Genomic DNA, 72089 nt, shown 5'->3' with positions numbered 1-72089 from the left:
GAATATTACTGTTCTGTAAGAAATGACCAACAGGATGATTTCCAGAAAGGCCTGAGAGACTTACAACGAACTGATGCTAATGAAATGAGCAGGACCAGGAGATCATTATATACTTCAACAACAATACTAGATGATGACCAGTCCCTGATAGATCAGGCCATCCTCAGCAACGAGATCAACCAAATCATTTCTAATGGAGCAGTAATGAACGAACTAGCTATACCAGAAAAGAACTCTGGGAGATGACTAAAACCATTACATTGAATTCTCAGTCCCTATATTTATGACACCTGCATCTTTGATTTCCTTCACAAGCTACTTGTACAACAATTCAGAGTCTGATTCTTTTTGTACAGCAAAATAATGTTTTGGTCATGTATACTTATTGTGTATCTAAGTTATATTTTAATATATTTAACATCTACTGCTCATCCTGCCATTTAGGGAGGGGTGGGGGTAAGAGGTGAAAAATTGGAACAAGAGGTTTGGCAATTGTTAAGGCTGTAAAGTTACCCATGTATATATCCTGTAAATTAAAGGCTATTAAATAAAAAAATAAAATAAAATAAAATAAAAAAAAAAAAAAAAGAAAACTCCAAAAAGGGTCACAAAACATTGAAAATGAGCAAAACCAACTAAAAGTTGAGAGGACTTTATAGGGAAGTTGTGGATTCTTTTTCTCTGAAGGTCTTCAAATAGATGCTAACGTTTTCTTTCAGGTATATTGTAGTGGGGGCTTCTACTTAAATAAGCATTGTAATAGACAATTGTTAAAGTTCCTTTAAACCCAGTATTTCTTCAGTTTTCTGAATGGATGAAATATAAAGGAATGGAAGGACAGAAAAAGTAAGAAGGAAAAGAATACTGAAGGGTAGAAGTTAATGTTGGAACTGAGGATAGGGACACGTTCTTAGTTCACTATTCATTCATTCATTCTTTTGTTTATTTGGTCATTTGACCTTTTGATGAAACATGTTTCCTGGGTCCCATGCTTGGAAATATTGGGAGGGGATAGACATTAAAAAATAAGTTTTGAATCTGACATTAAGAAGCTTTAATCTAAGTGGAGAGTTAATTTGTTAATTTTTGACAATACAAAATTAGATACATGTTTTTAAAAAGTGCTACAAAATTTAAAGCAAAGTTCAGAAGAATAAGAGAGAGTATTTCTGAGCATTTCAGGGTAAGCTACATGACAGACATAATTTTGGAAGCCTTTGAAATATGAATAGTATATATGCCTTGAATATAAATACTAAACAAATATTTATCAAATCAAGTTGAAGGCATAAGTTCTTTTTTTTCATAATTATAACTTTTTATTGACAGAACCCATGACTGGGTAATTTTTTATAACATTACCTACCCTTGCACTCACTTCTGTTCTGACTTTTCCTCTCCCTCTCTTCCCCACCTCCCCCAAATGGCAAGCAGTCCTAAACAAGTTAAATATGGCACAGTATATCCTAGATACACTATATGTGTGCAGAACCGAACAGTTCTCTTGTTGCACAAGAAGAATTGGATTCAGAAGATAAAAATAACCCGGGAAAAAAAACAAAATGCAAACAGTACATTCATTTCCCAGTGTTCTTTCTTTGGGTGTAACTGCTTCTGTCCATCATTGATCACTTGAAACCGAGTTAGATCTTCTCTTTGTCGAAGAAAGCCACTTCCATTAGAATTGATCCTCATACAGTATTGTTGTTGAAGTATATAATGATCTCTTGGTTCTGCTCATTTCACTTAGCATCAGTTCATGTAAGTCTCTCCAACCCTCTCTGTATTCATCCTATTGAACAGATAATATTACAGAATAATAATATTCCATAACATTCATATACCACAATTTACCCAACCATTCTCCAATTGATGGGCATCCATTCAATTTCCAGCTTTTGGCCACTACAAACAGGGCTGCCACAAACATTTTGGCACATACAGGTCCCTTTCCTCTCTTTAGCATCTCTTTGGGGTATAAGCCCAGTAGTGGCACTGCTGGATAAAAGGGTATGCACAGTTTGATAACTTTTTGAGCATAGTTCCAAATTGCTCTCCAGAATGGCTGGATGGATTCACAGTTCCACCCACAGTGTATCAGTGTCCCTGTTTTCCCACATCCCCTCCAACATTCCGCATTATCTTTCCCTGTCATTCTAGGCAATCTGACAGGTGTGTAGTGGTATCTCAGGGTTGTCCTAATTTGCATTTCTCTGATTAATAATGACTTGGAACATCTTTTCATATGGCTAGATATAGTTTCAATTTCTTCATCTGAGAATTGTCTGTTCATATCCTTTGACTATTTATCAATTGGAGAATGGCTTGATTTCTTATAAATTAGAATCAGTTCTCTATATATTTTGGAAATGACGCCTTTATCAGAACCTTTAACTGTAAAAATGTTTTCCCAGTTTATTGCTTCCCTTCTAATCTTGTTTGCATTAGTATTGTTTATACAAAGATTTTTCAATTTGATATAATCAAAATTTTCTATTTTGTAATCAAGAATGATCTCTAGTTCTTGTTTGGTCATAAATTCCTTCCTCTTCCTTAGGTCTGAGCAGTAAACTATCTTATGCTCTTCCAATTTATTTATAATCTTATTTTTTATGCCTAGGTCATGAACCCATTTTGACCCCTAAGATATGAGCCTGGGGAACTCAGAGGATAGTGATACTCTTGATAGAAACTGAGAAGTATGACAGAAGCAAGGGTTTTGAAAGAAAACTAATGATTTAGTTTTCACAATAATAATTTAATTTCAATTATTACTATTTCTAGCACTTATATAGTAATTTAACATTTGCAAAGCACTGTACATGTAATCACTTTTGGTCCACACAGCAATCCTCTAAGGGAGATGCCATTATTAATATCACCATTTAGAAATGGGAAAATGGAAGCTTAAAGAGATTAAATTATTTCCACAGAGTCATACAGATAGTAAGTGTCTTGGGCTATATTTGAACTTGGAGTCTTTCTGATTCTGCCTCCCTATCCACCATGAGATTTAGACATAAACCAAAGTAATTGCAGGGGGAAAAAAGCAGAAAAAATATTTCAAAAGAGATAGATGGATTCTCATCCTCTCTTTTAGAGTTATCCTTCGTATCCTTCTAGTATCTGCTATTAGAAGTCTTTTGTAATTTCTTTAGTTGTTAGGGTGTTCTCCCTTTTCAATTCTTTTTAATTAAATTTATCAAGCAATTTTTGAGCACCTATTATTTGTCAGTTTATTAAATGATAAAAGAACAAATATAAAATATTTTCTGTTCACAAGTAGCTCACATTCTCTTCAAAATATTATATATGTGATATATGATATATGATATATATGAGTAAAATACATAAATACACATAATTACCCCCTTATATATGTTTCCATCCACATTGCCCCTTGCAATATAATGTAAACTCCAAAAGGACAGTGACTATTTCATAGAATTTCAGAGTTAGTTCAAAGTTCAGGCATAAGCAACCACTTTCTACTGTTCCAAAAGAATCTCCACTGTAGTATAAACAAGACAAGCCCATTCAACTTCTGTTTGAGGGAAAAATATATATGCACATAATATTTTATACATATATGTGTGTTCAAGTATGCATGCATATATCATAGATGGATATGTATGTACATATGTATAGATATATCCATGCATACATGAATACACATATACTTATCTCTTAACTTGTTTCATATATATGCATACTTGTGCTTGACACAGTGTGCCTGAGGCACATTCAGATGTAATTGATAACATGTTTAACCAAATAAATGACAATGCAAAAATATTGCAAGATTTCTCTTTCTTCTTAGGAGAGAAGATCAAGAAACTGTCTAGGTGTGGAAGTGGAACAGGGGAACATACTCATGATATGTTTAAAAGAGGGAATAGGATGTGAGTCTCCTGAAGGGAATTTCAATGCTTTTCAATTCCATTCTCTTATATCTTATTATCTTTCCCTTTATGCTCTTTAGCTACATCATGGTACTCACTGTATTCCTTGTATTACATCTAATTTGTCTCGTTCCGATATCATTTAGAACAAAGATTTCCTTTCTTCCCTCCTGGCTAACACACTAGCTACTGTAACTGACTTCATTGTCATATGTCATATGTCATAATCGGTCTGATATACTGATGTTGCCTAAGATAGAGACTCAAGGATACCCACAATTGAGGAATATTATATGGATCATTATACAGTGAAAAAAAATTGTATTTGTCTCCTAATTGATGGTGAAATCCTTGGGTGCATAGAATATGTGCTTTTTCATTTTTATATGCTTAGCCACTGAGCAGCCTCCTCTACACAAAAGAAGTAATTAATAAATATTGTTTGAATTTACCATTTCTTAAGCATTGTTCCCCTTAATATACATAAAGCAATAAGGAATTGGACCTGTTATTTCATTGGTATAGGGAATTTTCAGGGCAGGAAATGCCCTCTACCAATGCATGTCATCACATTACCTGAAAATTTCATTCTTAGAGCATTGTATGAAGCACTGAAAGGTTAAGGAATCTTGTACAGGGTTAGACATGTTTAGAGGGAAGTTATGAATCAGGCTTTTCCGGGTTGAACACTGTCTCACTCTATATAGTATACTACACTGTCTTTCAACATATACAAAAGAAATAAACATCAAGATGCCAAATAATAAATGCAATGTATGTAAGGCAAGGAAATAAAGTGTTATGAGAGGCATGGCAGAAGAAGAAGAGATAGGGAATGAGAACTTGTAGGCTAATAGTAATATAGATTGAGAACTGTAAAGGACTGGAGTAATCATCTGTTTTATTATCTCATTTACACTAATTTTAATTTTATTTTCTCATTTAATTTTATTATCTCATTTACTAATTTTAAATCTATTCTCTTCTAATACACTGTCATATCTTCTGTGGGAAGCAGCCAGGGGGAAAAGATCTACTAGACCAAGAAATGTGACCTATACATTCAAGTTTCAAAACTGTAGGTGTACAAAGCAGAAGGAAAAGAAGAAAGATCTGGAGAGAAAGTTATGAGAAGAAAAGAAATACAAGTAAGCAACAAAAGAAGAAAAACAAGTTCATTGGGGTCTAGTTTTTTGTCTAACCCCAGGAAATCAAAATGAAATGTATTTTATGGCAGTGTTCTTTGAAGAGATAAGTGGGAGCCTAATGGCAGAGGAAAAGAGGCAGGAATGATGGTCTGGATTAGGGCCATGAATGGAAAAGATATGAGAATATCTATTATCTTAAGATGAAAAAGGAATTAAGGGAAGGTTTTTCCTTCTATATACTAAAGACACAAAGGCCAAAGAAAATTGTCAATGACTTAGATTATATCAAATGTCAAAGTGTAGTTACAGGTCATTGAAAATATATACAGTGCAGGCTCAAAGAGCAATCATTTGAAAAGCTTTAGAGTGTACTGGAAAGAATACTACTATTAATATTTAGAACTCCATTTCCATGTTTAATATTTATATGATGAGCAATAAAACCTTTATTTAAAAGATTATAATTTTCCTCAAACTATGATGTTTTTGGGAATAGGGACTAGAGAACCAACAAGAAGACTTAGCATCTGATATATAACTGCCTGTGAAATCTTGGTAATTGTATTTAAACACCTCTGGGCTATAGTTTTTTTATTTTTTTGTTTTTGCATCAAGGCAATAATTTTAAGAGAAGATGTTGACTTACATTTGTAAATAGAATCTCTTCACCTTAGAGTTCACTAGGCCAAGGTTTCTTTTCTTTTTTTAAATTTTAATTAAAGCTTTTTATTTTTCTAAACATATGCATGGATAATTCGTTGACATTAAACTTGCAGTAATTTGTGTTCCAATTTCCTCCACTTCTCCCACTTCCCCCACCCTCTCCCCTAGATGGCAGATAGATTAATATATATGTGGTAAAAAATATATGTTAAATGCAATATGTGCATACATATTTATACAATTATCTTGCTGCACAAGAAAAATCAAATCTAAGCAGAAAAAAATGAGAAAGAAAATAAAATGTAAGTAAACAACACCAAAAAGAGTGAAAATACTATGTTGTGATCCACACTCAATTCCCACAGTCCTATCTCTGGATGTAGATGGCTCTCTTTATCATGAGACTGTTGGAACTGTAGATCAAGATTTCTTAAAATTTTTTGACTTGTGAAATCTTTTTGTGTGGGAAATTTTTATGTGATCATAAGTATATGGGTAGGCATACAAATCAAACATTTACTCACAATAAATCACAATTCTGCAAGCCCCACAATCAGTTACAAGACCCCATATAAGTTAATGAGGCACAGAATAAGAAGTTTTACCCTAGTCCAAAGAAATCACAAGTCTAGTTAAGACATAGATATCTTAATTAGAAACTCCATCTTACAAGTCTAAAAAAAGTCTCACTATAAATATTAATTTGCTATATAATTTTGTGATATTAATCTTATCATTATTGTTCCTGAATTTAATAAGCCAAAATGTTGTGTTTATGTCAGGTAAGGAGAGAGTATACAAGAATTTCTGCTTTTCTCTCTTATTCATTTGGTCACTCAGCCTTATGCAGGCGATATAAAAGACACACAGGAGGAAAGATGAGAGAACTCTATATTTGGTAAAACATTACAGAGACAGGTCCACAGAGGAGAAAAATCAATTTTTGAGGGTCCATATTTAGAAGAAAATATGTGTATATGGTCAGTTTTAGCAATATTGAAAAAAAGACACTACAATAATGTAACTTACATTTTTGTAAATTATATTACATACACGTAATCTTACCCATGAAAGTATGAGCAGTTAATGAATTTGTATGATTGACTCCCTGAAATGATACTGCTAAATTCTTAAGTAACAATAGCATCAGTTTCTTTTATCTAAATAAACATAAACTTTAATATGTAAGACCTAGATAATATAAATAATAAAAAGCAATGTAAGTAAATTGATTTACAGATACAGACTTGCCATATTTACTGCAGTTTCTAACATAGTGATTATGAAATAAGGCTTGCAAATGAGTACTGATACAAGAAGCCCTGTCTGTTGGTTTGTTATAGTTCTAGCTGCTAACTCTTTGATTGTGATTTTTTACTTTTGGAAGAGAAATAAATTGGAACAGAATAGAGTAAATAAGAAGCAAAAATATTAAAGAAAGGGTCTCTCTAGTAGGGGCCATATAGCTTATCCTTAAGTGTTATATTAATGTAGTTATTTTCTTTTTGTCAAAAATAAAAACAGGATCAAGTATATTGCTGACATGAAAAATTGGTAAAAAAAAAAAAAAAATTCAGATTGGCCAAAGAAGAGACCTGCATTCCTGCAATCACAGCAATAAGAGAATTCTTTTCTCAATCTCCAGGAATTCCAATATGTGGCTCAATATCAGCTCAGCCCCCTTCCTTCTGACTGGTTTCCCAGGCCTGGAGGAAATCCACCACTTGATCTCCATCCCTTTCTTTGCTGTGTACATCTCTATGATTCTGGGCAATGGCACCCTCCTCTTTCTCATCAGAGATGACCACAATCTCCATGAGCCTATGTACTATTTTCTAGCCATGTTGGCTGCCACTGACCTTGGGACGACTCTAACCACAATGCCCACTGACTATGGGTTCTATGTTTTAGATCAAAGGGAAATTAGTCATGGGATCTGCTTCTCCCAAGCCTACTTCATCCATTCACTCGCCATAGTGGAATCAGGTGTCCTACTTGCCATGCTTATGATCCGATTCATTCCATTCCCAATCCACTGAGATACTCATCTATCTTAACCAATACCAAAGTGATAAAGATTGGGGTGGGAATACTACTAGAGGTTATGTATCTATTATTCCCCAAGTGACCTCCATTGGTTCCTACTGCATTCCATGTTCTCTCCCATGCCTTCTGCCTCCACCAGGATGTCCTCAAACTGGCCTGTGCGGATATCACCTTCAATCGCATCTACCCAGTTGTTCTGGTTTCATTTACTGTATTCCTAGATTCCCTAATCATTCTTTTTTCTTATATACTGATCTTAAAGACAGTCATGGGCATTGCCTCAGGAGAGGAGAGAACCAAAGCCCTTAACACCTGTGTCTCCCACATCTACTGTGTTCTGGTTTTCTATGTCACTGTGATTGGATTGTCTCTTATCCACCGTTTTGAAAGCTGTCCCTTGTGGTTCATATTGCAATGAGCTATGTTCACTTCTCTTCCCTCCATTAATGAACCCCATCATCTATAGCATCAAAACTAAGCAGATTCAAAGTGGTATTCTTCGCATGTTCTCTCCATGCAAATCCAAGATCTAATAAGTTCTTCTTGGATCCCCTAGGCAGGCAAGTAGAGTCCATATTTTACTGCCAATAAAAGCTCATTGTGCTCTTAGAAGCACTCAATGTCTCTTCCTAAAGACATTTAGCCACTAAGAAATCTTTGGTGATTTCCCTTGGGATTTATTGATTTCATAACACATTACAGAGAAATGAGCTATGTTTAGCTCTGAGACATGAGATTAAATAAGTTAAAATTGAATAATTAATAAGTCAAGTTTAAAATCATCATAATTGTTTCATATTCCAAAAGAGAACAAAGTCTCCATTGAAGTCCAGGTTATATTCTGAGGATACTTGTTATCCTTCATTAGGGTGAGATATTCTTCTGTAAAAAAAAAAAATTAAAAAAAAAAAAAACTTGCCTCCCTAATAAGTCAAATGTCTTGTGAGTATAATGGCCTTATTTTTCACCTGACCAAGTGTGCTTAATAATACAGGCCATGCATGTTTCTAATTCAGGATCTGAAAAAGTTCCTGAAAGTAGTGACATGTCCATGTCCATGTCCATTCCCTTCAAATTGTTAGTTCTAGTCATCATGCAAAGAACATAAAATAATATGTTGTTATTGTCATATTTTAAATTTGTGCAATTTCTGGACATTTACAGATGTATAGTAGGAGGATTTGGGGGTCAGGATTACATGAGGGAAAGATTTACTTCTGTTTTCCAGAAATTCAGATTCATGCATTTCCATGTGACCCATACCTTCAAATATTATATGAGTAATGTAAATTTTATAGAATCACAGAATTGTATATTTTAATAAAACCTCAAAAGTCATTTAGTACATTAAACACATGAACTGAATTCACACTAAATCCCTCATTAAAACAATCAATCAATGTCTGTTTTAAGAGCCCCCGTTCCTATGATAGGAGAGGACATCAAATTGAGATATTGTGTCCCTGGAGAGTATTTCACAAAATAAAAAGCTGTGATTCTAAAGAATTCTATTTTTATATCATTCTAAAAATTTGCATCTCTCTGTGCCTTGCTTTTTCTCCTACTGTTGCAATTTGGAGATGGACAGTACAAATCCGATAACCCTTTCATGTATCACCTCTTTAAGCATTTGAAGACTGACAACATTTTTAGTGTTCTCTTCTTCAAGCTAAACTTTAGATTTCTCCTGATTGGTCTTACATGGTGGACCTAAGAATAAATACTGAAAGTTGTAAAGAGTTGGTCTTGGAATAAATTAGAGGAACACAGGATAGTTGACCTCTCAGACCTGTGGAAGAGGAAGGAATGTATGACCAAAGAAGAACTAGAGATCATTACCAATCACAAAATAGAAAATTTTGATTATATCAATCTGAAAAGTTTCTGTACAAACAAAACTAATGCAGACAAAATTAGAAGGGAAGCAATAAACTGGGAAAATATTTTTACAGTCAAAAGTTCTGATAAAGGCCTCATTTCCAAAATATATAGAGAATTGACTCTAATTTATAAGAAATCAAGCCATTCTCCAATTGATAAATGGCCAAAGGATATGAACAGACAATTCTCAGATGAAGAAATTGAAACTATTTTTATCCATAAGAAAAGATGCTCTAAGTCATTATTAATCAGAGCAAATTAAGACAACTCTGAGATACCACTACACACCTGCCAGACTGGATAGAATGACAGAGACAGATAATGTGGAATGTCGGAGGGGATGTGGGAAAACAGGGGACACTAATACATTGTTGGTGGAATTGTGAACACATCCAACCATTCTGGAGAATAATTTGGACCTATGCTCAAAAAGTTATTGAACTGTGCATACCCTTTGATCCAGCAGTGTTACTACAGGGCTTATGTCTCAAAGAGATCATAAAGAAGGGAAAGGGACCTGTATGTGCACTAAGGTTTGTGGCAGCCCTGTTAGTAGTGGCCAGAAAATGGAAAATGAGTAGATGCCCATCAATTGGAGAATGGCTGAATAAAATGTGGTATATGAATAATATGGAATATTATTGTTCGGTAAGAAATGACCAATAGGATGATTTCAGAAAGGCCTGGAGAGATTTACATGAACTGATGCTGAGTGAAACGAGCAGGGCCAGGAGATCATTATATACTTCAACAATACTATATGATGGTTAATTCTGATGGACCTGGCCATCTTCAGCAATGGGATGAACCAAATCAGTTCCAATGGGGCAGTAATGAACTGAACCAGCTATGCCCACCAAAAGAACTCTGGGATTTGACTAAGAACCATTACATTTAATTCCCAATCCCTATATTTTTGCCCACCTGCATTTTTGGATTTCCTTCACAGTCTAATTGTACAATATTTCAGAGTCCGATTCTTATTGTATAGCAAAATAATGGCTTGGTCATGTATACTTATTGTGTATCTAATATATACTTTAATATATTTAACATCTACTGGTCATCTTGTCATCTAGGGGAGGGGAGAGGGGAAGAAGGGGAAAAATTGGAACAAAAGGTTTGGCAGTTATTAATGATGTAAAGTTACTCATACATATAACCTGTAAATAAAAAATTATTATTTAAAAAAAGAGTTGGTCTTGGTATCAAGGAGGGAAAAATAAACAAATGAGGAAAGAAACAACTGAAAAAATTCCTTACATCTAGAATTATCTCAATTTCTACAGTTGCCATGGTCAACCTTTCAAGGCAAGGGATTCACCCTACCCTCACTAGAGGTTTTCAGAAAAAATGCTGCATGACTACTTGTCAGTTATATTGTAAAGAAGATTTTTTCCCATGTATAGGTTTGCCTAAATGTCTTCCGAGTTCTTTTTCCTCATTCTGTAACTCTATAGTTCTTTGCTATGGGATTGTTTGGCATCTAAGAGATCCTAGAGAAGACTGGCAAGTTCCTTGTAAAGGAGAATGGTTTCTGTTTGAGGCCAAGAACATGTAGGAAAAGGAATGGAAGGAAACATGGGATGTAATTCAGGATCACTTAAAGCATCTTATAATTGGAAGTGATAAATGACTTTAATTGGCATGTAAGGGGTACTTCTGAAAGCATGAAATATAGGCAGAGCAAGGCAACATGGTGACTTCTGTTGAGAAAAAAAGAAGTATGAAATACGAGTAATGCAAGCTGGCTAAAGATATCCATGACAGGGAGAAGTCCTCAGTGACTTTTGAGATGGAATAGAGACAGAGCAACAGCAAGGTGAGGCTCAATATGTCAAAACAATACCCACATCTTCCTATAAGTAAGTAAAAATACACAGGATTTAAAGAGATATTTTTTTTTCATTAATGGATAATAATAAATTATTTTAATTCTAACGGGATATTTTTCTTTGACTTGTATATAAATGAGTAAATGAACACATTCATGTCTTAAGTTTGTGAGCCAACAAACATAAAGAAAGTAGATAATCATGTTAGAATATAAGAGGTTTGTCAAATGTTTTTGCTCTCAGACAATCATGGAGGTGGTGATATGTCAGAGAATTGAAAAGTCCTTTCAGAGTGTATCCATTGTTCTTTATTGTTCCTTGCTGGGCCAAGTTGAACCCAAATCTCCTTCACATAATTTCAGTGAATTCCAACATTCAAGTCTAGAAGTTAAAAGTCATCAGTTCCTTCAAGCAATCCTTAGAGGACATCACTTTAAAGTTCTGCCACCTTCCTTGCTGCATTATTTATGATTTGCATCTCACTAATAGTTTTCCTAAAATGCCATGCTAAAAACTAATCATGGCTTGCAGATTTTATCTGGCCATGTTACAATATAGCACCACTATCATGCCCCCTTCCTGAATGCTATACCTTTCATAATGCAGTTTAATTTCACATTAACTTTTGTGAACATGTTGTTAGTGTGAATGAGGTTCTCCTGGTTCTGCTCACTTCACTAAGCATCAATTTACATGTGTTTCTAGTCTTTTCTGAAATCACCCTCCTCATCATTTCTTATGGAATGTGGCATTCCATTCTATTCATATACCATAACTTATTCAGCCACTCCTCAATTGATAGACATCCACTCATTTTCCAATTCCTTGTCACTACAAAATAGGCAAAAATGTAGTAATTCAAGAATCTGATTGGATAAATGCATATCAAAATCTTAAATTGAGACTGGTCTTCCTACTCATTGAAGGTAGAGCACTAAGGGAGATGGACAACTAATCTTCTAGGAATCAAAGAGGGCTTCACAGTCTTTCCAGATCCTGCTCTTGTATGTCCAAATGAACTGAATAACTGCAGATGAATGTGGAATTAACAATACTCAGTCCTCAATAAATCCTAAATATAACCAAGTGACTATTCACAATGAATGTACTCAGGTTTCAATAATACATTGAACAAATTTGGACATATTAGGCTCGGGGTGTCCTTGGGAAATCTATGGAATAATATTGCTTATGGTAAGTCATGTTCAGGCTAAGCTCATGGAATGTGGGAGAAACTCAGATCCCTTTTGCTAAGAGTCATCATAGACCAAAGATGCAGAGAGTTTTAACATATTATGCCAGATGATTGAGGGAGATTTTTATGGATAGCTGCTGAAAGCTAATGAATACTTTGAGGTTGTCATAAGGGAAGATACCAAACTCACTTCAGAGTACCTAAAACAAAGTTTGCATCAGAAAGTCTCGTGATCATTTTACTTAGTCTTCATCCATTATTTATTATACATGACTTAGTATTTGAGAGTCTAATTATCCAAATCCATTTCCATGTCAGAGACTAGAAAGCCTTTGGGAGGGATTCCAGCTCACTGGCCTAGCCTTAGCTTGCCAATGGCAGGTGGGAAGGGAATGAGTCCTTTTCCCTAGGAACTAAATATATTGAAAGATCAAGAGTCTCTAGAGAACTAGAATTCTCCATAAGTATCTTCTGGGGGCAGGGACTCTGCAGGTTCTGAAGACTAAATATTTTAGCTAGATACTTCATGTGGGAAGTTCACTGGACTATGACTCAGGTGAGAAGGGCATATGTAATGCCAATGAAATAAAATGGAAAGGCTGAGGATTAGCACCTTCCTGGGGGAGGAGAATGAATCACTGAGGAGGCATGTTAAACTTCCCTGACTACTTACTGATTTGGCTTAATGTGTAGTAAGAGAATAGCTCATGGGACTGAGGGACTGGGCTGTGACCAGTGAGGACAAGTAATTAGTAAAGGAGGAATACGCCATTTAACTTTACTGAGATGTGCAGGGTTTCACCAGAGAAATCCCAACAAACTGCATTACTCTCTCAGGTATCACCATTATAGAATTTGGTTAAAATCTTAGTCATCAAGTCAGTTTTTTAGTTTATGTTAATAGGTAATTATAAAGACTATCAGGCTATTTAGTGAATCAAGAATATTGCATTTGGTGGTTCTGTCACATAGTGTCATTAGTCTTATAAGATTCAAAGACACTTTGTCAATGTTTCTTTTCTGGTCAGCTGCTCAGACAGCTGCATGACCAAGGCTATGCAGCCCTGGTTCCAGAGTCAGGAACTTATCTGTTTCAAAGTGACTTTGGACAGTTATTCCCTGTATGACCCTGGACAAGTTATGTAATTTCTGCTTTCCTTACTTTTTTCACTTGTAAAATGAGGAACAATAATAGCATCTACCCTCCCAGTATTGCCATGAGTATCAAATGAGATGATCATATCCATAGCATTCTTAGCACAGTGACACCTTATAAAGATTATTCCTTTCATTTTTTTCTGAGGCAATTAGGGTTAAGTGACTTGCCCAAGGTCGCATAGCTAAGAAGTGTTAAGTGTCTGAGACCAGATTTGAACTCAGGTCCTTCTGACTTCAGGGCTGGTGCTCTTATTTCCCTTTTCCCACTGGCTACACCCTAGCAATTGTAACGTACTTCCTTGCATATATCTTATACTTGGCCTAGTATACTAATGGTGCCTGAGATAGAGACTTAAGGATATCCATAATTAAGGAATATTATATGGATCTTTATACAGCAAAGAAAACTGCAATTATCCCCTAAATAATGGTAAGTTTTTTGCGCGCATGGAATATGCGATTTTTTCATTTCACTTGCTTGCCAACTGAGCAATCTCCTCTACACAAAAGAGATACTTAATGGATATTGGAAGAATTGAACATTTATTAAGCATTGTTTTCCCTAACACATTTAAAGCAATAAGAAACTAGACCAATGATTTCATTGGTTAGAGTACTTTCAGTGCATGGAATGCGTTCTACTAATACATGTCGTATTAAGTGAAAATTTTATTCTTAGAGCATTGTGTGGCGCACTGAGAGGCTGAAAAAACTTTTTTTTAAAAAAATTATTTATTTATTAATTTAATAGCCTTTTATTTACAGGTGATATGTATGGGTAACTTTACAGCATTAACAATTGCCAAATCTCTTGTTCCAATTTTTCACCTCTTACCCCCCACCCCCTCCCCCAGATGGCAGGATGACCAGTAGATGTTAAATATATTAAAATATAAATTAGATATACAATAAGTATACATGACCAAACCGTTGTTTTACTGTACAAAAAGAGCCAGACTCTGAAATATTGTACAATTAGCTTGTGAAGGAAATCAAAAATGTAGGTGGGCATAAATATAGTGATTGGGAATTCAATGTAATGGTTTTTAGTCATCTCCCAGAGTTCTTTCTCTGGGCATAGCTGGTTCAGTTCATTACTGCTCCATTGGAAATGATTTGGTTGATCTCGTTGCTGAGGATGGCCAGGTCCATCAGAACTGGTCCTCATCTAGTATTGTTGTTGAAGTATATAATGATCTCCTGGTCCTGCTCATTTCACTCAGCATCAGTTCGTGTAAGTCTCTCCAGGCCTTTCTAAAATCATCCTGTTGGTCATTTCTTACAGAACAATAATATTCCATAATATTCATATACCACAATTTATTCAGCCATTCTCCAACGATGGGCATCCACTCAGTTTTCCAGTTTCTAGCCACTATAAATAGGGCTGAGGCTAAAAAATCTTGTCCAGGATTAGACATCTAATATATTCAGAGGAAAACTATGAACCAGGATTTTCCTTGTTTGATCACTGACTTTCTGTATACTATACTGCACAATCTTTCAATATACATCAAACAAATATATATACTATCAAAATACCAAATAATATATGCAAAGTACATAAGATAAAGAAAATGGTATGAAAAGCATGACAGAAGAAGAAGAGATAAGGGGTGAAGATTTGTGGGCTAATAGGAATGTAGTTTGAGGCCTGGAAGGGACTGGAGAAGTCATTTGTTTTACTGATTCATTTACCCATAAGAAAATTATACCCAGATAATGTAATTGACTTTTTCAAGATTGTAGAAATGGGAAATTTCAGAGGGTATTCTTAGCACTTTTAATATAGCCAGAATCTATAAATCAGGGAAAACTTAGACAGGTTCATATAAAACAACAACAAAAACAAAACAATACAAAAGGAATAAAGTTTAGAAAATGAAACAAGATTAGTTTATAGCAACTCAGTGGCAATCCCAGTTTAAATCAAGAGTAACAAACTCATACCGTAGTCAAAGGCAGCATAAGCAAATGTATTTAGAGGATGGACTGTACCAAATAAAAGACAAATTGATAAGTCGCTGAACATTTTGCTTCTTGGAGATTGCACTTCCTTTGGGACTTCTTATGGTCTTATTCATAGGTTCATCTCCTCCTCTTATTTCTATTTACTGTTTGAAATTCCAGTTATCTTGTTCCCTCAGGTGCAATTGCTCAGGTCTACTTTAGGGGAAGAAGCCTAGGGACCAGCATTCTGCACTGTTATCAAGGTAGAGACAGGGACTCTATTCAGACTCTTAGAAGACAGCCACTGGTTCAGTATTTCGTAGCCAAGCAATCCTAGTGATGGTAAAATAACTAAATTCTCTCCTTTAATTGCTGTTGATCATTTGTAATTTCAGTGTGGTATCTGTCAGTGCTTTGAAGGATGAAAATTAGAACCAGGTAATAGGAAATTAGATACCTCCAACTTTTTAAATGTGATTATCGATTGTGAACCTGCATAATAAGGTATAGGAAGCCTTAGAACACAAGAAATTATTGCTTTCCCTTTTCTTTCTGAGGACATAAAATGAGTAAAGAGTAAGTTTCTAGGGAACTGAGACTCCCACATCTTGGGTCAACACAGTCTGGGGAAGATGCACTCCAAGAAGTCATGAGAAAAGGGAGAAACTTTAAAGAAATTATTGAGTGATCTTCATTAACGGGTGAATATTCATACCTCCAAAGAGCTATCTTAATGTTAAATTATGAAGGAAATGGGCTTGGGCTTCTTTAGGAAAAGGGGCATTTTTCCAGTAAAAGGATAAGTAAAAAAAATTGCAAGATAATGACATTTTGGGGGAATGATGAATAATTCTTTGAGAACAGAAAAGTTTGTGAAAGCAAAATGTGTCTCTCCAAGAAATAATATATTTGTGAGCTAAATTTTTTTCCTCTGTTTTCTATTTAGGTTCTCTTTGCACATTTTACTGTCCATCAGGATATATCCTAGGAGGGGGACAGATAGTAGGGAGGAAGGAGGACACAGAGCAGAGTGAAATTATAAGTAAAGAAGGGATAGATATGAAGAAGTGATGGAAAGAAAAAGAAATTTTTTCATAATTATAACTTTTTATTGACAGAACCCATGACTGGGTAATTTTTTACAACATTATCCCTTGCACTCACTTCTGTTCCCACTTTTCCCCTCCCTCCCTCTCTCCTCTACCTCCCCCAGATGGCAAGCAGTCCTATACAAGTTAAAAATGGCACAGTATATCCTAGATACACTATATGTGTGCAGAACCGAACAGTTCTCTTGTTGCACAGGAAGAATTGGATTCAGAAGGTAAAAATAAGGAACTGGTTTTGTTTGTATGAGGAGGAAGAGATAGAAGTACTAAATATTAGTTTCGTAGAGGCTTTTATTTTTGATTTAAGGATAAAATGATACATTTACAGGTGTAAGAATCCATAGAGACAATCTATTTCAACCTTCTCATTTTATAGATGTGACAAATTAGACCTATGGTTTACCAGAATCAAAGGATTCAGTCACTATATGAGCCCAGGTCTTCTAATTCTACATCCATTAATATTTCCATGGCATAATGCTGTCTCTTCCTAAAACACTGAGGATGTTGTAAAGCAGAATATACGGCAGCTAGGTGAAGCAGTGGATAGAGTGCTGAAATTGGAGTTAGGAAGCCCTGAGTTTACATCTGGCCTCAAAAACTTACCAGTTGTGTGAACCTGGGCAAGCCACTTAACCTTGTCTGCTTCTACAACCTCATTTTTAAAATGAACTAGAGAAGAAAATGGCAAACTGCTTCAGTATTTTCATTAAGAAAACTCCAAAAAGGGTCACAAAACATTGAAAATGAGCAAAACCAACTAAAAGTTGAAAAGGACTTTATAGGGAAGTTGTGGATTCTTTTTCTCTGAAGGTCTTCAAATAGATGCTAATGCTTTCTTTCAGGTATATTTTAGTGGGGGCTTCTACTTAAATAAGCATTGTAATAGATAATCGTTAAAGTTCCTTTCAACCCAGTATTTCTTCAGTTCTCTGAATGGATGAAATATAAATGAATGGAAGGACAGAAAAAGTAAGAAGGAAAAGAATACTGAAGGGTAGAAGTTAATGTTGGAACTGAGCATAGGGACACGTTCTTAGTTCACTATTCATTCATTCATTCTTTTGTTTATTTGGTCATTTGACCTTTTGATGAAACATGTTTCCTGGGTCCCATGCTTGGAAATATTGGGAGGGGATAGACATTAAAAAAATAAGTTTTGAATCTGACATTAAGAAGCTTTAATCTAAGTGGAGAGTTAATTTGTTAATTTTTGACAATACAAAATTAGATATATGTTTTTTAAAAGTGCTACAAAATTTAAAGCAAAGTTCAGAAGAATAAGAGAGAGTATTTCTGAGCATTTCAGGGTAAGCTACATGACAGACATCATTTTGGAAGCCTTTGAAATATGAATAGTATATATGCCTTGAACATAAATACTAAACAAATATTTATCAAATCAAGTTGAAGGCATAAGTTCTTTTTTTTTCATAATTATAACTTTTTATTGACAGAACCCATGACTGGGTAATTTTTTTACAACATTTATTTATCCCTTGCATTCACTTCTGTTCCGACTTTTCCCCTCCCTCTCTCCTCTACCTCCCCCAGATGGCAAGCAGTCCTATACAAGTTAAATATGGCACAGTATATCCTAGACACACTATATGTGTGCAGAACTGAACAGTTCTCTTGTTGCACAGGAAGAATTGGATTCAGAAGGTAAAAATAACCCCGGAAGAAAAACAAAAATGCAAACAGTACATTCATTTCCCAGTGTTCTTTCTTTGGGTGTAGCTGCTTCTGTCCATCATTGATCAATTGAAACTGAGCTAGATCGTCTCTTTGTTGAAGAAATCCACTTCCATCAGAATACATACTCATACAGTATTGTTGTTGAAGTATATAATGAACTCTTGGTTCTGCTCATTTCACTTAGCATCAGTTCATGTAAGTCTCTCCAACCCTTCCTGTATTCATCCTACTGAACAGATAATATTACAAAACAATAATATTCCATAACATTCATATACCACAATTTACCCAACCATTCTCCAATTGATGGGCATCCATTCATTTTCCAGTTTCTAGCCCACTACAAACAGGGCTGCCACAAACATTCTTGCACATCCAGATCCCTTTCCCTACTTTAGTATTTCTTTGGGGTATAAGCCCAGTAGTAGCACTGCTGGATTAAATGGTATGCATAGTTTGATAACTTTTTGAGCATAGTTCCAAATTGCTCTCCAAAATAGCTGGATGTATTCACAGTTCCACCAACAATGTATCAGTGTCCCTGTTTTCCCACATCCCCTCCAACATTCCGCATTATCTTTCCCTATCATTCTAGGCAATCTGACAGGTATGTAGTGGTATCTCAGGGTTGTCCTAATTTGCATTTCTCTGATTAATAATGACTTGGAACATCTTTTCATATGGCTAGATATAGTTTCAATTTCTTCATCTGAGAATTGTCTGTTCATATCCTTTGACCATTTATCAACTGGAAAATGGCTTGATTTCTTAGTCAGTTCTCTATATATTTTGGAAATGAGGCCTTTATCAGAACCTTTAACTGTAAAAATGTTTTCCCAGTTTATTGTTTCCCTTCTAATCTTGTTTGCATTGGTTTTGTTTATACAAAGACTTTTCAATTTGATATAATCAAAATTTTCTATTTTGTAATCAATAATGATCTCTAGTTCTTTGGTCATAAATTCCTTCATCTTCCACAGGTCTTAGAGGTAACCTATCCTATGCTCTTCCAATTTATTTATAATCTCATTTTTTATGCCTAGGTCATGAACCCATTTTGACCTTATCTTGATGTATGATGTTAAGTGTGGGTCAATGCCTAGTTTCAATGCGTAAGTTCTTGAAGAAGGTAATGGGAGAGGAAATATAGGGAAGAAAAGAAGTACAAACACTGGGGGAATATGAATGTATATATAGAAAATAACAATGGAATAGTAAATAATATAGGTTGATTAGAACATTTGGTATCTGAGGAGGAATGATGGTTGATAAGGCTGAAGGCAGGATGGGAACCTGATTGTCTAGAATGCCAGAGAAGTGTTTGGAGTTTATCTTGTAGAAAATGATATTTTTAGTGGCAGTGTTTGAAGAAAGAGTGATGTGGTTATATATATGCTTTAAGGAAATTAATCTGAGGGCAATCACAATATAGCTAGAATATATCAGTTAATAAGCATTTATTAAGTGCTTATTGTGGGGTAAGCACTAGGGATATACAGAAAAGAGACATTACCTGCTCTCAAGTTGTTCAAAGCCTAATGGAAGAGCAGACATGCAAGTAACTATGTACAAGCAAGCTTTATGCATGATAAATTGGAGATAAACATCAGAAGGAAGGTACTAGAATTAGGAGAAATTGGACAAAGCTTTTGTTGGGATTTTATGGAAGCCCAGGAAGGCAGAAAGTAGAGATTAAAAAGAAAAGTCTTATAAGCAAAAGGATAGCCTGTGAAAATATCCAGAGTCTGGAGATGGAGTGTCTTGTTTGAGAAACAGCAAGAAAGAAAAAATAACTGGTTACATGGTGGCCTTATATAAGGAATATAAGGCATGAGAAAATTGGCAAAGTGGGGGGGGCTATCTGATGAAGAGATATAAATGCCAAGTAGGAATTTATATTTCCACCTAGAGATGACAGAAAGCCACTGGAGTTTATTGAGTAAAAGGATAGCATAGACAGGACTGTGCTTGTACAAATTCATTTGGAAAACTGCGTAGAGGATGTATTGGAACAGGGAGAGACTTGAAGAAGAGATACCCAGCAATCTATTTCAATATTTCAGGTATGAAGTGATGAGGGCCTACAAGAGGGTGTTAGAAGAGCAAAGTGACAGACTCAAGATATTATGAAGGTAAAATGGACAGACTTGGAAACAGATTGAATATGGGATATAACAGAAAGTCAGGAATTGAGGATGACATCTAAGTTTAGAGCTTAGTGACTGGGATTATGGTATCCTTGACTGTAATAAAGATATTAGGAAAAAGGATAGGTTTTGGTGGGAAAAGAAGTTCAGTTTTGTATATATTAGGTTTAAAAATCTATAGAATATTCAGTTTGAAATGTCTGATAGTTGATGTGAGACTAGAGGTCAGCAGAGAAATTGGACTAGTAGATTTGGGAATTATCAGCATAGAAATAATAATTGGATTCAGTGAGTTATATTCAAGAGCATTGTAGTTGGAGTAAGAAAACTTGGGATTCATTTCTAATTATCTACAGCTCTACAAGCATGTAAATACTTTGGGTTTTTGGTTTTTCATCTATAAAATAAATGAAATGAAATAGATGCTGTCTAAGATGACTTTTAGCCTTGGATCCTGTACAATGTCAATCTCTCTCCTTTATCACTTAGAGAAAATATTCACAAGAGTTGCTTTTTCTTTAGAAAATGAGGAGACTGTCCCAAAAGTGGTGATAAGAGAAGAATATGGAGTGTAATGAGGAATTAGGAAGTTGGAGATAGAGAAGTACGGTGCCTTGCAAGGGAATAAAAGATGGGGAGAGGCAAAAGGAAAACTATGGGAACATTTTTCATATTAAGAGCTATGAGATTAAATTCAATAAATTCAGTAAGACAAAAATTTATCAATATCAATATTCTATTGAAAATAAATATATTGGGTGCTATAGGAGATACAAAGGTTAGGATAACTATCATGATATCAGAAAACTTAGAGACTAAGAATATGTACATATATATGTAATTATGATGTACAATGTTTTACAATAAATATGTAAGAGATGTAAAATGAAACAGCTGAGATCAGAGCCCATTATTGCCATGAGCACTAAAAATATTATGAAATTTCTAGCTAGTTTCTAACCTATCCATAGAAGAAATTGCTATTTAAATATACTTGATAAGGACCAGATGAGTCAAGGAAGACTTCCTAAAAGAGATTTATTTGAATTGAACTTTAAGGACTATATTAAACATGCTTATAGCTAATCTGGAGACTGACCATAGGATTTTGTCTAGAATACATCACAGATCTTGAAATTATGCCTCACTAGGAATAGTAGAAGGGAGTGAAGATGTTCAACTTGGAATAAAGGCTTATATGACATAGTCTTCAGCAAGGTATAGATACAGGCAATCTAGTACAGTAGACAGAGCACTAGCTTTGGAATTTGAACCTATAGATTTAAAGCCTAATTCTGACACTGTTGCATAATGTTGGGCTTATTATGTAAATTCTACAGAACTTAGTAGAATATGTTTGACTATATGGTCTATAAGATCCCCCCAACTCTAAATTTATATTCCTATTATCTGAAGTATGTTAAGAGTCATACTTGTTTTGCTTGACCCCTTGAGAACAGAACTAGGACTGAAGTGATAAGTAGTTCTATGTGACCATAAGGAAGGAAAGAAACGTAGATGTTGGTACTGAATTTTTAAAATTAAAAAAAATTGTTAAACTTTCCCAATTATAAACATTTTTAAAACATCTTCCCTTTCTCTCATTCTCCTACCATATCCCACTTGTCATGAAGGCAAGCAAAATATTAATTTTAATGTGAAGTCATGGAAAATCTTTCCACATTAACCAAATTGAAAAATACACACAAAAACATGAAAAATACAAAAAGTGAAAGAAATAGACTTTAATCTTCACTCAGAGTTCATCACTTTTCTCACTGGAAGTGAATAGTACTTTTCATCATGGATCTTTTGGAATTGTCTCGGATCCTAGTGCTGAAAATTTTTGAGGAGTGGAAGAGGAAAGGTTGGAGAATTCTTGGGACATAAAATCAATTTTTTTTCTTGTAAGTGGAGAGCTGGACTTTCTGCTGTAAGTGTAGGAAAACAATTTAGGTTAAGATAATGAAGAACAAATTTGAAACATTCGCTTTGGTAAAGAGTTCAGGAAGGATAAAATAGGAAGATTCCCCCAAGCAAAAAGGATTTGATCAAAATCAGTATATTGAATTGGGGGATTGACATCATGTCAGTCTCATTCCTTTATGTAGTTACACAGAAATATAGTGACATTTTATGTAGCGACATAAATGACATGAATCAGATAGCAGAATTTAATCAACAAAGGATTTTCATACTAGGAATGGTTAGGCACCAGTGGTTTTAGCATTGGGGCTTAATCATTTTTCAATCCTATCCAACTCTTTGTAATCCCTTTTTGGGGTTTTCTTGGTAAGATACTGAAGTGGTTGGACATATTCTATATGTCAGATACTATTGTCATTTTGATGAATGGAAGAAGCAGAAAAATGGGTAGCTCTTCATAGAAAAAATATTGTCATAATTTCTTTATCATGGAAAGGATACATTTTTATGATATGGTGGAATCTAAAATGTGACCGTGCCAGGATCTCATCAAAGTGTCTTGGACAAAGAATTGGAGAAGTTGAAGAAGTGATTAGAATGGTAAGAGTGTTATCAATCTGAATAGTAAAGTTCTTGAGGATTATGGGGCTAGGTGTAGGATGGAGAAGAAAACTGAACCAGATACTGAAGTCTTAGGAAACTGAAAGGCTATTTGATAAGAATAATAAGTACAGGGAGAAGGTGGTATAAATTAAGTGCCTGATCTTAAAAGAGAAAAGTCCACTGGGATGTACTGGAAGGAGAATCACCTGAAAGCACTAGTGAGGAATAAAGTATAACTCCATATTGAACATCCCAACCTTATTTTATCAATAAGGAGAGCTTTGAGAGAAGAAACAAAGTTCTTTTAAAATGAGGAAATGGAAGAAGTGTTGGTCATAAATATTAAGATTAAAGGAATTTGTTGAGAAGAGAACTATTATCCCAAAGAGCACATTAGAATGGGTCAATAGAGAGATTAACTTCACTGGAGTAGACTGATTAAATTAGAGATGAGGGAATAGTGTTGTGAAGTCATTTTTACTTAAGGTTGGTAAGACATGATCAACAGAACAGTATTTGGACCACCATGGCATGCTCTATTGACATAGAACTTTTGAAATTTTTACAACTGGGTGTGTAATAGAATTTGAAATGGTGTGTGCTCTCTTGATGTGTGCCACCACGAGGTTTCTTTCTATCATGTCTTTCCTATAAGATAAATTTTCTGATTAGTAGCTAGACTTAGCATAGGTGCATCTATCAGTATGATTGTGATAGAACATTCTCGTTTAATTTCAGATGATTACAAATTACAGATGATTAATAAAGATCGATAGCATAAGATATACTCTTCTGATTCCTATATAAAGACAATAGCTCTACCCACTTTTGTGGTTTCTTTTTTGATATCAAATAACTCAACTATTTCAAAGTTGGATTGGTTATTGAACTCTTAACATATTCCTAAAGTAATTACTTGCCTTAAATTTCTTATTTTATAAAAAAATAATGCTGTAAAGAGCATATGTTCTGACAAAAGTAAGTTTAAAGTCATTTTATTACAGGTGTATTTGCCAGTCATGTCAGAAGCCACTAACACCACTGAATTGCCATTCTACTTCATTCTTATGGGCATCCCGGGTTTTGAGGCTATGCACATTTGGATCTCCATCCCCTTCTGCTGCTTATACACAATCTCCATTATGGGCAATACTACCATTCTGACTGTCATTTGGACAGAGCCCTCACTTCACCAACCCATGTATCTGTTCCTCTCCATGCTGGCACTAACTGACCTAGGCCTTACCCTTACCACTCTACCCACTGTAATGCAACTACTCTGGTTCAATGTCCGGGAGATCAGCTTTGAGGCTTGCTTTGCCCAAGTCTTTTTCCTTCATACCTTCTCATTCATGGAGTCTTCAGTGCTGTTGGCCATGGCCTATGACCGCTTTGTTGCTATCTGCCGCCCACTGCACTATGCCTCTATTCTCACAGGGAATGTCATTGGAAGAATTGGGATAGCCATCATCATTCGCTGTGTTTTGGCAGTACTGCCCTCACTTTTCCTGCTTAAGCGTCTGCCCTTTTGTCACTCTCGCCTCCTCTCCCATTCCTACTGCCTCCACCAAGATATGATCCGTTTGGTCTGTGCTGACACTCGAGTTAACAGCTGGTATGGGTTTGGACTGGTACTGCTCATCATTGTACTTGACCCTCTCCTTATCCTGGTCTCCTATGGATTAATCCTGCACAGTGTCCTGGGCACTGCATCCCAGGCTGAGCGATTCAGAGCTTTCAACAACTGCTTGTCCCATATCTTGGCTGTGCTTGTCCTTTATGTACCAATGGTGGGAATATCCATGGCTCACCGCTTTGCCCAGCATGCCCCTCCTCTGGTCCATGTGATTATGGCTAATGTCTACTTGCTATCACCTCCTGTGATGAATCCTATCATCTATACCGTGAAGACCAAGCAGATCCGACAAGGAATTCACCATCTCTTCCAGGGGAAGGCAAATTAATGATAAATGTATAGGAGTATGGAATTGCAAAGAGATAATAACTGGGATAATCAGACAGGGTATAGCCAAAGATTTCTATTTTTTTCTTGTTGTTTCTATACATGTCAAATTTGCAACAAATTCCAAGCTGAAAAATAAAAATATAATATGTATATATACACATATAAGTAAATATAAATGTACATTTTTGCACACATAGAAATACACATTTACACATAGAAAGAATCTGTATGGTAAGAGGAGTGAGAGAATGTATTTGTACATGTATATATGGGTCAAATTTCCAAAAATCACACTCTGTTCCCAGTAAAAATAGAATTTTTTTCATGATCAAATAAATATAGAAAAACAATACTATGTAATATTATATATTGTTAGAAAAAAGTCAACACAACAAAATAAAAAACAACAAAGAAAAAATGTTCCATGTCCTTTTCTAAGTCTATCTCTATTATCTATAAATTTCTATTCTTTCTGGTTTGAAAATATACAAGGTTGCCCATAGAACAATGCTGAAGTTCTAAACCCATATAGATTGGATTCACCCTCAATATTTCTCAGGAATCAGACTACTGTTTTCTTCTCACCTTGGTAGCTATGAATTTTATGTATACCTATCTTTCTCCTGAGAGTATTCTGTTTCTTTTATGGATGAAGCTAACAAATTATGTTAAATTAACAAATTAAGTTAAACTATCCTGGGGTACCAAGAGGCTCAGAGCCAGAGCCAGAGAAGACAAGAGGACTGGAGGTGGGAGCTCAAGCTCTCTGAGCCAAGGAGAGACAGATTCATTCCCACCTTCATCAGAATCTTGGTGGCTGACCTGTTCTCCTGCTCCCCCCATGAGACCAAGGCCTGTCTGAATAGCCTCAAGAAAGCTAACTGGGCCCCAGTCAAGGAGACAATAAAGAATTTGGATTTTGGACTTTAACACCTGGCTATTCTTGTGGTGATTACTCAATTGAAAGGAAAGCTGCTCCAGAGACCTCCAGAAAATCAACCAAAACACTACAGTATCATAACACCATGGCTCAGTCCTTTTTCCTTGTGGCTTTTCTTCCTTGGAATTCTCTGTCATCTTCTGTAAAATATCGTTTTACTACTTAACCCTGAGCAATCACTTCACCTGCAAAAGCTCTAGTGTTACCGGGTATTTCATATTGCCAGTCTCTCCCAATTCCCAGGGTGTCAGGGTATCTCTGGCCACTGACCTTTGCAGTGTCAACTAATTCTACCTAGTTTGCCTTCTCTGAGGCCTTCAGAGATCTCTGGCTATCATTTCTTGAATTGTAGTTTAATAACCAATAGCTTGCTCAAGAACAGCCAAAATACTGTTGCCAAATTTCAAAATCCCCAGATCAAAGAGAAAATTTTGCAAGAAATAAGAAAAAGAAAATTCAAATATGCTGGACCTAAAATTAGAATTGTATAAGATTTACAAGCAATTATAATAAAAGACTGCAGGTCCTTGAATCAAAAGAACAAGCCCTGCAACCAAAAATTTCAATAAATGGTCTATCTGCAATCCGGAGAAGGAGGTGAGGGGAAAGAGGGGAAAAGTTTTCTATTTCTATTTTCCCCTCATGGTCTATCACTCTAGGACAATTATTTTGGATTATTCCCTGAATCATTGCATTAAGGTTCTCTTTTTAGTCACAATTTTCTGGCAGTCCAATTATCCTTATGTTTTCTCTTCTTGATCTGTTCTTCAGATCTGCCACTTTTTAAAAAATAAGATGTTTCACATTCTCTTCTAATTTCTCATTCTTTAGAATCTGTTTTGTTATTTCTTGGTCTCTCATAGTTTCATTGGCTTCTCCTTACCCAATTCTAATTTTCAAAGAATTATTTTCATCCTTGAGACTCTGTATCTCCTTTCCTAATTGGTTGACTTTTTTCCCTCCATAATCTTCTTGTTTCATAATCTTCTTCTTTTTCTTGGATGGTTTTTATATTTTTATTTGACTTTTAAATGTCTCTCATTTGATTTTTAAACTTTTTATTGAGTTCTATAAGTTCTCTCTGGCCAAAGAGCCATTTCGCATTACTCTTTGTGGTAGAAGTTTTTTTTTTTTTTTTTTTAACTAAAGTGTTCCCCTCTGAAGATGAACCTGAGTCTTCCCTATTTCTATGTTTCAATGATGGAGTTCTTTCTTTTTTGTGGGTTTATTTTCCTTTTTAATAAGAGATATTAATGTAAGTATTTCTAATCATGGGGTGGGGGATGGTGCCTCAAGCTTCCCTTCTGTTTGCTCTGACCAGGAACCCCAAACTAAGAGCTCTACTCTCCTGCAATTACCCACAGCCAGCAACATCCCTGCCCTACTCCCTACATACTCATCCAGTACGGGTTTCTTCTCTCCCAGAGCTGTGTCTCAGCATCACAGCTGGAAATGGCATTCCAAATCAACTGAGGTTTACTTTCTCTTCCCAGACTCAGACCCAGATTCCACAAGCAGTCTGCTAGGTAAAAATTTCTGTGCTTCCTACTTAGGCTTCAGCCACACCCAGCTAGCCTGAGGGATCCTCACTTGTTTTTTCTGTGGAAAATAGTTTTCTAAAGTCAGGTTCTTTTTGTTTGCTTTTTTTTTCATCTTATTTTTGATGTTGAGCTCTGTTGCTGGGATGCCTATGGATTTTTCATTCTTTCAAAGTGGTATGATCGAGGAAGAGGTGTGACAAGTGTGCTCACTTCTCTCCCAGCTTGTGTTCTGACCCGTGATCAACCAGAAGTACTCTTTCTCATTCTGGAATCATGATTAGTTTTCTAATTCACATTGCTGCCATTGCCCAGGGATTGAAACCTGTGTCTGGGCAATGCAACAGAGTTCGGTACCCCAGTGCAAGCAAAAAGTTCCAAAATCTCCTTCTGACCAGTTGTTCTGATCCTTTACCATCTATGGCATAAGAGCTCTGGAAACCATTGCTGCTTAGTTGTTTAACTATACATATTTATTACAAGAAATTTAGGATTTTATCTTTATTTTTCTCCAATGGGGCAAAGGATGGGAAGGAGGGAAAAAAAACATTTCTGTTAACTTTTAAAAACAGATACATGAAAGGGAGTTGCTACAGATATGCTTGATGTTCAAAATGTTTAGTTGTATTTGCTTATATAAATTATCCTTTCCCTAGATGTAGCAGATCACATTTGTTGCTATTATGTAGATCACTATGTTTCTCCTTGATTTTCTATTTACAGCGAATTGTAAAATTATCTCAGTGATACATGTCTCTATATAGTGGCATTGCACTTAGAGCTTATCAGATCATAAATTGTTGGATTTTTATCCTTATACACTTGAAATTAAGTTGTATGTGTGTGTGTGTGTGTATAATATTGAAAGTCAATTTTTATTGTTGAAAGTCAAAAGACCACAATTTTTAATTTATAGATGAAACAAGCCTCACCATTACTAATTTCATATAATTTTGATATTCATCACTTTCTTGTTACAAGAAAGATGAGATAATGAGAAGGAAGACATCCAGATTAGAGAAAAGCAATAAGAATGATGGGAATGTTATACAGTGCCAGAGTGGGTATAGGGAAGGTACTAGTCTCAGAAGTTACTTAAGACAGGGACTTCTTATTTAGAAATGTCAAAGATTCAAGTATAAAGATAATAGCGGTCATAACAATACAAAAGAAATAACATTTTTATAGTACTTCCAAGTTTACATATTTCCTTATGAACCATGATTTGTCAAATCATATTTGGCCAATATTCAATAGATTCCCATTTACCAGAGAAATGTTCCTTTAGAAATTAGAACAAAATAATTTTGAACTAGCAAGACATTGCTAGCTCACACTGTTGGTAATAAACTTCCCCACAAAGTTGCACAGATCTAAAGCAATTGTATTCAGAGAATGGGACTAGATATATAAAAGTGGGTATGAAAAACATCTGGAATCTTGGAATTTAACCTAAGGAAGAATGTTTAAGCCCTTTCATAGTAGAAGACTGGACTGAGATCCTCTTTTCTCTTTATCCCCCTTTTTATTCTATAGAAATTCTCTGAACCTTGTGGATGATATTCAATAGATGGTTCCCAGAATACTGAAGAACCTTGAATTTCTGTCATATCAGAATTATCTGAAGGAATGGGAGTGGGCAGTTAGCCTGGAGAAGAAAAGACTGAAGAAAGGGGAGGGACAAGAAAATTCCCTTAAATATCAGAAGGACCCTCTTATGAAGGAAAGATTAGGCTTGTTCTATTTGGTCCCAAAGCACAAAAGCAGGAACAATGAGTTGAAATTGAAAAGAGGTAAAATTAAGTTCAATCAAGAAACTTCCTAACATGATTATCTAAGAGAGGAATGGGCTAACTTGAGTCATTGCGAGACCTCTAGGCAGAGCCCATTTGTCATGTTTGGCTCTGGGTTGTCCTGTCCTGGATCACTGAAAAGTTTCCTTTCAAATAGTAAATTCTGTGATTATGGAATAATCCCTTCTGGTGCCCAAGATACTAAACAGACTTACTCTCTCCCCAAGGTAGGAACTGAGAAACCCTAAGGAATAGACATAGAATTATTGACCTATATCTTTCCTTGGAGGATAAGGATGATACAGTGAGGAAACTAACCTCTTACATTTATACTTACATATAAACAAGAATTCAATAAAGACTCAGAAATTTTCAGATGGCCTTACCAACTGTGAGATCTGCAGCTTTGTAAGAAGATAGATCTGTGAATCCCCTGTCAAACTACATTCAAAATGGTAAAATTTAATCTGCTCCACATAATTTTTCTATTCTAACTACCCTTAGTATAGTGAATCCTGCCTCCAACACTGACTGATTGTAAGCTCATCTACACATTACTTAACATTTCTAATCCTGTATACTTATCTATAAAATGAAGATAATAATAACTATAGGATCTGACTCAAGAGGATGTCCTCTTGTCCTTTATTGGTATGTAAAACAAATATACTGGACAAAATATATTCTAAAAAATAAAGTATGTTCTATTGTAGCTAAATACTCCAAATATGTTTCTATAAAATTGTTAATCTCCATTTCTGGGTTACAGTTATAGTGATCTCAGATAACATAGAGATAAAGCAAAGGGGAATTCAGTGGCAATTGTTTTTCCAGACATTTTGGCAGATGAGCTTTGTAGGAGCAAAGAGATATTCTGGAGGACTGAGGATTCTGTAAGGTTTTATACCTGCATGGAATGATAATTTCTTAAGTAGTCATGACTGTGTAAGAGATCCCTCAAACATAGCATCTTACCTTACACTAAAGATTGTGGACTTTGATGTTCAAGACTTGTCTTTATGTAGAATCTTCTTCACTGGATCATCCAGTAAGCAAATTTAGATTTCCCTTTCCCTTCAGAGGCAAAGAAATGCTTTTATACAAAAGGGAAGGATACCTTTTTTATTGTTGTACCTTGTTTGCTTGTTTTTTTTTTCCTTCATCATCATTTTTTCCCCTTTTGATCTAAATTTTCTTGCACAATATGACAAATATGGAAATTTGCTGAAAACAATTGCATATATTTAGCCAATGTCAGATTGTTTGCTGTTTTGGGGAGGGGAGAGTATGGGAAGGAGGGAAAAAAACTTAGAATACAAAGTTTTAACAAAATGAATGGTAAAAATAATCTTTACATGTATTTGAAAAAAATAAGATATTATTTAAAAAAGAAAAGAAAAAAAGGAAAAAAAGGAAAGAGAAAAAGACTTTGGGAGAGAATGAGGGAATGTTTACTATGACCTAGGAAGATTTTGTGAATGGAAGAAATCCAAATTCAGTTCTGTTTTCTTTTATCTTCCTCAGGTTCTATTCTGCCATCTTTCCATATCTACCAGGTAATTTTTGCCCTGAGATCCCAGAAACATATTCAGGCCTCTGGATCCAAAGATCCCAATAAAGTCTTTCAAAGAGTATGTACTCAATAATTATTTGTTGAATGAATGGATGTATGAGTGATTGAGTGAGGCCTATCTGTTGGCACTTTTGAAATCAGAAATGTTTTGGGATATGATCAGCATTTTCTCAATATGAGGTAGCTGGCTGTATTGGCACTGAAGAAATGGACAGTTCTGCAGTCATTATGGTGGTCTATAGACATGGTCTAACAGGAATATTTAAAGAGAAAAGGTTAATTCAGGGGCTGGCAAATGGGTTTTATTATTTTGGCCTATTTTGTACTTATTTTGTAGTCTGCAGTGTTTATTGAGAGATGGAGGTAAATTTCTGGGACATGAAAAGGCAGATTAAAATGAGAGTAGATTTTTCAAAGTAAGAATGATTTTCAAAGACAATTTTGGCTACATTTCTGATATGGCATTGCTCCTGAGACAGCACCATGACACCTGAAGCAAATTTTTAAAAATATGGGTCATAATCTGCTAGTCATTCAGTGTGTGTATAAACCAGTCAATTGATAGGAGGATCATTCAGTGTCTTTGGAAGTAGGTTGATTAACATATGTGTCAGTAGATTTGTGAGGGGAAGGGTTGGTTGGATAGTCTATACATGAGAAGACTGGAGAATTGTCATTTGATTGAGGAGGTTTAATAGCCATCCAACAGCACTGCACTGGTATATCTTCAGTATTGACCCTTATAATGAAGTCCAGGAGATTCCAAGTAGAGCTATTGCTACCCTAGCAAAAGGAAGAGTCATAAGAGATAGAGACTATAATGAAACAATTTAGACATCAAACAATTGTTAAGTAACTGCTATTCACAGACTTCTATTTCTAAGAATTAATCAGAGACAAAAGGAAACTCAGATCCTTGAGTGCAATATTAGAAAAGGGAAACAGTTAATCAACAAGCATTTATTACGTGCTTACTATGTATCGGGCATTGTGCTAAATGTTAGGGATACAAAAAAATGTAAGACAGCTCTTGACCTCAAGAAGCTCACAATTTATTGAGGGAGACAACATGTTAAATATATGCAAGCTATATACAAGATAAATAGGAAATACATAACAGAAGGTACTAGAATTATGTAGCATTCAGAAAGTATTCCTGTCGAAGGTGAAATTTTAATTATGACTCAAAGGAATCCAGAGAAGTCAGAATACAGAAAAGGAGTGAGAAAGAATTCCAGGCATATGGGATAACTAGTGAAAGTGCCAGAAATTTGGAGATGGATTGTCTTTTTCAAAGAACAGCAGAGACCAGAAGTTCCTGGTTTGAAGAGTGCATGGAAGGATGTACAGTGTAAGTGGGAAAGTGGAAGGATGGGAATAGAGCTAAATTATGAATGAAAGATAAAATTTTATTCTAAAGGTGATAAGGAGTTGTTGGAGTTTATTGAATGAACTCTTGGAGGGATCCTATGTGTATGATGTGTGTGTTGGGGGGATTGCAGGGAGGGTGTATGTGACATAGTCAAACCTGCACTTTAGGAAAATCACTGACAATTTATTGGAAGATGGACTGGAATGGGGATAGAGTTTTGGCAAGAAAATCTGCTAACAGGTTATTGAAATAGCTTAGGCAAGAGGTAATGAGAATTTGTAGAAGGGTAGTAACAATGTCAGAAAGAAGAAGGATTTGAAAGATGTTACTAAAGTAAAATCTATAAGTTTTAGCAATCCACTGCATATGGGGGGAAAGAAAGAATGAGAGGTTAAGATATGAGCCTGGCGAACTCAGAGGATAGTAATACTCTTGACAGAAACTGAGAAGTATGACAGAAGCAAGGGTTTTGAAAGAAAACTAATGATTTAGTTTTCACAATAATAATTTAATTTCAATTATTACTATTTCTAGCACTTATATAGTAATTTAACATTTGCAAAGCACTGTACATGTAATCATTTTTGGTCCACACAGCAATCCTTTAAGTTAGATTCTGCCTCCCTATCCACCATGACATCTAGACATAAACCAAAGTAATTGCAGGGGGAAAAAAGCAGAAGAAATATTTCAAAAGAGATAAATGGATTCTCATCCTCTCTTTTAGAGCTATCCTTAGTATCTTTCTAGTATCTGCTATTAGAAGTCTTTTGTAATCTCTTTAGTTGTTAGGGTTTTCTCCCTTTTCAATTCTTTTTAATTAAATTTATCAAGCAATTTTTGAGCACCTATTATTTGTCAGTGTATTAAATGATAAAAGAACAAATATAAAATATTTCCTGTTCACAAGTAGCTCACATTCTCTTCAAAATATTATATATATATATATGATATATATAAGTAAACATGTATGTATATACATAAACACACATAATTACCCCCCTTATATATGTTTCCATCCACATTGCCCCTTGCAATATAATGTAAACTCCAAAAGGACAGTGACTATTTCATAGAATTTCAGAGTTAGTTCAAAGTTCAGGCATAAGCATTCACTTCCTATTGTTCCAAAAGAATCTCCACTGTAGTATAAACAAGAGGAGTCCATTCAACTTCTGTTTGAGGGAAAAATATATATGCACATAATATTTTATACATACATGTGTGTTCAAGTATGCATGCATATATCATAGATGGATATGTATGTACATATGTATAGATATATCCATGCATACATGAATACACATATACTTATCTGTTAACTTGTTTCATATATATGCATACTTGTGCTTGACACAGTGTGCCTGAGGCACATTCAGATGTAATTGATAACATGTTTAACCAAATAAATGACAATGCAAAAATATATAAACTATGTCAGTTTATGGTTTTCTAAGTCAATATGTGATCCTCTTTGATCTGTTTCTATTTGAGTTTGACACCACTGGTCTAGTTTACAGTCTTCCTTCTTTTCTTCAAAAATAGTCTGAGATTCCTTATCAGATATTTTGCTAAGATCTAAATGCACTATATATAAGGCTTTCCTAGAGCTACTAGTAATATTGTCCAAAAATAATACAAGAAATTAGGTTATATTGTTATGATAAAGTAAGTCATAGAGTTACTTCTTTCTCCACTAGATGTACTCTACTGATTCAGAGTCAATAGACAAATGCTTTCTAAGCACCTCCTATATACCAGACAATGTGCTAAGCACTGAGCACACAAAAAAGGCAAAATAAAGCCCCTGTCCTAAAGGAGCTTACCATTTCATGGGAGAAATGACTAACAAAAATGAACCAACAAGTTATATAGAGGACAAATAGGAAATAATTTTCAAAAGGAAAAAAGCTTAACAGTTAAAATTGCTTGGGAAAGCCTTCCTGTCTGAATTTTACTTGGGACTTGAAGGAAACTTTGGAAATCAAGAAAGAGATGGATAGGACAGTTAATATTTCAGGCATGGAGGACCCCCTAGAGAAAATTCCCAGAGATGGAGTATCATTTTCAAGGATTCAGCAAAACCATTTCATTGGGCTGAAGAATATAAAATGGGTGATTAAATCTGTCTGTCTTTCTCTGCATCTCTGTCTCTCTCTCTCTGTATCTGTCTCTCTCTCTCTCTCTCTCTCTCTCTCTCTGTGTGTGTGTGTGTGTGTATAGGAGGGTGGTTATTGGGTTATGAAGGGCTTTGAATAGCAAGCAGAGGATTTTTTATCTGATTCTGGAGGTGATAAGAAGCTATTAGTGATTATTGAATAGGAGGGTAACATATTCATACCTGAGCTTACAGTAAATAACTTTAACAACTAAACAAAAGCTGGATTGGAATGGGGAGGGATTTGAGGTAGGCAGACCCATTAGCTTGTTATTGAAAAAAATCAATGTGAGAAATAATGAGGGATTGAACCAGGGTCATAGCAATATCAGAGGAGAGAAGAAGGTGTGTTCTAGAGATGTTACAAACTTGAAATCAACAAAAGTCTTTCAGGTGATTTTTTTTCCTTTGTGTTTTTAGAGAGAAATAAAGAATGCTCAATTGAATAAGGTAAGTTCCCTTGAGGAAATGGGAGGAAATGTAACAAAGAGGACAAATAAAAGAGTTAACTTTGACAACAAGAAGGCCCATTTCTTTTTCAGAGATTGAAATAAAGGAGGACAGTATGTGTGAGTTACTATATGAAGCAGAGATTCTTAACCTTTTTGTGTGTGTGTATTTCATGGACTGCTTTGGCAGCTGAATGAAGCCTATAAACTCTTCAGAATAATAATTTTAATTGACTAAAATAAAATAAATAGAATTAAAAGAAGCATTGAGTTGTCGAAGCATTTAATAAACAATTTCAATTACTCACTGATTCAGATATACTAGTATTTTAAAGTCTGAATCAGGTGAGATAAGGGAGAATATTAATATTCCCTTTGTAAATTAGAATGATTATATAGGACTATAGACTTAGAATTCGAAATTACAAGTCTGGCATTGGTCATTTGTTGATTTTTTGATTTCAATTACTCAACCAGCTGAGTATCTTCTTCATAAGAATATAATAATACAATTTATCAAATGTGCTGACAAATTCACATATTTAATGTCTATAGAATTTTTCTTATTTATCAATTTAGTGACATTCTCTCCTGTTATTTCTACTCAGTGTCCCTAATCCCCAGAAGAGGTACATTTCCTGGCTTTGGTGAATCCATCCTGGTTCTCAGTGATCAGTTTTTCCCTGGATATTCTGTTCTATAATTAATTAGGAAGTAGGTTTGAAAGTGTATTATTGGCCAAACAACTCACTAAGGAAATTAGAAAAAATTGAAAGGAAAGACATATTTACCTTAGATTGTACTTATAAAAAAGACCTCTTTTATACTTGTAGGATTGCCACCATGTGGCTCAACAGCAGCACAGCCCCATTCCTGTTGACTGGCTTCCCAGGCCTGGAAAGAGCTCACTGCTGGATCTCCATCCCATTCTTTATTGTCTATGCTTCTATTATTTTTGGCAATGGCACTCTACTCTTCCTCATCAGGGATGACCACAGCCTTCATGAGCCCATGTACTACTTTCTAGCTATGCTGGCAGCCACTGATCTTGGAGTGACCCTGACTACAATGCCTACTGTGATGGGAGTCCTATGGTTGAACTATAGAGAGATCAGTCATGAATCATGCTTCTCCCAGGCCTATTTTATCCACACTCTCTCAGTCATGGAATCTGGCGTCTTACTTGCTATGGCTTATGACCGTTTTGTTGCCATTTGTAACCCATTGAGATACACTTCAATCCTTACTGATTCTTGTGTGGCAAAGATTGGGATTGTGGTCTTCATGAGAGCCTTTCTCTCCATTATACCCCTAATTCTGAAACTACACTGGTTTCCTTATTGCCATTCTCATTTACTCTCCCATACTTTCTGCCTCCACCAAGATGTTATCAAATTGGCCTGTGCTGACATCACCTTCAATCGCATCTACCCTGTTGTTTTGGTTTCATTGACAGGTTTCCTAGACTCTTTTATCATCCTCTTCTCTTACATATTAATTCTAAAGACAGTCATGAACATTGCTTCTGGAGAGGAGCGAGCCAAGGCTCTAAACACCTGTGTTTCCCATGTCTGTTGTGTTCTGGTGTTCTATGTAACAGTAACAGGTCTAACACTCATACATCGTTTCGGGAAGCATGTACCACATGTGGTTCACATTACCATGAGCTATGTGTACTTCCTCTTTCCTCCATTAATGAACCCTATTATCTATAGCATCAAGACCAAGCAGATACGGAAAGGCATTTTTCGCATTTTCTCTCTGCATAGACCGATAGCTTGAACTTTCTCCTTAGTGGGTTCTGTCATGAAAGGAAGGAGGGTGGTTTTTTCTGGGATGGAAAGTCATGAAATATTCAAAGAGGTTCAGGGACACATGTCTTTTTCCTTCAGAATATGTTGTTACATTTTCAGTGTCATACTAAAAAATATGGGGTCAAAGCATATTAAGAATAAATTTGAGTCTCTACTCTCATATGATTGTCTTTGGTAGAAAGAAAATATGATCTGGGTTTAAGAATGATGAAAAAAAGAATAACACAAAAAGAAAATTTATTATATTATCATCTTCCTCTTTTCATAGATGACCACAATCACTTTAGCACCCTGCTCCTCGTAATCATTCATTAGATCAGAAGAGGTAGGTTGCCAAATATTCTTTTTATGTATGTAACAAATTCTGATATTAGCCATTTCCTTTTTTCTCTCCCAACTGAGTGAATTAATCAAGTATATCTGGAGGCATGTATGGTCATAGACAGAAGTAGTGACATGTGAATTCCAGACAATATGAAGAAAAATAATAAATTAGAGGCAATCAATGGCACATGGAGACAGGAAGAGAAGACTGGAGATTTTCTCAGTGTATATGACTTAATGATTTAAGAATCTTAGAGAATTACCAATTCTTTATAATTAAAAACGTATCTGTACTACCCAGTTGGGAAAAACCATAAAGAAGTTGAAGACACAAAAATAGAAGTCTCTCCATACTCTCCCCTTTAACCAGTATTAAGCAGTAGGTAAAAATAAGTTTTGTGCTCAGTGGAATTTTTAGTGGAAGTCCCTAGAAGTGGACTTCAAGTGATTCTGGGGATTTTTATATAACTTTATAACTGATGTTTGATCATTCAAGGATTTCCATTTTATTTTTTTAATAAAAATTTCATTTTAATATTATGAGTAGCATACTTTCAAGTGAAAAGGAAATCTCACGATACCCGTTGTGAAGGTGTTATGCATATATAATAGATGTAGGTGTCTACCATCCTCATATGTAGTTTATATGGACTTGGTCTGCTACTTGAACTGCTAAATGATTTATTACTGTATTTATTCTTATTAACCTAAAATCCAAATTTGTTCTCATTATCTCTAATTCAGGTATGTGTTTACATATTCATTAATTAATAGATTTACAACCTCTTCCTCACTAATAAGCCAGTCAGCTAATAAGCATTTATTAAATATTTACTATATACCAGGCATTATGCTATGATTTGGAAATATAAATAAAAATGGAAACAAAAAATAATGCCTTTCTTTAAGGAATTTACAATCTAATGAAGTAAGAAAACACATAAAAGAAAAATAAAAAAATGGGGGTGGGGGAAAAGATATTCAGTGCTGGGGCCCTCACAGAAAAAAAGTAAGACATGCAGCTTGTAAAGGAATGAGATACCCTTATAAAATAAGATATCATTCAATCAGAGGGAGAGATTGAAGTCATGTAGGATATTTCCAAAGCATGCATTCCAAGACTAGGATGACATTTCTGTTTGAAGAATTGCTGCATGATAGAGGAAGTCAAGGGAAGTTGAAGGGAAAATATGACCCTACTTCAACTTATTTAATAAAGTACAGAAAACACTTTCCTCATAAGTAGTTGATCACCTTTCTACAGAAAAATCCTGAGGGGCAGAGCCAAGGTGGCAGAGAGAGACACAGTCTATTTGAGTTCCTCTGAGTAGTCCCTCAAATCAACAGCAGATTAAGCCACTGAACTGGTTTTGGAATGACAAACCCCACAAATATTTGTAATACAACAAATTCCCAGAAGAAGATACTTAGAAAAAACTTCAGAAAAGGTCTGTTTCAATTGGTCAATGGGAGAGGCTCCTAAGGCCTCTTAGGGAGGGAGCCTGAGGCAGGAAGTTGGGGAGGAGAGCCAGGACATTGCAGTGTCTGCCCATTGGGAAATTTACTGCAAGGCTCTTAGGCTACTCTGTCCTGGTTGCTAGTTGGCGGTTCAGTAGATTTGCAGTGAGACACCCAAAAGCAAATACAAAAGCCAAATTGTGAGTCCCTGAGCCCTAGAAGAATACAGGACCTGGCTGTGTCTATCTTGCATTAGAAGTCAGTCAGCAGCACTGATTCCAGGGCAAACTAAAGTGGCTATCACCCCTTTGCCTTAAATGCAGACTTCAATCTTTTAAAAAAATGATCAAAAAAGCAAAAAGAACTCTGACCAAAGACAGCTTTTATGGAGAAAGGGAAGAACAGGCTTAAAACCTTGAGAATTCTAAAAGCAAATCAACTCCAGATGAAGCCCCAAAGAGTAATATATGTTGGTCCCCATTTCACAAGGTTCTCTTGGAAGAATTCAAAAAAAGATCTTAAAAGAGAGTTAGAAGAAAAACAGGGAAAGGAAATGAATCATTGCAAGTGAGTATGGAAAAGGAAAACCAGATATTATCTGAAAAAAAAAACTCCTTAAAAAATAGACTTGATGAAATGGAAAAGGCATATAACTTCTTACAAAATGAATATGACAAAGAAACCAATTTATTGGAAAACAAAATCTGTGAAATGGGAAAAAAGCATAAACAAAACACTTGTTATAAAAGTTTAATTGGCCAAATGCAAAAAAAGATAAAAAAAGCTAACTGAAGAAAATAATTCATTAAAAATTAGAATTGAACAAATGGAAGTGAAAAACTCAATGAGACTTCAAGAATAAGTCAAACAAAATTAAAAAAAATGAAAGAAAATAGAAGAATATGCAAAATACTCCATTGAAAAAACAACTGACCTGGAAAAGAGATCTAGGAAAGAATGTCCTGAAAACCATGATGAAAAAAAAAAAAAAAAAAAGCCTAGACATAATCTTTCAGAAAATCATCAAGGAAAACTGCCCAGATGTCCTCTAGGACATTTGGTTTTAATCAGAGGGTAAAATAGCCATTGAAAGAATCCACAGACCACCTACTGAAAGAGACAAAAATGAAAACTCCCAGGAACATTGTAGCTAAATTTCAGAATTATAAACTCAGGGAGAAAATATCACAAGCAGTCAGAAGGAAAACAATATAAATATCAAGGAGCCACAATCAGGATTACCCAGGACATAGAAACTTCTATTTAAAGAACTGAAGGGCATGGAATCTGATATTCTGGAAAGCAAAGGAACTTGGATTGCAATCAAGAATCACCTGTCTAGGAAAACTGAGCATCATCTTTCAGGGAAAAAGATGGACATTCAAGAAACAGGTGAATTTCATCTATTTCTGATGAAAAGACCAGAGCTGAATAGAAAATCTGATCTTCAAATACCAAGCTCAAAAGAAGCATAAAAATGTAAAAAGAAAAGAAAAAAATAACTTTCTTTCAAAAGTTAAAAAATGTATATTTCTACATGGGAAGATGATATGTTTAACTCTTGAGATCTATATCTCTGTTATCAGTATACTTAGAAGGTGCAGATATAATTTGATTTTATTGTGAAGATATTAAAAAGAAACTGGAGAAGGAAAGGTTATTCTACTGGAAGAAGAGGAAAATGAAGTTAAAATGGGGTAAATTACATCTCATGAAGGGACAAAAAAAAGACCAATTGCAATTGAGGGGAAGAGGGAAGAGCATTGTGTGAATCTTTCATCAGATTTGGCTCAAAGAGAGAATATCAGACACATTTGGCTTCACAAAGAAGCTTGTGTCAGTCTATAGGAAAATAGGAAGGGAAGGGGGAAAGAAAGAGGGGATACTAATAGAAGGGAGAACAGAAGTAGAAGGAAAAAGGTATAATAAGCTAGGGGAAAGGGCTGCAAAGGGAAAGGGCTGTGTGAGGAGGGGATGGTTAGTAGCAAAAAACTAGCCTTTGACTCAATTAATTATCTCTTTGCAATGAAATGAGTGACATAGAAATTGTCCTCCCTAGATTAGGATTCTTCCCAAAATTGGGAAAGATTCTATTTTATCCTGAACAAAGTGGCATTACCCTCCCTGAATGAAATACTTCAGCCTCTCCTTTTCTTCTGTCACTGGTGAGCTGTTTTTAGTCAGAAAAAAAAAGTTAAATTCAACAGACACTTATTAAGCCTATTTCATAGAATCTTGTGCTAAATATGGGGAGACATTCAAACTTTAGCTAATGTGATGTAGTGGTAAGAGTGAAAAATTCAATCCCTCTATTTTTGTTTGGCTGCATTTTTGACTTCCTTCACAGGCTAATTGTACACTATTTCAAAGTTTGATTCCTTTTGTACAGCAAAATAACTGTTTGGACATGTATACATATATTGTATACTTCAACATATTTAACATGTATTGGTCAATCTGCCATCTGGAGGAAACGGTGGGGGAAAGGAAGGGAAAAGTTGGAACAAAAGGTTTTGCAACTGTCAATGCTAAAAAATTACCCATGCATATATCTTGTAAATAAAAAGCTATAATATAATTTTTTAAAAAAGAAAAATTTGTAATCAAGAAGACTTCAATTTAAATCCTGACTACTGTGACTTTGGGTAAATAATTTCTATTATTTTAATCTATAAAAAGAGGGTAATGGACAAGAGAATTATTTCCACTGTAACTTCCAAATTTATGGTCCTATGCCATAGAACTCATTTCCTTATGGTAAAGTGTAGAAGACTGGAACTCTGGAGAAATATACTTGAAACAAGGATGCTTACAACAAGGTGTTAACTCAGTGGAATTGATGAGATTGATGACTCTTTAGTATACATATACTTAGTACTTAGCATGGTGATATAATGGTTTTCTAGTTCTCACATGTTCAGTATGCTGTAATGATGTAATCATATCAAGGTATTTAAGTCCTGAGTTCAGTCCTGAGAAGGACTGGAAATGAGACATTCTATCTTTGACCATCCTTCTGGTGGCTCTCCTGCTCTTGCACTCCTCCACTAAGATCAAGACTGGGTCAGACTGTAACAGACACAGACTGTGAAGGAAATAGACTGTGAGAATAAAGACATTTAGACTCTATTCCTGACTATCCTCGTGGTGACCGTATTACTGAGACCAAGGCCTGTCTGAAGGTCCTCCAGAAAGCTAGCCCGAACATTACAGTAAAGGTGTTATCTCACCATTAGCTATAACTATTTATCTCAATAATTTTTAATGTTGAAATTCTCTCTTTCAATTTCTCTAGCTGTGACTTCCTTCTTTCTCATCAGTATTCAATTCTTCCACAACTTCCTGTATTCTTAATTCTTCACCTTTATTGTAGTCTCACTTTCTTTCTTCCTTTTATCATTGTAGACATTTTAAACATATAGACTTCTTTACCTTTGGTTCTCTTCTCTCTGTGTCCTAATTAATCATATCTTCCCAAAAGCCAACTATGGGTTTCTGCTCCCATTTACATACTTCATTGTGTTCAAGCTGTTCAATATATTGCATCTCTTAGAAATTCAGATTATCTCATGTCAACTGAGACCTTAGGTCTTAAACATGGTAGATTTTCAGTAAATGATAATTCAATAAATGGATTGTCAAGTAGATGGGATGTGGGGTATGACTGTGACCATAGGGATCCCTAGGAATCAAGGTAAGGTAACATCTGAGGGATTATTAGAGTGCAGTATGCATTTATAGGGTTTTAGAGCTGAAAAAACTTGTCTAGTCCAATTTCTTTATTCAAATGAGGAAACAGACTAATGCAAGCTAAATAACTTGTTAATGATGATATGACTATTTCCCGACCCTCATCTCATATCTGTCCCCTTACCTCTTCAGACTAGTACTCTGAAGGTCTCTCATCCCTGGTGTTGGTCTGATAGTGCCCAGGGTTGGAGCAGGGAACAACAGATAAACTTGAAAGTACAGCTGATTCATTCCCTTAGTGATAATAAGTATTTCAGTAAGACAGTCTGGGTTGAGTCAAAGCATTATTAAATCACTCAATTAATATTTTAGCTTATAAAAAGGCCAGAAGTTCAATGTATATACCATTAGGCTACTACGTCAATGGGACAAAACAATTGTTCCGCATGTCAGACAGCGTAAAGTACCCTGTAACTTTACCAGGGTAAAGTCACATTCAAAGAATATTTCCCTAGAGTTCTTTGATCTCTTGCCCCATGATCCCATTCCTTGTATCATCCTTATTTCTTCACATGTCATATCCTGCCCAATAAATTACAAAGCCCTAGAATTCAAGACATGTTTTTCACCTTGTTATCCTCAGGAACTAGTTGATTTGTGCTCATGTTAAATGCTAAACAAACACTGGTTACATTGAACTTAACATCATAACATTTATTAAGTAGCTGCTCTACGCAGAGTGCAATAGTCATATTTTAATAATATAAATAGTACCTATGTATTACTACATTAAATGTACATATATTATGCATATAGATATTTCTTAATATATATTCTAGATTCTATTACATTAGTTAGAAAATTCTTATTATTTCTGTATATTCTGATACACCCACATGTTTGTATATATACACATGTGAAAATATATGCATATGTGTATACATGTATATATGTGTATGTGTATATAGAGATATAAATACAATGGATGCACCAAAAGCTTTAGTGCAATTAAAATTGCTAATAAAGTCAAAAGCCAATTAAATTAAAACTGCATTAAAACTTTTGGGACACCTTGCATTATAACATTTGATCTTCCCATGCACCACTAATACTGATTTTACAGATGAGAAAAATGAGGCTAATAAAGATTGTTACTCACTTTGGATCATAAAATAAAAACGGCTGAGTTGGGAATTAAATTAAACGATGACACCTAAGTTTTGTTCCTGAATGATTAGGGTGATGATGGTACCCTTTGCAATAAATAGAAAGATAAAAAAGGAAATTTTAGGGAGAAATATTATGAACTCAGTTTTGAACATGTTGAACTTCAGGTGTCTATGATAGGTTTAATTCAAGATGTCTAAAAAGCATTTGGATATGTAAGACTAAAGATTGGAAGAAATGAAGAAAAGTAAAAAGACTTTGTTTTCCTCCCCTGTGATAGCTGAAAAAAAAACAAAATATTAGAACTTGATATTTAAAAGAGATAGCAGTATCAAGTGAAGATTTTCCAAAGATAAGAATGTTCTGAGTATGGTTATAGTGAAAAAGAAGTGTCTTCCCAATTACTTAAGTGCCTTTTATGTGCCTACAACTTCTATAAAAGTTGAGAGTGATGAAAAAAAAGCAAATAGAAGGACCATATTGCTGATATATTTAGGTTATTTTAATCTTGAAATTTCTTTCAAGAAAGCAGATCCCAGAGTATTGCTGACATGACAATTCACTTTGAAAAGAAATGATAAGAAAAAGAGTTTTCTTCTTTCTCCTCCATCTGCTGGAGTTATCCAAAGTGGCCAAATGCCAATACAACCCCCTCCTTGTTGATTTGTTTCCCAGTACTTCAGGAAGCTCATTTGGAACTCCATCCCTTTCTTTGTTGTAATTCTTGGCCATGTCACTCTCTTTTACTTCATCAGATATGACCAAAGCCTCAGTGAGCCTGTGTACAACTTGATGGTTATGTCATTAATCACAGACCTTGGAGTGACTGACCACTATATCTGAGGGGAATTTCAGGAGACCTGGGCTACAGGCCCTATCTATCTATCTATCTATCTTATCTTATCTATCTATTTTTCTACCTATAGAGATAGTCACCTGCTCAACTTTTGTCATTCAAAACACCTCTATGAAGATCTCCAAGGAGAGTGGGGAATGAGGAGAGGAAACTATCCCACCTTTAGATAGCTCTGATTTTTGGAGGATACATCATACCATAATTTGGCTTCTCCATCTTTTTCCAAGTCTGCCTCTGAGGGCCAAACAGAGAAATGTAACCCCTCCTTCAGGTGACAATTCAGGTAAATATTCCATAGACCTTTTCCAATTTTGACATTCTTTGTTTTTGTGATCCTCTGGTTTCTCAGGCCTCTCACAATCCTAGATACTCTCTACTTTGGAAACATCCTTCTATAAATGTGATAATTAAAACTGGACAATCCTCTAGATGGCTTCCAACCAAAGAAAGCAATTAACAATTAATTCACTTCCCCAGTTCTGACATTCAATTACTTTCTGAATCAGAGAGAGCTCAATTCCTACATTTATGAATTAATGTGTATATGAACACGGTCTCTATGTGGGGGTAAATCCCATAGTATTTTTTAAATTAAGACAAGTTTATGAAGGACTAGGTAGCCTTACTTGCATAGCTGATATTTAGAAAAGACAGAAAAATGTATACTCCACCCCTACGTTTCCAAACATCAGAATTTCTTAAGTTTTTTTTAGTGTCATTATCCCTTTAGTATTTTGACGAAGCCTTAAGATCTCTTCTCAGAATGTTTTTCATTTAAATTCATAATTGAATTGAATACTAATACAAATTGAATACTAAATTTTAATTAAATGCTTCAGGAAAAACTCATCATTATTTTCACTAAGAATATAGGATCTCCAAAATCTTTTCAAAACCCTTTCTATAGATCTTCAGTTATGCACCAGATACCAGCTAAGTATTAGGGATACAAAGAAGGCAAAAGAAAATCCTTGTGAGAAGGAAAAAGATAGTTCCTGTGAACTCTCATCTGATTCAAACTAAATCACAGCAAAATGAGACATAATGTACTGTTAGAAGGACATACTTGGGCAGGAGGTTCACTACATGTCTGAGTGGGAAGGGGGAATAGGAAAAAGAATAAATATTAATCTATGGAGTTTAATTTAGGAGTTTTTCTCTCTTCTTGGGAGACTGTATCAGTGAGACCTGGAGCTATGACTTAGGCAAAGTAAAAGAAGACTTGAGAGGCAGAGTAAAAGAAGACTTGAGAAGCAGAGCTGGGTTTGAACAGTGATACACTCTGTCAATAAAGGAGTTAGTGCTCTGTGGAAGGGATAAGACTGCCATCTTCTGGAAATTGTGGAAAATTGCCGGAATGGGATTTACAGGGAGGATGAGCTGCAGGTAGAAAAGGTACAAAAAGAAGCCATATTGGGGAGCAGAAAGAATTCCAGTTCCTTTCTCACACCTTAGAGGAACTTCAGGGGGCATGGGCTGCAGGCAGAAAAATGTATCATAACAAAAAACCCTCAAATGGTTACCATATTTGGAGAGGGGAGGGAGAAAATGCATATGAGTTTGAATTAATTCTAAGGACTCTGTAACCCACATGAGCTAGGAGGGAAAATAGAAAATGCTCACTTAAATGGGAAGATATCTGCAGATTATCCTGTAGGATGCAAGATGAGAATGTAAATAGAGCAAAGACAAATATGACCTTCAGCATGGAATCCGCCTTCCCCCTTCACCCTCCTCCCCCATTTCCTTGCTTTTGATGCCATTTTAAATTCAAGGTCTCACATTTTTTGGACATAAACCTGATCAGGGTACAGGGTAAATGTATAAAAAACACAGTAAGAAGTAGGAGACTGTTTTGCTACAGGATGATCTTCAGCTGCTGAATGAAATAGAGCAGATATTTGTGTAGATGGAGAAAGTGCAATAGCAGGCATGTTAGGGGTAGGGTTTGACCTAGACTCTCATTGCCAGAAGGAGTAGAATCGGGTGGTTTGAATTGAGGATTTAGATTCTGTGGATTCATAACATCTGAGTCAACAAGCATTTTTAAGCACTTAAGAACAGTAGAAATCTAGTCCAACCTTCACATTTTTCAGATGAGGCTGCCATGATCCAGATAGGTTAGGTAACTTTCCCAATGTAACTACATAGAGAGTTCATAATTAGTATTAAAATGTGGGTCCCATAATTTCAAGTTCAGCTTGTATTTCTTTGTTTCCTCTATTTTTTTACATATACCACAATTTAAAATCCATTTCCATATTAGTCATGACAAGAAAGAAAAATCAGAATAAAAGGGGGAAAAGAAACTATGAGAAAGAAAGAACAAAACAAAAAATAAAGGTGAAAAATAGCATGCTTTGATCCACTTTCAGTCTCCATAGTTCTTTCTCTGGTTGTGGATGGTATTTTCCATTTCAAATTTATTGGAATTGCTTTGGATCACTGTACCAGTGAGAAGATCTAGGTCCAAAATATTTGATCATCATACAATCTTGCTGTTCATGTGTGCAGTATTCTCCTGGTTCTGCTCAATGCACTCAGTATCAGTTCATGTAAGTCTTTCCAGGCTTTTCTGAAATCAATCTGCTCATCATTTCTTGTAGAAAAAAAAAGCCTTCCCTTAAAAACATATACCATAACTTATCCAGCTATTCCCCAATTGACGGGCATCCACTCAGTGCCTCACTTCTTCCCACTATAGAGTAGACTGTGTTTCTTGAGGAAATAGTTGCTCTAAGTGGGCAAATATATAGTAATTCAAGAATATGCTTAGATAATTCCCATGAAACTCTTAAACTGGCTTCCCATTGAAGGGGCAGAACTAATGGGAGGACAACTAGTCTTCTAAGAATCAGAGAGGGCTTCACAATTTCTCTAGAACCTATTCAGGTGTCCCCAGATAGACAGAAAAACTACAGAAGAATTTGATATTGACTACTTGGTTCTCAATAAGTCCTAAATGGCATCAGATAACTGTTCACAGGGCATTTAGGCTTCAATAGCACAATGGACAAACTTGGACATATTATATCTAGAGTATCCTTAGGAAATCTATGGAATAAAGCTTAAGGTAAGTCATATTCAGGGCTAGCTCATGGAGTATGGAAGAAACTCAAACTTTTTGGTGAGTCACCATAGAATAAAGGTTCAGGGAGTTTTAATAGATGATGTCAGATGAGTGAGGGTGATTTTCTGGGAGAGCTGCTGAGACCCAATAAATGCTTTGAGGCTGTCATAAGGGAAGATAAACATGGGAAAGTAGAATATCTAAAACAAAGTTTTCATTGGAGGGCCTAGTAGTCATTTTAATCTCCCTCCATTATTCACTTTATACTACTTAATAGTGAGAGTCTAATTATCCAGCTCCCTCCTCAAATCAGACACCTGAAAGCCTTTGGGAGGGATTCCAATTCACTGGTCTAGCTCTAGCAAAGGCAGGTGGGAAGGGAGAGAAGCTTTTCCCCTAGGAACTGAATATTGAAAGATGAAGAATCTCTAGAGAATTTGAGTCCTCTATAAATATTCTGTTGAGGGCAGGGACTCTTTGCAGACTTTGAAGATTAAATATTTTATCTAGCTACTTCATATGAGACAGAAGCACCTCTGGACTATGACTCAGGTGAGGAGGGCATATGGAAATTCTAATGAAATAACGTGGAAAAGTGGCTGAGGATTAGCCATTCCCCAGAACTTCTCTTAGGGAAAAGAATGAGATCACTGAGGAGACATGTTAAAATTGCCTGACTGCTTACTGATTTGGTTATAATTGATGGCTTAATGTAGTGTGAGGGTAGCTCATAGGACTGAAGAATAAGTAAGCAGTGAGGATAAGTAAGAGCTTAAATTCACTGGGTTGGGCATAGGGTTTCACACTCACTCCTAATGCCTTTCAGGAGCTGGAATTGTCTTCTTAGAGCAAGATTTCTCTTTCTTCTTAGGAGAGAAGATCAAGAAACTGTCTAGGTGTGGAAGTGGAACAGGGGAACATACTCATGATATGTTTAAAAGAGGGAATAGGATGTGAGTCTCCTGAAGGGAATTTCAATGCTTTTCAATTCCATTTCTCTTATATCTTATTATCTTTCCCTTTATGCTCTTTAGCTACATCATGGTACTCACTGTATTCCTTGTATTACATCAAATTTGTCTCGTTCCTATATCATTTAGAACAAAGATTCCCTTTCATCCCTCCTGGCTAACACACTAGCTACTGTAACTGACTTCATTGTCATATGTCATATGTCATAATCGGTCTGATATACTGATGTTGCCTAAGATAGAGACTCAAGGATACCCACAAGTGAGGAATATTATATAAATCATTATACAGTGAAAAAAATGTATTTGTCTCCTAATTGATGGTGAAATCCTTGGGTGCATGGAATATGTGCTTTTTCATTTTTACATGCTTAGCCACTGAGCAGCCTCCTCTACAAAAAAGAGGTAATTAATAAATATTGTTTGAATTTACCATTTCTTAAGCATTGTTCCCCTTAATATACATAAAGCAATAAGGAATTGGACCTGTTATTTCATTGGTATAGGGAATTTTCAGGGCAGGAAATGCTCTCTACCAATGCATGTCATTACATTTCCTGAAAATTTCATTCTTAGAGCATTGTATGAAGCACTGAGAGGTTAAGGAATCTTGTCCAGGATTAGACATGTTTAGAGGGAATTTATGACCCAGGCTTTTCCGGGTTGAACACTGTCTCCCTCTATATAGTATACTACACTGTCTTTCAACATATACAAAAGAAATAAACATCAAGATGCCAAATAATAAATGCAATGTATGTAAGGCAAGGAAATAAAGTGTTATGAGAGGCATGGCAGAAGAAGAAGAGATAGGGAATGAGAACTTGTAGGCTAATAGTAATATAGATTGAGAACTGTAAAGGATGGGAGAAATTATCTGTTTTATTATCTCATTTACACTAATTTTAATTTTATTTTCTCATTTAATTTTATTATCTCATTTACACTAATTCTAATTTTAAATCCATTCTCTTCTAATACACTGTCATATCTTCTGAGGGAAGCAGCCGGGGGAAAAGATCTACTAGACCAAGAAATGTGACCTGTCCATTCAAGTTTCAAAACAGTAGGTGTACAAAGAAGAAGGAAAAGAAGAAAGATCTAGAGAGAAAGTTATGAGAAGAAAAGAAATACAAGTAAGCAACAAAAGAAGAAAAACAAGTTCATTGGGGTCTAGTTTTTTTCTAACCCTAGGAAATCAAAATGAAATGTATTTTATGGCAGTGTTATCCTTGAGTTCTTTGTAGAGATGAGTGGGAGCCTAATGGCAGAGGAAAAGAGGCAGGAATGATGGTCTGGATAGGGCCATGAATGGAAAAGATATGAGAATATCCATTATCTTAAGATGAAGAAGGAATTAAGGGAAGGTTTTTCCTTCTATATACTAAAGACACAAAGGCCAAAGAAAATTGTCAATGACTTAGATTATATCAAATGTCAAAGTATAGTTACAGGTCATTGAAAATATATACAGTGCAGGCTCAAAGAGCAATCATTTGAAAAGCTTTAGAGTGTACTGGAAAGAACACTACTATTAATATTTAGAACTCCATTTCCATGTTTAATATTTATATAATGAGCAATAAAGCCTTTATTTAAAAGATTATAATTTTCCTCAAACTATGATGTTTTGGGGAATAGGGACTAGAGAGCCAACAAGAAGACTTAGGATCTAATATATAACTGCCTGTGAAATCTTGGTAGTTGTATTTAAACCCCTCTGGGCTATAGTTTTTTTGTTTTTTTGTTTTACATCAAGGCAATAATTTTGAGAGAAGATGTTGACTTACATTTGTAAACGGAATCTCTTCACCCTAGAGTTCACTAGGCCAAGGTTTCTTTTCTTTTTTTTTAATTAAAGCTTTTTATTTTTCTAAATATATGCATGGATAATTCTTTGACATTAAACTTGCAGCAACTTGTGTTCCAATTTCCTCCACTTCTCCCACTTCCCCCACCCTCTCCTCTAGATGGCAGATAGTCCAGTATATATTATACATGGTAAAAATATATGTTAAATCCAATACGTGCATACATATTTCTATAATTATCTTGCTACACAAGAAAAATCAAATCTAAGCAGAAAAAAAATGAGAAAGAAAATAAAATGTAAGCAAACAACACCAAAAAGAGTGAAAATACTATGTTGTGATCCACACTCAATTCCCAAAGTCCTATCTCTGGATGTAGATGGCTCTCTTTATCACAAGATCATTGGAACTATAGATCAAGATTTCTTAAAATTTTTTGATTTGTGAAATCTTTTTGTGTGAGAAATTTTTATGTGACCATTAAGTATATGGATATATAAAATAGGCATACAAATCAAACATTTACTCATAATAAATCACAATTCTGCAAGCCCCACAATCAGTTACAAGACCCCATATAAGTTGAGGCACAGAATAAAAAGTTTTGCCCTTGTCCAAAGAAATCACAAGTCTAGATAAGACATAGATATCTTAATTAGAAATTTCATCTTACAAATCTAAAACAGTCTCACTATAAATATTAATTTGCTATATAAATTTGTGATATTAATCTTATCATCATTGTTCCTGAATTTAATAAACTAAAATGTTGTATTTATGTCAGGTAAGGAAAGAGTAGACAAGAAATTCTGCTTTTCTCTCTTATTCATTTGGTCACTCAGCCTTATGCAGGCCATATAAAAGACACACAGGAGGAAAGATGAGAGAACTCTATATTTGGTAAAATATTACAGAGACTGATCCACAGAGGAGAAAAATCAATTTTTGAGGGTCCACATTTAGAACAAAATATGTGTATATAGTCAGTTTGAGCAATATTGAAAAAAAGACACTACAATAATGTAACTTACATTTTTGTAAATTACATTACATACACGTAATCTTACCCATGAAAGTATGAGCAGTTAATGAATTTGTATGATTGACTCCCTGAAATGATACTGCTAAATTCTTAAGTAACAATAGCATCAGTTTCTTTTATCTAAATAAACATAAACTTTAATATGTAAGGCTTAGATAATATAAATAATAAAAACCAATGTAAGTAAATTGATTTACAGATACAGACTTGCCATATTTACTGCAGTTTCTAACATAGTGATTATGAAATAAGGCTTGCAAATGAGTACTGCTAAAAGAAGCCCTGTCTGTTGGTTTGTTATAGTTCTAGCAACTAACTCTTTGATTGTGATTCTTTACTTTTAGAAGAGAAATAAATAGGAACAGAATAGAGTAAATAAGAAGCAAAAATATTAAAGAAAGGGTCTCTCTAGTAGGGGCCACATAGCTTATCCTTAAGTGTTATACTAACGTGGTTATTTTCCTTTTGTCAAAAATAAAAACAGGATCAAGTATATTGCTGACATGAAAAATTGGTAAAAAAAAAAAAAAAAAAAAAAAAAAAAAAAAAGTCAGATTGGCCAAAGAAGAGACCAGCATTCCTGCGATCACAGCAATAAGAGAATTCTTTTCTCAATCTCCAGGAATTCCAATATGTGGCTCAATATCAGCTCAGCCCCCTTCCTTCTGACTGGGTTTCCAGGCCTGGAGGAAATCCACCACTGGATCTCCATCCCTTTCTTTGCTGTGTACATCTCTGTGATTCTGGGCAATGGTACCCTCCTCTTTCTCATCAGAGATGACCACAATCTCCATGAGCCTATGTACTATTTTCTAGCCATGTTGGCTGCCACTGACCTTGGGACGACTCTAACCACAATGCCCACTGTACTATGGGTTCTATGGTTAGATCAAAGGGAAATTACTCATGGGATCTGCTTCTCCCAAGCCTACTTCATCCATTCACTTGCCGTAGTGGAATCAGGTGTCCTACTTGCCATGGCTTATGATCGATTCATTGCCATTCGCAATCCACTGAGATACTCATCTATCTTGACCAATACCAAAGTGATAAAGATTGGGGTGGGAATACTACTAAGAGGTTATGTATCTATTATTCCCCCAATAGTGACCCTCCATTGGTTCCCTTACTGTCATTCCCATGTTCTCTCCCATGCCTTCTGCCTCCACCAGGATATCCTCAAACTGGCCTGTGCGGATATCACCTTCAATCGCATCTACCCAGTTGTTCTGGTTTCATTTACTGTATTCCTAGATTCCCTAATCATTCTTTTTTCTTATATACTGATCTTAAAGTCAGTCATGAGCATTGCCTCAGGAGAGGAGAGAACCAAAGCCCTTAACACTTGTGTCTCCCACATCTACTGTGTTCTGGTTTTCTTTGTCACTGGGATTGGCTTGTCTCTTATCCACCGTTTTGGAAAGCATGTGCCCCTTGTGGTTCATATTGCAATGAGCTATGTTCACTTCCTCTTCCCTCCATTAATGAACCCCATCATCTATAGCATCAAAACTAAGCAGATTCAAAGTGGTATTCTTCGCATGTTCTCTCCATGCAAATTCAAGATCTAATAAGTTCTCCTTGGATCCCCTAGGCAGCCAAATAGAGTCAATATTTTATTGCCAATAAAAGCTCATTGTGCTCTTAGAAGCACTCAATGTCTCTTCCTAAATACATTTAGCCACTAAGAAATCTTTGGTGATTTCTCTTGGGATTTATTGATTTCATAACATATTACCGAGAAATGAGCTATGTTTACATCTGAGACATGAGATTAAATAATTTAAAATTAAATAATTAATAAGTCAAGTTTAAAATCATAAGAATTGTTTCATATTCTAAAAGAGGACAAAGTCTCCATTGAAGCCCAGGTAAACAAAACAAAAAAACAAAAAGCTCCTGCCTCCCTAATAAGTCAAATGTCTTGTGAGTATAATGGCCTTTTTTTCACCTGCCCAAGTGTGCTTAATAATACAGGCCATGCATGTTTCCAATTCAGGATCTGAACAAGGTTCCTGAAAGTAATGACATGTCCATGTCCATGTCTATTCCCTTCAAATTGTTAGTTCTAGTCATCATTCAAAGAACATAAAATAATACGTTGTTATTGTCATATTTTAAATTTGTGCAATTTCTGGACATTTCCAGATGTGTATACAGTAGGTAGATTTGGGGGTCAGGCTGACATGAGGGAAGGCTTTACTTCTGTTTTCTAGCAATTGAGGTTCATGCATTTCCATGTGACCCATACCTTCAAATAATATATGAATAATGTAAATTTTATAGAATCACAGAATTATATATTTGAATAAAACCTCAAAAGTCATTTAGTGCATTAAACACATGAACCGAATTCACACTAAATCCCTCATTAAAACAATCAATCAATGTCTGTTTTAAGAGCCCCCATTCCTATGATAGGAGAGGACATCAAATTGAGATATTGTGTCCCAGGAGAGTATTTCACAAAATGAAAAGCTGTGATTCTAAAGAATTCTATTTTTATATCATTCTAAAAATTTGCATCTCTCTGTGCCTTGCTTTTTCTCCTACTGTTGCAATTTGGAGATGGACAGTACAAATCCGATAACCCTTTCATATATCACCTCTTTAAGCATTTGAAGACTGACAACATTTTGAGTGTTCTCTTGTTCAAGCTAAACTTTATATTTCTCCTGATTGGTCTTAGATGGTGGACCTAAGAATAAATGCTGAAAGTTATAAAGAGTTAGTCTTGGAATAAATTAGAAAAACACAGAATAGTTGACCTCTCAGACCTCTGGAACAGGAAGGGATTTATGAAATCCCTTCATAAAGGAAACTTTTGAAGAGGGTCCACATTTAGAACAAAATATATGTATATGGTCAGTTTGAGCAATATTGAAAAAAAAAGACACTACAATAGTCTTTGTACTATTGTACAAGAAGAAGAACTTGAGATCATTACCAATCACAAAATAGAAAATTTTGATTATATCAAACTGAAAAGTTTCTACAAACAAAACTAATGCAGACAAGATTAGAAGGGAAGCAATAAACTGGGAAAATATTTTTACATTCAAAAGTTCTGAAAAAGGACTCATTTCCAAAATATATAGAGAATTGACTCTAATTTATAAGAAATCAAGCCATTCTCCAATTGATAAATGGTCAAAGGATATGAACAGACAAGTCTCAGACGAAGAAATTGAAACTATTTCTAGCCATATGAAAAGATGCTCCAAGTCATTATTAATCAGAGAAATGCAAATTAAGACAACTCTGAGATACCACTACACACCTGTCAGATTGGCTAGAATGACAGGGAAAGATAATGCAGAATGTTGGAGGGGATGTGGGAAAACAGGGACACTAAGACATTGTTGGTGGAATTGTGAATACATCCAACCATTCTGGAGAGCAATTTGGAGCTATGCTCAAAAAGTTATCAAACTGTGCATTCCCTTTGATCCAGCAGTGCTACTACTGGGCTTATATCCCAAAGAGATCATAAAGAAGGGAAAGGGACTTGTATGTGCATGAAGGTTTGTGGCAGCCCTCTTTGTAGTGGTCAGAAACTGGAAACTGAGTAGATGCCCATCACTTGGAGAATGGCTGAATAAATTGTGGTATATGAATAATATGGAATATTATTGTTTGGTAAGAAATGACCAACAGGATGATTTCAGAAAGGTTTGGAGAGATTTTCAGGAACTGATGCTGAGTGAAACGAGCAGGGCCAGGAGATCATTATATAATAATATATATAACTTCAACAATACTATATGATGGTCAATTCTGATGGACCTGGCCATCTTCAGCAATGGGATAAACCAAATCAGTTCCAATGGAGCAGTAATGAACTGAACCAGTTATGTCTAGCGAAAGAACTCTGGGAGATGACTAAGAACCATTACATTGAATTCCCAGTCCCTATATTTTTGCCTGCCTGCAATTTGGACTTCCTTCATGGGCTAATTGTGCAATATTTCAGAGTCCAATTCTTTTAGTACAGCAAAATAATGGCTTGGTCATGTATACTTATGGTGTATCTAGTTTATACTTTAATATATTTAACATCTACTGGTCATCCTGCCATCTAGGGGAGGGGATGGGGGGAAGGAGGAGAAAAATTGGGAAAAAAGGTTTGGCAATTGTCAATGCTGTAAAATTACCCATACATATAACTTCTAAGTAAAAAGCTATTATTTTTAAAAAAATAAAAAAAAATAAAAAAAAAAGAGTTGGTCTTGGCATCAGGGAGGAAAAAATAAACAAATGAGGAAAGAAGCAATTGAAAATTTCCTTCCATCTAGAATTATCTCAATTTCTACAGTTGCCATGGTCAACCTTTCAAGGCAAAGGATTCACCCTGCCCTCACTAGAGGTCTTCAGAAAAAATGCTGCATGACTACTTGTCAGTTATATTGTAGAGAACATTTTTTCCCATGTATAGGTTTGCCTAAATATTTTCTGAGTTCTTTTTCCTCATTCTGTAACTCTATGGTTCTTTGCTAAGGGGTTGTTTGGCATCTAAAAGATCCTAGAGAAGATTAGCAAGTGCCTTGTAAAGGAGAATGGTTTCTGTGTGAGGCCAAGAACATTGTAGGAAAAGGAATGGAAGGAAACATGGGATGTAATTCAGGATCACTTAAAGCATCTTATAATTGGAAGTGATAAATGACTTTAATTGGCATGTAAGGGGAGCTTCTGAAAGCATGAAATATAGGTAGAGCAAGGCAACATGACTTCTGTTGAGAAAAAAAGAAGTATGAAATACAAGTAGAGTAATGCAAGCTGGCTAAAGATATCCATGACAGGAAGAAGTCCTCAGTGACTTTTGAGATGGAATAGAGACAGAGCAACAGCGAGGTGAGGCTCAATATGTCAAAACAATACCCAGATCTTCCTATAAGTAAGTAAAAATACATAGGATTTAAAGAGATTTTTTTTCATTAATGGATAATAATAAATTATTTTAATTCTAACTTGGGATTTTTTTCTTTGACTTGTAAATAAATGAGTAAATGAACACATTCATGTCTTAAGTTTGTGAGCCAACAAACATAAAGTAGATAATCATGTTAGAATATACGAGGTTTGTCAAATGTTTTTGCTCTCAGATTATTGTGGAGGAGGTGGTATGTCAGAGAATTGAAAAGTTCTTTCAGAGTGTATCCATTGTTCTTTATTGTTCCTTGCTGGGCCAAGTTGAACCCAAATCTCCTTCACATATTTTCAGAGAACTCTAACATTCAAGTCTACAAGTTAAAAGTCATCGGTTCCTTCAAGCAATCCTTAGAGGACATCACTTTAAAGTTCTGCCACCTTCCTTGCTGCATTATTTATGATTTGCATCTCACTAATAGTTTTCCTAAAATGCCATGCTAAAAACTAATCATGGCTTGCAGATTTTATCTGGCCATGTTACAATATAGCACCACTATCATGCCCCCTTCCTGAATGCTATACCTTTCATAATGCAGTTTAATTTCACATTAACTTTTGTGAACATGTTGTTAGTGTGAATGAGGTTCTCCTGGTTCTGCTCACTTCACTAAGCATCAATTTACATGTGTTTCTAGTCTTTTCTGAAATCACCCTCCTCATCATTTCTTATGGAATGTGGCATTCCATTCTATTCATATACCATAACTTATTCAGCCACTCCTCAATTGATAGACATCCACTCATTTTCCAATTCCTTGTCACTACAAAATAGGCAAAAATGTAGTAGTTCAAGAATCTGATTGGATAAATGCATATCAAAATCTTAAATTGAGACTGGTCTTCCTACTCATTGAAGGTAGAGCACTAAGGGAGATGGACAACTAATCTTCTAGGAATCAAAGAGGGCTTCACAGTCTTTCCAGATCCTGCTCTAGTATGTCCAAATGAACTGAATAACTGCAGATGAATGTGGAATTAACAATACTCAGTCCTCAATAAATCCTAAATATAACCAAGTGACTATTCACAATGTACTCAGGTTTCAATAATACATTGAACAAATTTGGACATCTTAGGCTCGGGTTGTCCTTCGGAAATCTATGGAATAAAGCTTAAGGTAAGTCATGTTCAGGCTAAGCTCATGGAATGTGGGAGAAACTCAGATCCCTTTTGCTAAGAGTCATCATAGACCAAAGATGCAGAGAGTTTTAACATATTATGCCAAATGATTGAGGGAGATTTTTATGGATAGTTGCTGAAAGCTAATGAATACTTTGAGGTTGTCATAAGGGAAGATACCAAACTCACTTCAGAGTACCTAAAACAAAGTTTGCATCAGAAAGTCTCGTGATCATTTTACTTAGTCTTCATCCATTATTTATTATACACGACTTAGTATTTGAGAGTCTAATTATCCAAATCCATCTCCATGTCAGAGACTAGAAAGCCTTTGGGAGGGATTCCAGCTCACTGGCCTAGCCTTAGCTTGCCAATGGCAGGTGGGAAGGGAATGAGTCCTTTTCCCTAGGAACTAAATATATTGAAAGATCAAGAGTCTCTAGAGAACTAGAATTCTCCATAAGTATCTTCTGGGGACAAGGACTCTTTGCAGGCTCTGAAGATTAAACATTTTAGCTAAATACCTTATGTGGGAAGTTCTTTGGACTATGACTCAGGTGAGAAGAGCATATGTAATGCCAATGAAATAAAAGGGACAGGCTGAGGATTAGCACCTTCCTTAGGGAAGAGAATGGATAACTGAGGAGGCATGTTAAACTTCCCTGACAACTTACTGATTTGGCTTAATGTGTAGTATGAGAATAGCTCATGGGACTGAGGGACTGGGCTGTGAGCAGTGAGGACAAGTAATTAGTAAAGGAGGAATATGCCATTTAACTTTACTGAGATGTGCAGGGTTTCACCAGAGAAATCCCAACAAACTGAATTACTCTCTCAGGTATCAACATTATAGAATTTGGTTAAAATCTTAGTCATCAAGTCAGTTTTTTAGTTTGTGCTAATAGGTCATTATAAATACTATCAGGCTATTCAGTGAATCAAGAATGTTGCATTTGGTGGGTTGTCACATAGTGTCATTAGTCTTATCAGATTCAAAGACATTTTGTCAATGTTTCTTTTCTGGTCAGCTGCTCAGACAGCTGAATGACCAAGGCTATGCAGCCCTGGTCCCAGAGTCAGGAACTTATCTGTTTAAAAGTGACTTTGGACAGTTATTCCCTGTGTGACCCTGGACAAGTTATGTAATTTCTGCTTTCCTCACTTTTTTTCACTTGTAAAATGAGGAACAATAATAGCATCCACCCTCCCAGTATTGTCATGAGTATCAAATGAGATGATCGTATCCATAGCATTCTTAGCACAGTGACACCTTATAAAGATTATTCCTTTCATTTTTTTTTCTGAGGCAATTAGGGTTAAGTGACTTGCCCAGGGTCACACAGCTAAGAAGTGTTAAGTATCTGAGACCAGATTTGAACTCAGATCCTCCTGACTTCAGGGCTGGTGCTCTTCTTCCCCTTTTCCCACTGGCTACACCCTAGCAATTGTAACTTACTTCCTTGCATATATCTCATACTTCGCCTAGTATACTATTGGAGCCTGAATAGAGACTTAAGGATATCCATAAGTAAGGAATATTATATGGATCTTTATACAGCAAAGAAAACTGCAATTATCCCCTAAATAATGGTAAGTTTTTTGGGCGCATGGAATATGTGATTTTTTTCATTTCACTTGCTTGCCAACTGAGCAATCTCCTCTACACAAAAGAGATACTTAATAAATATTGGAAGAATTGAGCATTTATTAAGCATTGTTCTCCCTAACACATTTAAAGCAATAAGAAACTAGACCAACAATTTCATTGGTTAGAGAATTTTCAGTGCATGGAATGCTTTCTACTAATACTTGTCATCATATTAAATGAAAATTTTAGTCTTAGAGCATTGTGTGGAGCACTGAGAGGCTAAAAAAATCTTGTCCAGGATTAGACATCTAATATGTTCAGAGGAAAACTATGAACCAGGATTTTCCTTGTTTGATCACTGCCTTTCTATATACTATACCGCACAATCTTTCAATATACATCAAACAAATATATATCCTATCAAAATACCAAATAATATATGTAAAGTACATAAGATAAAGAAAATGGTATGAAAAGCATGGCAGAAGAAGAAGAGATAAGGAGTGAAGATTTGTGGGCTAATAGGAATGTAGATTGAATCCTGGAAGGGACTGGAGAAGCCATTTGTTTTACTGATTCATTTATGCATAAGAAAATTATACCCAGATAATGTAATTGACTTTTTCTAGGTTGTAGAAATGGGAAATTTCAGAGATAGTAACTGAAATGTTTTCTAACTTTGAATTCGTTCTCTTCAATACGCTATTTTGTATTATGAGGGAAGCAGCCAGGGGAAAAAGCAGTGGAGACTCTGCATAAAGGGGAAAAAATCTATTAAAATTCATTTTATTATCAAAGCTTCTAGTTCTTTTAGTTTTTATTGATTGTGTACCATGCAGGGCCCTATTTTTGATGAAGTATATTTTTGGGCTGGGTTGGGGATGCTGAAACATGAAAGAAAAACAATTTCTGTCCTCCAGGATCTCAGTATTGCTCTGAATCCCACATATGTGTCTTGGTTAAAGGTGCTTTGATCGGCATCTCTGGAAGTCTTTATCTCTTTTCTATCACTAAGTCTCTTTAATATTAATCATCTTTTTTTAGGGCATAGAAACTATCCACATTGGCATGAAATTCTATCTCACTGAGACCACTAAAAGTCTTCAATAGAGGATCTCCATTGAATCCAATGGAAGTGTCCTTTACCATAAGTTGGATCGACATTAGGATCCTCACTTGGAAAGGAATGACAGATCCCCTTTATCAAAAGAAGCGTTCATTCAGATGATTATCTGTCTACAGAAATATGACTTGTCCATTCAAGTTTCAAAACAGTAAGTGTATAAAGAAGAAAGAAAAGAGGAAAGGAATGGAGAGAAAGTTATGAGAAGGAAAAAAATACAAGTCAGTAATAAAAGAAGAAAGGACAAGGAAAAAAAAATCTTCAGGAAGCTATGTTTTTGTCTAAACCCAAGAAATCAAAATGAAAATTCCTTTTTGGCAGTTATTCTTGAGTACTTCGAAGAGATAAGTGGGAGCCTCTGGAATTAGTCAGAAGAAAAGAGGTAAGAATGATGGTCTATATAGGGATCCACAAATGAAAAAAAAAAATTCAGAGAATGTCTAGTATCTTAAGAAAGAGAAGGAACTAAGGGAAGCTTTATCTTTCTCTACAGCAAAGAGATAAAGGTGAAAGACAAATGTCAATGGCTTAGACTATATCAAGTGTCAAAGTGTAGTTACAAGTATACAAAGTGCAGGCTCAAAGAACAATCATTTGAAAAGCTTCAGAGTGTAAGAGAAAGAACACTAACATTAATGCATAGAACTTCTGATCCATGTTTAATATGTCAGTGAAGATCAATAAACCACTTAATGTAAAAGAATCTCAATTTCCTCAAATTAGGATATTATGGGAAATAGTGAGTAGAGAGGATACAAGAGGACCTAGGATGTGACATTTAACTGCTAATGTGACTCTGGTGCTTGCACTTAAAAATTTCTGTGCTCTAAGGTATTTTTTATTTTTTACATCAAGACAAAAATTTTGAGAGAACATGCTCACCTGCACTAGTAGATAGAGTCTCTTCACCTGGGAGTTAAAAATTTTACGTGACTATAAGTATGTAAAATAGGTATACAAATCAAACATTTATCGATAATAAATCATAATATTGCAAGTCTCACATTCAGTTAAAAGATCCCACATAAGTTCATGAGATACAGAATAAGAAGCTTTGCCTTAGAGTAATGAAATCACAGGTCTAAGTAAGACCTAGATATCTTAATTAGCTGTTACATCTTGCAAATCTAAAGAAGTCTCATTGTAAATATTAATTTGTTATATAAAATTTATATATTAATCATATCATCGCCTCTGAAGTTAATAAAGCAAAATATTGTCTTTAAGGCATGTAAGGAGAGGTATACAATAACTTTTTTTCCTTTCTTTCTTGTTCATTTGGCCACTCAGACTTATGCAGAGCATATGAAAGACACAGAAGAGAAAAGATGAGAGAACTCTATATTTGGTGAACTATTACAAACTGATCCACAGAGAAGAAAAATCAATTTTTTGAGGATTCACGTTTAGAGCAAAGTGTGTGTACATTGTCATTTTGAGTAATATTGAAAAAAAAAGACATCACAACAATGTAACTTACATTACTGTAAATTACATTACCTACATGTAATTTTATACATAAGAGTTTGAGCAGTTAATGAATTTGTATTGACTCCCTGAAGTGAAACTTCTAAATTCTCAAGTAATAATAATGTTAGGGATTCTTTTATCTAAATAAACAAACTTTAAAATAGAAGACATAGATAATATAAATAACAAAGGCCATAATGTAAGTAAATTTATTTACAAATATGGACTTACTATGTTTATTTCAGCTTCTATCACTGTAACAATAAAAAAGGCTTGACAGTGCAGTCTGATTTAAGAAGCTCTAGATGCTCTTACACATAATTATAGCCCCATCTACTAACCCTTTGAGTTGTGATTTTTTTTACATTTAGAATAGAAGTATGAGGGAAAAGAATAGAGTAAATAATAAGCAAAAATATTACAGACAGGGTCTGTCTTGTAGGGGCCACATAGCTCATCCTTACATGCTATACTAACATAGTTATTTTTCTTCAATCAAAAATAAAAACAGTACCAAGTATAATGCTGACTTGACAAATTGATGAAAAAAGGCAGATTGGGAAAAGAAGAGACCTGTAGTCCTGTGACCACAGCAATAACATAATTCTCTTCTCCATCTACAGGAGTCCCAATATATGACTCAGTATCAGCTTAGGGCCCTTCTTTCTGACTGGCTTCCCAGGCATGGAGGAAATCCACCTCTGGATCTCCATCCTTTTCTCTGCTGTGTACATCTCTGTGATTCTGGGCAATGGCACCCTTCTCTTCTTCATCAGGGATGACCATAATCTTCATGAGTCTATGTACTATTTTCTAGCCATGTTGGCTGCCACTACCTTGGGGTGACTGTAACCACAATGTGTAGCAAGCCGGAACTCTGAAAAGGTATGTATGCTTGAATCACAGCATGGTGCTTATGGCTGCACATGCTCAATGTGATGTAGTGATGTAATCTTACTGAAAGATTTAAGGGCTGGGGGCGGGACAGAGAGCTCTCTCTTGGCCATAGACTTTCAGACAAGAAGATTTCAGGCTCCAGACTCCAGAGTCCTGACTCCACGTGACTTTGACCAACCATGGGCGGCTCTCCTGCTTCCTTCACTTCTCCACCTAAAGACCAAGGACTCTGGCTGGTCCTGAGGTCCTCCAGAAAGCTAGCCCAGACATTACACAGTGCCCACTGTACTAAGCATTCTGTGATTAGATCAAAGGGAAACTGGTCATGGGGTTTGCTTCTCTCAAGCTTACTTCATCCATTCACTCACCCTAGTGGAATCAGGTGCCCTACTTGCCATGGCTTATGATCGATTCATTGCCATTCGCAATCCACTGAGATACTCATCTATCCTGATCAATACCAAAGTGGTAAAGATTGGGGTGGGAACATTACTAAGAGGTTGTGTGTCTATAGTTCCCCCAATAGTGCTCTCCATTGGTTTCCTTACTGCCATTCCCATATTCTCTCCCATGCCTTCTGGCTCCACCATCAATCTGGCCTGTGTGGATATCACCTTCAATCGCATCTACCCAGTTGTTCTGGTTTCATTTACTGTATTCCTAGATTCCCTGATCATCCTTTCTTCTTATATACTGATCCTAAAGACAGTCATGGGCATTGCCTCAGGAGAGGAGAGAACCAAAGCCCTTAACACCTGTTTCTCCCACATCTACTGTGTTCTGGTTTTCTATGTCACTGTGATTGGCTTGTCTCTCATCCACCGTTTTGGAAAGCATGTGCCACATGTGATTCATATTGCAATGAGCTACGTCTACTACCTCTTCCCTCCATTAATGAATCCCATCATCTATAGCATCAAAACTAAGCAGATTCAGGGTGATATTCTTTGCATGTTTTCTCCATGCAAATCCAAGACCTAATCAGTGCTCCTTGGGATACATCATAAAGGAAAGTGGAATCAATATTTTTCTGCCAATAAAAGCTCATCAGAGGTAATCTCCCTAAACACATTTAGCCATTAGAACATGTTTGGTAATTTCTTTTGGAATTTGTTGATTTCATAACAAATTATAGAGCTATAGTTTTCACTTAAATAATTCAAGTTTAAGTTGAAATTGATTTGGAACAATAATAATTATTTCACATTAGAGGGGAAAATCCACTGAATCCCAGGTTATTCCTGAGGATACTTGCTTTCCTTCACTCAGCTGAGATATTCTTCAGGAAATTGTTTTTTACTTGACCAAGTGTGCTTAAGAGTATATGACATGCATGTCTACATCCTTAGAATTTGTAGTTTCAGAAAATTACATCATCCTGAAGCCATCCTGAAAGGAGTGATTGTCCCCTATTTCTATCCATTTCCTTCAAATAGTTAGCATTAATCTGCATTCAAAGAACATAAAATAATTTATGTATACTGTGATATTTTAAATCATGGCATTTTTGGACTCTTCTGAATGTATAGTGGAGATGTTGGAGGTTACACCAGAGTGAGGGAAAGATTTACTTCTAACAGTTTAGCAGCCATGTAGATTCATCCATCTGTATAACAGAATTGCAGATTTGAATTAAATCTCAGATGTCATTTAGTGCAATAAATAGAGCTAAATCCCCTCTAAATACCTCATCAAAACAATCTATCAATGTTTATTTTTAAAGAACAACAGTTCCTATGATAGGAGAGGATGCCAAATTGAGGTCTAGGAGATCTATTCATACAATTAATAGCTCTGATTCTAAAGAACTCTCTTTTTATATCATTCTAAAAATCTGCATCTCTCTCTGCTCCTGCCTTTTCCTCCTACTTTTGTAATTTGGAGGTGGACAGAGCAAGGGGGAGCAATCACCCTTTCATGCTTCACTTCTTTGAGCATTTGGAGACTAAAAACATTTCAAGTCTTCTCTTAGTTCAATCTAAGCATTAGATTTGGTCTAAATTTAGGCTTTGTGTCAGGTAGTTAAAAATAAACAAAGGAGAAAAGAAACAAATGGAAAAACTTCCTTATACTTACAATTATCTGAAGGTGTATAGGTATTATGGTCAATATTTCAAGGCAATGGATTCACCTTCAGTGGAGGTCTTCAGAAAAAAATGCTGGATGGCATTTCAGATATATTGTAAAATGCATTATTTTCCAAGTGTAGATTGGCCTAAATTCCCTCTGAGTCCTTTTATTTCATTTTTGTGATTCTGTGATCCTTTGTTATGGAGGTGTCTATCATTTTAAAATATTAAAGAAGACTGGCAAGTACCCTGTTAAGGAGATCATCTTTTGTTGGAGGCTGAGAATATTGTAGAAAAAGGAATGACAGGAAGCATAGGTTGTAAGTAGTACAATTAAGTATCACTAAAGGAACCTATAATTGGAAGTGATGAAGGAATCTTCTATAGGCACCTGACAGGAACTGTTGAAAGCATAGAATGTAGACAGAACAAGGAAACATTATATCTTCTTCTTAGAGAAAAGAAGTATGAAATACAAGTAAAGTAATTCAAGCTGGTCCAAGACATCCATGATATGTGGAAGTCTTCGGTGACTTCTGAGATGGAATGGAGGTAAAAGAGCCAGAGCCAGAGTCACAGCAAGAGGATGACCAATGTGTAGGGAAAACTTCCAGATGCAGCCTGTAAATGACTGAAACTACGTAGGATTCTAAGAGATTTTTTTTTCAGTAGGGGTTAATGATTATTTCTTTTTACTCTAATTTGACCAATTTTATTTTCCTTGACTTGAAGATAAAAGAGTAAATGTATGCATTCATGTCTTGAGCTTTGTGAACCCACAAACATATAAATAAAATAGATGAATACACCAGAGTATTAGAGGTTTCTCAAATTCATTAGTTCTAAAATTATCTTGGTGGGTATGGTATGTCAGATAAGTGAGAAGTCCCTTCAAATTGTTAGCATTGTTCTTTATTGTGTCTTGTGGAGCCAAGTAGGACAAACAAAAGTCTTTCAAATACTTGCAGAGATTTTAAACATTCCATTCTCCAGGAATAATATCATCAATTCCTTTAAGCAATCTTTAGAGAACATCATTTTATGGCTTTCTGTCATCTTTGTTGCCTTCTTCTTTTGCCTCTCTAATAGCCCTTCTAAAGTATAACGCTCTGAACTGAACACAGCAGATTTGAGCTGTCCATGATAGAATTTAGCAACATTATCATGCCTCCTTTCCCAGACGCTATGCCTTTCATGATGCAGTATAAATTCACATTAACTTTTATGACCATCATTGTAATAGCACTGAAAATCAATTTCACATTATTATTTCATTGTGAGAACAAATGTTCATGAACATCTACTATATTCAGGGCTCTTTTGGCCCTTGCTGAATATCATAAGTGGATCTCAGCATCTCATCTCAATGAACTTGAAATCTAATGAAATTGGGACATGGGCTAGGGATTGGATGTGTACATTTAAATGGCTGATTATTCTTAACAGTGTATATGTGTGTGTGTGTGTGTGTGTGTGTGTGTGTTCCCTGCGGTGGCTTCTTTCTACTTTGGTATTCAATATCAAAAGGATGCTAGGACAGAAAATATTAATCACCTAGCAATTAAACTAAAAATGAATCTTTTAAAACATGACTTGAATTTTCTTCAAATAATAAATATATCATCCATCTCCGAATCTATAGTTGAAGACTTTTATGATTGGGACATTAAAACAGAACAAGTTTTCCATTAATACATCATTTGAAAATCCAGGGACAACTCTTGCCTCTCCCTCCCCTCATCCAACTGATGAACAAGCACTGAAGAAAGACCTCAGAATATATAACCATGATTCCATAGGACTAACAATGAAGAAAGCTACACAGTTCTTGAGAGAGAGAGAGAGGTGATAGACTCCATAGCAGAAATACATTTTTGGATATGGACAATGTGAGAACATTTTCTGCTTTATTGTGCATATTTCTTACAATTGTTTTGTTTTTCATTTAGGGGAGGTAGAAGTGAGAGAGAATAGATTCTTGTTAAAATAAATTTAATTACGAAAACCACAAATATCAGTATTACCAAATGGAATGAAATGCATGAAAGAGGAACAGGTTAAATTATTAAAATTAAGAAAGGAGGAAGTATCTTTGCCAGCTATCGCTTTATAACAATCCTTTAAGAGATACAAGAAGAATTTGTTTATTCCAACTTTAAGATAAAGAAATTGTAGCTCAGAGAGGTTCAATGACTATTAAACATATGCAGAAAATAATTTCAATGAGAGCTCAAACTAGATAAGTGTACTATATATATATATATATATATATATATATATATATATATATTCATTCATTCACATAGTCTCTCATGCTCAGACATGCTTACCAGCTGCAGTCAGAGATATGCTTATGTTTCAGACACTCCTTCTATCGTCTCAACACTCTCATACCCCCTAATTTATCTTCACTCCTACCACCAAAGTTGCAGGGAAATCTTGATGTTCATATCCTGCTTAAGACACCCTATCATTGGTTATCTGTTCTACAAGATTGACCTTTTGTTCTCTGCTTACAGGATCCGTCTAACTCCATTTCATGTGCCTATAGGTTTATAGACCTAGAACTGGAAAGAAACTTTGAAGCCATCAAGTCTAACATCTTTACTTTATAGATGAAGAAACAGACACCTATCCACTCATCATATAGTTTTATCTTCACAAAACATTTCAGAATAGTTGATCTGGTACTGTCTGCTAGCTCTGGGAAGGGATTCTAACATTTTTCCACTAGAAGGAGAGATAATAGATATCATTTGAATTTGTGTGTACATGACCTCATGAGGGGAATCTGGGGGAAAATTCAGGGAAGAGATGTTGTCCATAGAAGATAGTTCCTTAAAATTTGTATTCTTAAAATATAAAACTTTATCTGAATACTTAAATGACCCTTCAGGACTTTATTAACATATTCTAAGTATCTTGGACAATAAACAGAGTTTAGAAATAAAAAAAAGGTTAGTAATAATATTGGCTTATATTGTCTTATGCTGGCAATAACACAAGGAAGATTAACTCATGGATACTTAGGAATATAAAGGAAAAGCAGATACCCTACCAGATAGCAAAAATCTGTCTACAGAACTGATTAAAGAAGTTGATAGAATCATAATAGATCCAGAAATTAGTAAAATAAGTTTAATGTCTCAGTGCTTTCCTCTGAGTTCCCCAAATACTTACCCCAACTCTTATTGTCCTGATCATTGACCCCCTCTGTTTATTGTTAATCCTCATGAACATTTAGTTAAATGAATTTCTTACGAATGATACATATTAGAGCAGACTAATAATCTTGACCATGGAACTGATTGGAGATCTTCATATTTTATCCTCCTCCCAATGCTATAGTTAATTACTTCACATTAATCCCTTCAACCAAGCACAAAGCAACAATTACAAGTCCCTGAGAAAGCTAGCTGTAATATGCTAGACCTAAGGGAGAGTGATGAGAGATAGAAGCCCCCTTTATCTTCTTATCAATACACATGCTGTTTGTGGTAGATGCTATAGAGTGATAGCAAAAAAAAAAATAAGATTGATTTTTAGATTTCTGAAGATGTTGGAAAGCACAGAAATACTCAATAAAGTCTATTGCTTCATAAAGCACTGAGCTAGGGAAAATAAAGTATAATGAGTCAAAGTACAGGTGACATTTGCTACCCTCAAGAAGTTAATATTCTTAACTCAAAGAGGAAATAAAATATACATTTAATATGAGTATAGAAATATATCATACCCTGCAGGAAAGTAGGAGAAGAATGGGAAACAGGAAGGGGGAAGGTGATAAAAGAGAAAGCATATTGGGGAAGGAAATGATCAGTAACAAAACGTTTTTGAGGAGGGGCACGGTGAAAGGAAAGAGAATAGAATAAATGGAAGGAAATACAATTAGCAATAGTAATTGCAAAAAGAATTTTGATGCAAGTTTCTCTGATATGACCTCACTTTTCAAACATAGAGGGAACTAAGTCAAATTTACAAAAAAAATGAGCTATCCCCTAATTGATAAATGATCAAAAATATGATCTATGCCCAAAGGACTATAAATTTATGTATATCCTTTGTCTTAATACCACTACTAGGCCTGATTCACAAAAACAAAATTTAAAGAAAAAGGACCTAGACATACAAAAATATTTATAACAGCTGTCTTCCCAGGTCAAAAATGGAGAATTGAAGGAACGACTATTAAATAGATAATGGCTGAATAAATTGTGTTATGTTATTTTGAAGGAATATTATTGTGCCATGGGAAATGATGAGCAGGATGTTCTCAGAAAAAATCTGGAAAGTTCTCTATGAACTCAGAGAAAGTGAAATGTTCTGTACACAAAGTAATAGCAATGTTCTAGGATTATCAGTCATATCCATGACCATCTGAAGGATTTATGATGAAAAATCCTATCCCTACCCAGAAAAGGAATTGAGTGTGTCTCTGAATACACTTTAAAGCATGCTCTCTCTCCCTCTTTAAAAAATTTTTTATACTCTACTTTTCTTGAGAGTTTTTTTTAGAGTGGGAGATCTGTGTTTTCTTTCACAACATAATTTTTATGGAAATGTTTTGCATAACTTCACATGTAGTTTTTTAATGGAGATGGGATGGGCATAACAAAGAGATTCTGGATGTTAAAGTTTAAAAAATAAATATAAACACAATTTTTAAAAATATAGCTGGGGAATATATTAAATAAATAAACTTTAAAATATTTAATATGCTAATAGAGGAAGGCACACATAAGAGAAAGCTGAAAAAAGTAGTTTTGAGTAAAAGAAGGAAAGAGGGCAAAGGGCATTGAATTGAAAGTCTGGAGAGTCAGGAGAATAGCCTTGTAAGGGATCAAGCCATAGTTCTCCTTTCTTGTACTTCTTAAATTAGAGCATTTTAACTAGTCAATCAATCAGAAATTGATTGCAGAGGTGGAGGAAACGTCTAGCATGGAATTTTAGGGGCATAGTAAGTTTTCAGAATGAAGAACTTTTTGTGACATTATGGAGAAAGCCCATAGAGGAGCCCAGTCAGTTATAATTCACTGAGATACACTTTCATTTTCACTAATTCAAGAGTAGTGAAGATAGGGGTACTATCAATGTACTACCAAAGGGCTTTGTCTATGTTCCCACTAATAGTGTCCATCCAGCAATTCTTCTAGTGCCATTCTCATGTTCTCTATCATGTTTCCTGTCTCCACTAAGATGTCTTCACACTGATCAATGCAAATACCACCTGTTTTTCATCCACCATTTTGGAAATCGATGGCATATGTGGCTCATATTGTCACGAGTCATGTCTATATATCTACTTTCTCTTTCTGCTAATGCCATCAACAACAGAATTAAGACAAAGAAGATTCAACATGGCATTCTTTTGCTTCCATGTAAGACTAAGACATGCATAGTGTTCTTGGGTTGCCCATAAAAGGAAAAAGGGTCATTTTGTTTCTCAATAGTATGATTGTCATAAAGTCTCAGAATCTTTCCCACAGAATATTTAACCTTTAAAAGATTACTATGGCTACTGTTTACTGTAAGATAAACATTTATTAAGTGCTTTCTGTGTTCAAGGTCTTGTGTTAAATATTGAGGATACAAATAAAAAAATGAAAGACAAACTCTGCCCTCAACAAACTTACAATCAAATGGAGGAAGACAATATACAAAAGGTAGTAGCAAAGGCAGAGGGGATTATCAATTATAGTCATGCCTGCACAGGGATATAATGAAAATAATGGTGGAGTTGGAACCAAGCAGATAAATTGGTAGAAAATGAGTTTTGAAGTCATCTAGTCCAATCTGCGTCCTTTTAGAAAATCGTGCTTCAACAACCTTTTCTTTTCCTTTTCCCCCATTTCCCTTCCTCCCTCTGCAAAAAAAAAAAAATAGTAAAATAAAAATAAATAAAAACTAAATATAAAGAGTCAACCGCCATCTGTCATTTAAAAATCTCTACTGCTAGGGAATGCATTATCTTCCAAAGGCTAATATCATTTTCCACCAGCTCAAATCAATAAGAATTTTTCTGTGTATCTACCATTTGTCTGCTCATCTATAACTTCCCCCCACTGTTCCACATAGGGAAGTTAGGTGGTATAGTAGATAGCATTCTGGGTTTGGAGTCAAGAGGACCTGAGTTCAAATCTGATCTCAGAAACTTTAATAGCTGTGTGATCCTGAGTAATTCATTTAACCTCTGTGACTCAACTTCCTCAAGTGAAAATGGGGATAATAATACCTTAAATTTGCTCAATTTCAGAATCAAATGAGATAATATCTGTAACATGCTTGGCACACTACCTGATACATAGTGGCATCAAATCAATATTCCTTCATCTCCCCAAATTCTGTTCTCTGGACAGGTATTTTACCTTTTTTACATGATTAGTTTCCTTTCATATAGCTAAAGACAGCAATTATATTCTCCTCCCTCCCTCCTTCCTTACCCCACTTCTGTTATCTAAGCTTTACCTTCCCAGTTCCTTCAATGAATCCTTTTACTAGTTGATGAAGGAAGCATGATAAAGGGAAATATGCAATGTCTGTGGAGAAGGAGAACTTGGGTTCAAATCCCCCTTCTGACACATTACCTGTGAAATGTGGACAAGCCAGTTATTTAGTCTCAGCCTCCTATTCTTCATCTGCAATGAAGAGTGTCTTCTGATGTCCCTTTCCTCAACAGAGTAATGATCATATGATCTCAAGATCCTTCATTATCCCACTTGCCCTCCTTTAGAAGCCTTCTAGTTCAATAATATGTTCCCTAAAGTGGGAACTTTATGTTAAAGACAGGGTTTGGCCAAGGCAGAGTATAATGGAACAATTCTTTCCAATTCTGAATACTTGATCAAATATATATTCTGTAGAGTTGTAGTTCTGTGAAATTACTTGATGTCAGACAAATACTTAAATTCCAAGTCTTATTTAAACTAAAAGAGAAAGAAAAATGCCCACTTATTTTCATTTCCTCCCCTATATTTTCCATGGCTTTTTTTCCTTTGATGTGGATCACATAGCTTCCTTATGAAAAAGAATGGGGGAAAGATCAAGTTCAAAAAGGGCTGGTTCTGGTGAATACCAGGTAAAAATTAGAGAGATCTTTATATTGATGTAATATTTGATTTATAGCAAAAAATTGCAACGTTGAAAGTAAGAATCATTTTCAGCTTCTTACTGACCTTTAAAGTCACATCATTTCAAAAAGTACTTATTAATTGCTTCAAATGTGCTCATACAAAAATGGTAAATACATTCCCTGTCTTTCATGAAATTCACATTATAACATATAATCAACTACATACATTCAAAGTTTGTACAGGGCAAATCAGAAGGAATCTCAGAGGATAGGCACTAGTATTTTATGATCTTGTAATCATCCATATGCCATTTTTCATTTTTTTAAAAAATGGTGAATATTTATCAAGCACCTATTTCTTCAAGCTTGAAATCCAACTAAAAACATAGGAAAACAAAAAAGTTATTGAACAGTGGAGAGGGAAAAGAAGTTGGAAGCAAAAAGATATATTTAACTGAATCTATGACTTTATTTGCATGTGTGCTCCATGGGCTGAGGAAGATCATAACCTATCCATGATTTTATAATGTTTCAATGAATTCATAAACAGACGGGAGTAACCATAACCTAGG

At 35.3% G+C, this 72089-nt stretch overlaps 3 protein-coding genes and 2 pseudogenes across 3 annotated transcripts; all 5 read left to right on the top strand.

The window, feature by feature from the left end:
* Window positions 1-7368: 7368 nt before the first annotated feature.
* Window positions 7369-8292, top strand: LOC116422616 (annotated as a pseudogene).
* A 15988-nt stretch (window positions 8293-24280) lies between these two features.
* On the top strand, window positions 24281-25225 carry LOC116422124 (olfactory receptor 51Q1-like). The gene has a single exon (XM_031957279.1). It carries the CDS (start codon window positions 24281-24283, stop codon window positions 25223-25225), a length of 945 nt encoding a protein of 314 aa, XP_031813139.1.
* A 10665-nt stretch (window positions 25226-35890) lies between these two features.
* On the top strand, window positions 35891-36832 carry LOC100918025 (olfactory receptor 51B6-like). Its single transcript, XM_003766368.2, has one exon. It carries the CDS (start codon window positions 35894-35896, stop codon window positions 36830-36832), a length of 939 nt encoding a protein of 312 aa, XP_003766416.1. The 5' UTR covers window positions 35891-35893.
* Window positions 36833-51885: 15053 nt separating this feature from the next.
* LOC100917766 (olfactory receptor 51B6-like) lies at window positions 51886-52824 on the top strand. Its single transcript, XM_012546771.2, has one exon. The coding sequence runs from the start codon at window positions 51886-51888 to the stop codon at window positions 52822-52824; it is 939 nt and encodes a 312-aa protein (XP_012402225.2).
* A 3152-nt stretch (window positions 52825-55976) lies between these two features.
* LOC100926136 lies at window positions 55977-63360 on the top strand (annotated as a pseudogene).
* Window positions 63361-72089: the final 8729 nt, after the last annotated feature.

Source organism: Sarcophilus harrisii, chromosome 3 (assembly GCF_902635505.1).
Source record: "Sarcophilus harrisii chromosome 3, mSarHar1.11, whole genome shotgun sequence".
Classification (NCBI taxonomy): Eukaryota; Metazoa; Chordata; class Mammalia; order Dasyuromorphia; family Dasyuridae; genus Sarcophilus; species Sarcophilus harrisii.
Note: the sequence above shows the minus strand (reverse complement) of the source record. Positions and strands in the feature narration are given on the sequence as shown.

Coding starts and splice junctions, on each gene's coding strand:
- LOC116422124 (XM_031957279.1), top strand. CDS start 24,281: ATGTCAGAAGCCACTAACACCACTGAATTGCCATTCTACTTCATTCTT.
- LOC100917766 (XM_012546771.2), top strand. CDS start 51,886: ATGTGGCTCAATATCAGCTCAGCCCCCTTCCTTCTGACTGGGTTTCCA.
- LOC100918025 (XM_003766368.2), top strand. CDS start 35,894: ATGTGGCTCAACAGCAGCACAGCCCCATTCCTGTTGACTGGCTTCCCA.